Source organism: Lampris incognitus, chromosome 8, assembly GCF_029633865.1.
Source record: "Lampris incognitus isolate fLamInc1 chromosome 8, fLamInc1.hap2, whole genome shotgun sequence".
In the NCBI taxonomy this organism is placed as follows: domain Eukaryota; kingdom Metazoa; phylum Chordata; class Actinopteri; order Lampriformes; family Lampridae; genus Lampris; species Lampris incognitus.
This window is the reverse complement of record NC_079218.1, coordinates 45,848,971-45,921,059: the sequence shown is the minus strand read 5'-3', so window position 1 is coordinate 45,921,059 and position 72,089 is coordinate 45,848,971. Positions and strand designations below refer to the sequence as shown.

At 47.1% G+C, this 72,089-nt stretch overlaps 1 protein-coding gene across 1 annotated transcript; it reads left to right on the top strand.

Annotated features, from left to right (window-relative positions):
• Window positions 1-16,314: 16,314 nt before the first annotated feature.
• LOC130116420 (short transient receptor potential channel 4-like) lies at window positions 16,315-53,010 on the top strand. Its single transcript, XM_056284332.1, has 15 exons — window positions 16,315-16,388; window positions 19,331-19,560; window positions 20,707-20,925; window positions 30,859-30,999; window positions 31,159-31,335; window positions 32,815-33,015; window positions 41,156-41,492; window positions 42,642-42,781; window positions 43,939-44,139; window positions 45,651-45,772; window positions 45,989-46,184; window positions 46,384-46,578; window positions 50,962-51,003; window positions 51,427-51,516; window positions 52,318-53,010. The coding sequence occupies exons 2-15, from the start codon at window positions 19,402-19,404 to the stop codon at window positions 53,008-53,010; spliced, it is 2,913 nt and encodes a 970-aa protein (XP_056140307.1). The 5' UTR covers window positions 16,315-16,388; window positions 19,331-19,401.
• Window positions 53,011-72,089: the final 19,079 nt, after the last annotated feature.

Below are 72,089 nucleotides of genomic sequence, written 5' to 3'. Positions count from 1 at the left end.
AAGCCGGGAAAAAAAGTCCTTGTATGGGAGAAGAATCTGCTTCTGAAGTATTCTTGGCAGCGACGCATTTACTTTTTGATTTGTCTCCCTTCTCGGTCATTTGAGATTTTACACAACCTTGCATCTGCGATATAAAGAAATAAAAATGCGCCAGCAATTAATGTAATTCAAATTATGTTCTGAACACATAATAAATTAGTGCTGTAAATATGGTATGTACACAGCAAGATCTGTTAGCAGATCTACTGCTAGCTTACCTTGGGTTGGCTATGCGTGACTGTTTCTCTCATTATTGATTCACATGTGCAAAAGGGTTTGCTGTGTAATCAAAATTATGTAAATTTGAACAGAAAAGGAAGACTGTGAGACGACACTGGCATGTTGTCAGGCATCATTTAGATTCGTACGCACAACACTTCTCTGATCACGTCACTGCTGAAAAATCCTCCACTTTGCCAAACATTTTCACTCCAACGGGGCAATCGTTTAAGCCTTAAAAACCAATCATCTGCCTCCTTTACAAAAACAGAAAGCTCAGAAGTAAGTGTAAACTATACTTTCTATCAAGGTAGAATGGCTTTATTTTTCACCATAGGCTGGGAGGAAGCTGCCCAGGACAACCACAGCCTTCAATGATGGCCACCGAGCAGCTCCACTCCAGCAGTTGGTTGGTTGGTTGGTTGGTTGGGGGTCAAGTGCCTTGTTCAAGGGCACATCAGCCTTGGGGATTGGGAGGGTTGCCGTTCATTCACTCCCCCCACCCACATTTTCCTGCCGGTCTAGGGATTGACCCGGCGACCTTCCGGTCACAAGCCTGCTTCTCTAACCTTTAGGCCGTCACGCTAAACCTGCACCAGTCTGGAAGTGCGTGTCTGTTGTTAATGCTATAAAACTACAGGGCTGCAGGACTTTCTGCGGTTTGTCTGCAGTTGGATTTTACGCTTGTTACTCAATTTTTCACAATAATTGGTAGCAGTAATGCACCATTTCTATCAATACACCAAATACATGCAACAGCAGCGACAAAGAGCCATAAATGGTTTTTAATTAAAAAAAAAAAATTCTCAACAGGCAGCCCAGAGGGCAGAGAGAGAGAGAGAGGAGAGAGTAGTGGCTTATTTGATTCATGTGTTTGAAGTACCAAGCATACTCCATTATATCAAGTGGTTAACCATGTTCATATAAAATAAGTCATACTGAGCTACACCAAAGCGTAACATCGCTCAGTTTTTTTTCTTCTGTACCATATAAGAAAGAGGTAGTCTTGAAAGAGGGATAGAGAGAACAAGGATGTATTTAGATGAGACTGAGAAGCTACGCTGTCAAATCCAGAGATCTAATATTTCACTTATCTTGCCTCTCTGCTCTGACAAAGTACACATACACTATTCATCAGTGCCCCACTACTCGAGCAGAGAGTCGGTCTCTGGTGAGGACTGGTATGAATGCAACACCATAAAACCTCATTAACCTGCTTTAAATGATATACTGTTGACGGGGATCGGCGTCGACATTCGACACTGCAGAAGCAGCAAGTACTAAAACTAAACGAGTGCTATCGAAGCGAGAACGTCTGGGACAAAGTACAGCACAACAGCGCAGCTCTGGGATAGGTTTCACAGAAACGTGGGTCAGCTCATCTGCACACAACACTTATTGATGAAAACGTTTCATCACTCATCCAATACCCCGTTTAGACTGGCAGCCCGAATCCGATTTTTGGCAAATCCAGACTGGAATCTGATTTCTTTTATGTAGTATGAACAGCAAAAAACACACATTAGCATCTCATCTTTGCCAGTCAGATTTCAGCCACACGACACATGTGCAACGTACCCACGCCCACATCGTTACCACAGCAACTGATGCAGATCGGTTGACAATGTGGCTGCAGTCTGAACAAAGCCAAACCCGATCTGATCACTTGCAAATAACAGTCTGGGCAGTCAGTCCTAAAGATCAGATTTGAGAAACAAATGGGATTTGCCTGCAGTCTGAATGGGGCCTTAGTGACCTCTTCAGTCTCAACGGACTGTAGGTGTCCCCACCCTTATAAACAATACAATGGCATAATGACCAAAAACAAAGATCGGTTTCATATGCAACTTATCGTGACCATTAACCAGAGTTACAATGGCCACGTGTACTATTCACAGAGGATTGGGGAATGGGTGCAACCACAGCATTGTAAGAAGGCAAAAGATGTACTCTTACGAAAGTTCACAAGAATTTTGGGATGAGTACCAAAATCTTGAGACGCCTCAGAAAATAGTCTCTTCTGTGCTTTCTTGAGGATGTAAACTGGTGCTGAGAGACCACGTGAGGGTGCCCGTGATATGTAAAGTGAGAAATATAAAACTGTCCACAATTTCAATAGATGGTCCATCGATGGAGATAGGAATGCGATTTCCACTATCTTTCCAAAGTCAACAATCATTTCTTTTGTCTCATTGACATTCAAAGAGAGGTTATCATGGCACCATATGTTTTAATCTTCCACTTCCCTCCTATAGGCCCTCTCATCACTGTCACTTATCAGCCCAATCACTGTTGGTGTCATCTGCGAATTTAACGATGCTTGTCATATTTAGCAACAGTCATGCGTAAACAGACTCTACAATAGGGGACCGAGACAGCAGCCCTGAGGCATGCCAGTACTAAAAACAAATGTAGATGGGTATGTTTTACCTATTCTCACAGTCTGGGGCCTGCTTGTCAGGAAATCAAATAGCCAGTTGCAGATAGAGTTGTCCAGACCAAGACCTGAGTTTCAACACTAGTTTGGATGGTACAATTGTATTTAAAGCAGAACTGTAATCAATAAACAACATTCTGATATACGTATTTTTCTTTTCAAGTTGTACTGGAGCAGTATGCAGTGCAAGTGAGACAGCGTCATCTACAGATCTGCAGACAAACTATAATCGGTCAAGGGTAACAGGAATGTTACATTTTATATATGATATAACTAATCTTTCCAGGCACTTGATAATAAATGAAGTCAAAGCAACAGGTCGGTAATCATTAAGGCAAGAGACAGGTGCTTTCTTCGTTACAGGCACAATGGTGCTTTACTTAAAACACAGTGGAACCACACACAATGACAGGGACAGGTTAAAAATGTCAGTAAAAACCTGAGATAGCTGAATGTAACATGCCGTGAGGACATGGGAAGGGATGCTGTCTGGGATGGCAGCTTTACAAGCCTCAACCCTTTTAGTTTTACTCACGTCAGCGTCTGTCACCTTGAGATCGACTTCATCGGGTGGGCACTGTGCTGCTGTCACTATGTTCCCAAGTTTTGAGCTTCAGAGTGGGCATAAAAGTTGTTGAGCTCATCTGGGAGAGAGGCAGAGATCTTGAAAGCCACACTGGGACAGAGATCGGGTGAGGTGGAGGTGCCTATCGAAGACAGGGAGGGCGAGGCAGGGAGAAGCAGCACTGAGTTGCAGGTAGTTTATGTGTTGTAGAAAAGGTTAGGAGATTTTGGTTTGCTGAGTGAAGTTGCAATTTCTGTGTGTGTGTGTGTGTGTGTGTGTGTGTGTGTGTGTGTGTGTGTGTGTGTGTGTGTGTGTGTGTGTAAATATGCATGTAGTATATCCATAATTGAATGACTCAACATGTGAAATTATGGGTTAAACAATACAGAAAGCGAGTCATCTTTTTCTTATGCATATTTAGTACTATTCTGGCAGAATATAGCATAATGACCAACTTAATTATTTCCTTGATTTTGTATTGGTTACCATAGTCCCTAAATGCATGTAGAAATGCAGGAAATGGTGGACCCACAGACCCCCCCCTCCATTTTATTGTGCCCCCCCCCCCACTTCTCAAACCAAAGTTATGCCCTTTGTCAAGAGGTACGACATCGGTGGCCAGAGCTTTCTGCAATATCTTCAACAGCAGCAGTCTCTAAAAGCAAAATTAACCAACAACACCCTTCAAACACCTGTGATGGTCAATGATCTTACTCATATTGCTGGCTTAAAAAAACCTTTTTCTAGAATATGCAAACTCTTATTCAAAATGGATGACACTGTCTTTACCAACCACAGGGAAAGGGGCCTCTGCTGTCACCACTGATGTCGCCTTCTGGAAGTATATCTGTAACAACATGTATTCTTTGACTCACAAAAAATGCCATTTATCCAGTCCAAAGTCTTACACAGAGCACAAATTGTCCAACGCCAAATGTTCAAAATGGGATTCAAAGAAAGACACTTGCTCAAACTGTACACTCAATACCACGGATGATTACTTCCATGCCATTTGGCTCCGCCCACCTATTCAAGCATTCTGGACCGACATGATTAATAAACTCTCCTCTGTCCTGGTCCGCAGCATTCCACTTCGCCCATCGGTTTGTCCTCTCAGGGATCTCTCCTTGGTTGAAACACCACCCAAACTCCACAAACCCCCTTTTGATCACCTCAACACTTGCCAAGAAAACAGTTCTACTTCATTGGAAAAGTAGAAACAATCTCACCACATCCCAAATGGTTATACCGATTAATAGAATCTATCTCAATGGAAAGGCTTTAATTAGCCAAAGACGAAGTTGATTTATTTAATGAAATGTGGGCTACTTTTATCCGTGTCTTAGCCTCATCCATTGACACATAAGTATTTATGATCCAGGACAATGTCATGGGTGTCAGGCATGTAGGGGGCTGGGTGCTGTGGCTAAGGGGGGATCCCGGGCATGTTGGGGGGCTAAGGGAAGGGTCTGTGGTTTCTCTGAGTGGGCACATGGGCTGCATCTGTGGGCTCGGGGCTCAGGTCGGGGGAGGCGGCTGTGGATCAATGGGTCAGGGTTGGGCCCCCTGGTCAGCAGACAGGCATACCGGTGGGACCGTGCAGGGTTGCGGGGCTCTCGTGTCTGCCTGCGTGCCACGGGGAGGAGGGGTGTTGTGTCGAGATCGGTGGGATGTGCCATCTGGTTGTGGATGACGGTGGGCACTTGATCCTCCTGGTGCTCTTAGTGTGGGTTTGCTTGGGTGGTGATTGCCCTTGGGGGGATTGTCCTGGGCTGCCTTTGTGGCCCACTGGAATCCTGCGTTGGTCTTGCTGTGCCTCACCCTTCTCTCCCAGTTCTGAAACGCATATGCAGCACACACACCAAATGATAGGACTAGGGTTTGCAGGACAGGTGAGGTGCGAGCAGCCTGGGTAGAGGCAACATGGGCAGTTGAGATCTTGTCCGCGATGCTCCTACCCCTGCTTGCACCTTGAGAGTGACCTGACATTTTTATCCCAATCACGTTAACTTAGTACACACACACATTCACACAAACCATACTCCAAACAACACCTACTATTAGGTCAGTGTCAGCTGGGCAGGAGGGGTGTGAATAGTTTGGGTCTGAAAGACTGGACGACTCATACCCCCACACCCCACCATTTTAACTCCATACACGACATGAGCGTACAATAAGCACTGGGACTACCAAGATTGGTGGGACATTGGCAGGTTGGCGTGCGTGGGTGGCCACTCTGTCCTCAGTTCTGGATGGTGTCCTGCCTGCTGCATTCCAGCAGGGCTGCAGTGAGTGCTTCTGGGTGCTTTCCGGGCCCCTGGGTGGCAGCTCGTCATCGTGGGTGTGGACCACGGGGCAGCGGGGGTGGCTTGTGGACTTGCTCCTGCTGTGTGGCTTTTCTGTGACAGGCACCACAGGTACAGGGGGTGGTGGGGGGACCACATGTCTGGTTGTCCACAGGGGTTGGTGGGGCCCTGTCTGCTCGGGGGGGGGGGGGGGGTATGCCGATGCGTGGCATGGGTCAGGTGTATTCGACAAAGTGGTCAAATACACCTGCTCAATCCATGCGGCTGGATGGAGCATCTAACCAGCGGCCATGCAGCCGGCCTTACATCCCTACATTGGGTGCGAATGGGGGTGCCCCCCCCTACCAGCCCACTAGGTAGGTGGTTCCAGCATTGCATTAGTCTGTCAGTTGCGGGGCCTGGCTCAGAACACCGGCAGCCTGTGTTTGCTGTCTGCGCCTCAGGTCCCGCATCGGGGGTTGTGCCTTGTCCCTGCACCTGGGGGTTGGTGGTGGGGATGTGCCTCTGGGGTGCAGGCTCAATTTGTACCTTTGCGGACTAGTTTGTGCTCCTCGGGAATATGCAGGGCTGTTGCTCTGCAGGCTCCTGGCCCCCCTGTGGGCTCAGTGTTCCTCTGGGGTTGCGGTGCTTTGGGCTCTGGCTATTCTCTGTCGCGAGGTGTCTGCATGACTGTGGGGCTCATGGGTGGCTACAGAGCCTGACTGCTGCCTGGAGGAAATATGATAAGTCACGGCTCTCAGAAACTGGAAATTGGGATCAATCGCATGCACTCACAGGTGGACACTTCACATAGGTGGACACGTCACATGAGCATACATACTGCTAGCATCCCAGAGAGTGGAATCAGTTCAGCTTAATAAGTGGGATTTCCTGACCTGTATTATTGAGCAGGCATCAAGACACACTGCTAACATCTGCCTTACGCACTCCCTGAACACTATCTGGATTAAATCCTTCTTCTTAGTCCTTTCTCCCCCTTTTTGTTATTTTTTTTGTCTCCTTTAGAATCAGAATCAACTTTATTGACCAAGTGCAACAGGCGTGTAGTCATTCGGTCCTGTGATGGAGGGTTTCTTGGGGATGATGGTGGAGCATTTAAAGCAGGAGGGGCCTTCACCAGGCTGGTGAGACACCATGTGAACCCAGGGCTTTCCTGGTCTTCTGACTCTGGAAAAGCCAGCTCAAATCCTCTACACGTATCTTGAGTGCAGCCTGAGTATCAGGGGGGGTTGCCAGAGGCGTGATGGGTCCTGCTGTCATTGGGCTGGAGTGGGTGAGGGGTATGAATTTGTCCCTCTTAAACCTGCCGTAGAAGACATTCAGATCATCAGCCAGGTCTTTGTTTGCCTCAGTGTGGTAGGGTTGGTCTTTATCTCAATAACTGCTATCTTAAACTGATAGATAAGATTGAAGTAATTACGTTTTGTTGAACACATGTCAGCGTCTGTTTGTATGTCTCTGTCTTATAAGATACATGTTGTCATCGTTCGTTTCTAAGTTTCCTTGCTCCACATGTGGTGATTGTCCCCCTCTTGGAGAAGCAATGCTGGTTGATGTTTTAGCTGATCAAATATGAGGAAGAGGGGGACCATTGCTCCCTATAAATGCATAGCAGCAACCCTGTGCTCTTGTCACCCCACAGATCAGAGTTACTATAAGTGGTTCTTGATAATTAATAAAGATTGCCTCTGCGGGCGGAGAATCTGACCCACCTGCAGATCAGCTCTGTCTAGGACACACTGGCATACGAAATCCCTGCGATGTAGGCAAAGCCTGCGGAGAGCACAGGTAAAAAAAAAAAGTTAAAAAAGTAAACAATACTGTGAATACCCATCTGGATCCAGATTTGACTTGAATCAAGACTCACGTATTCATATTCTTCAATCAACGCTACATTTGGAATGCTTGTACTAAAGCCTAATGACACAAAATTGCATCTGTACTGATCGATGATGTAGATGTATGATGTATGATGTATGATGGCGGTGTGAATTTATGCTTGCGGCAGCGTCACCCAGTACCGTTTATGCAGTGGCTTGGTCCGCATCTGCATCTGGATTTGTGTCTTCGTCTGATGGCTGGGAGAGCTAGCTGAAACTGTGCCCGCAGAGGGACCACCGAGGGCAGTCTGACAGGATGCGGCAGCGGGGCAGGCTAAGCTAGCTACTAGCCCATACAGACCGGCAGCCCCGATAACACCGAGGACGGTCTGGTGGCGGCCTCGCCTGGCGTTGACTGTGTTGTTGGTGTCGTTGTGTGGAATGTGGGGAGGTGTGTTTGAAGGTGTCTGGCTGGGAGAGCTGGCATTGGATCGGTTGGGGGAGCCTGGTAAGCTGCGCCCGATGAGGAAACACCGAGGGTGGTCCGACAGGATGTGGAAGCAGGCCAGGCCAAGCTAACCGCTAGCCCATGCAGACCATCCTGGCTGGCGTTCACTTTCTTGGACAGTGATTTTTTTTCTTTTGTATATATGTTGGATATATAATCTGGATGCGGCACGGTGGCGCAGTGGTTAGTGCAGGTTAGGGTAGTCCAACCTTGGTGGGTCGTCCTCTGTGTGGAGTTTGCATGTTCTCCCCGTGTCTGCGTGGGTTTCCTCCGGGGGCTCCGGTTTCCTGCCCCAGTCCAAAGACATGTAGGTCAGGTGAATTGGCTGTCCTAAATTGTCCCTAGGGATGAATGTGTGCGTGTGTGTGGGCCCTGTGATGGCCTGGTGGCCTGTCCAGGGTGTCTCCCCGCCTGCGGCCCAATGACTGCTAGAATAGGCTCCAGCATCCCCGCGACCCTGAGAGCAGGATAAGCGGTTAAGATAACAGACGCATGGATAATTAAACTGGATATATAAACTGCCCCCCAATTTCTTTTCTAACATGTCCCTAATACGGCTCTAATACGGCTCTGTAGGTATATGTATTATGTGGTTTTGTACTTTGGATACATGTTCTTGCAGGTTTTGGATATGTGTTTTTGGTCTTTTGTGTTGCACTGCTGCGGGCTGGGGGAAACGATATTTCATTTCATCCCATATACGCAGGTACATGAAGTGAAATGACAAATAAATGTTCCTGATTCTCGATTCCTGATCTGTACGCTGGTTCACCCTTGTTGGGTTAAACTCAATTTCTGTGTTTTTGCTGTAGTTTAGTTTAACCCTCATTTTATGCCGATGAGAATTTACTAACAATTTTTAGTTCAAATTGACCTGGTAATTAAAATATGCTCGACAGTAAAAACAATAGGTAAAACTACAACAGACGTTGATGAGGATGCTTGAATATGTGAATATGCTTTGTCTCTTACAAAGCAGCTTATTTGGATAATGCTGTTTTGCAGCACACTGCGAGGACATTGTAGGTCTCCTGTATATTTCTGGTATTTAGTGGGTACTGTTCCACGTTCACGCTTTGATGTCTATGATTTGATCTCCTCGGGCTTTTCTTCATCTCCACACTATAAACAGAAGCTGTGAGCTCGCTGCTGGGGTATTTTCTGCATTTCATATGTGCGGTACTGGTTGTACTGTTCTCTCACATGGGCCGGTCCTGGCATCTTCTCTGGTTTTTTGTTGCGTTAAATGCACCCGGTGTGGGTTGACTGGATGTGAGTAGATGGCACAGTTTGGACAGCAGCTGCAGCTGAGACTGAGGTTGGCCATGCAGCCTTGCTGCAGAAGGAGATCCTCTGCAAAGGAAAACAAGTTGGCACACGTGTACTTGAAGCCATACCTATCTCTTTTATGCTCCGAGGTACATCTTTGTGCATTCTGCTCAATATGGACCATGGTGTCCTTGGGCAGTTACAAACAACCGAGGTCGGCTTTGAGGAACGCACAGTCGTCTATACGCACGCGCTGCCTGGGCAGATTGCAGTCTTGTGTTTTTCTGCCTTTAGTGCTTTCTATCATAGCCAAATTTGAACAACTACCTTCACGACGTCTTGCAATTTTACTGTACTTAAGACTTTATTCAAAGTGGTGTCTGGTCTGTGTGTGTGTGGGTGGATGTGAGACAGGGAGGATTCCAACATAAAATAAGGAACAGTCAAAATACATACATAGCAGCATATGGATGAATCTATCATCAGTGAGTGAGTTATAGATTTGTGGGTTCTGTGTAGAAAACTACACCAGCACAAGTTCTTGCCCCACAGTATCATCATCCTCATATACAAATTTAGAAGAAAACAAATACAAGCCGACAAGCCGTTAATGTTTATGGAGAAAAGGAATGCTGCCTACAGTTTTATTCCTCTCGCTGTATGTAGTGGATTAAAATAACCCGTAAGAGTTCAAATACATGGTTCAACTCTTCAGACGACGAACTCTACAGCCTTTAACAATGCATTGTGATAATCAGAGAAAAAACTGACCTTCTACTAGAAGTCCGCAACCTTGGTATCATTCTGGACTCCACCTCTCATTCCAGTCACACATCAAATCTGCTTTCTTTCACCTCAAAAACACCTCCAGACTCCAGACATTACACTCAGGCTCTGTGGCAGAGACCCTCAACCATGCCTTCATCTCCTCCCATCTGGATTATTGCAATGGAGTCCTGTCCGGGGTACCTAGCAAAGCCAAAGACAGGCTTCAGTGTGTGCAGAATTCAGCTGCCAGGGTGCTCACCCACACCGAGCCCTGGCAACACATCACTCCCACCCTTGTTCACCTTCACTGGCTCCTGGTCAAATCCCACATTGCTTATAAAATCCTCCTCCTCACCTATAAATCCCTCCATGCCCTTACCTCCCAGTACCTATCAGACCTCCTCAACCCCTGTATCCCGTCCCGGAATCGATAGTCCGCACACACGGGCCTGCTTTCCACCCCCCACACCAGCCTGTGGACTTTTGGGGATAGAGCCTTTAGTGTGGCAGCCCTCACCCTTTGGAGCTCTAGTCCAGCAGAGATCTACAACGCTGCTTCTTCAGACAGTTTTAAAAGACTACTGAAAACCTACCTTTTTACTAAGGCCTACGGTCTGTAGTCTTTTGACCTTTGTTTGAATCTTCTTTTTGTTTCATCTGGTGTAGTGTCCTTGGGCTCCTTGAAAGGCGCTATACAAAACTAAGTTGTTGTTGTTGTAGAATATAAGCTTAGCTGGTTAACAGGTTAAGTTAGATAAATGAATACACGACTTCATACGAGGTTCAAACAGGTCTCAAAATACAGTTAAAACGTTTTCTGTGTGTGTGTGTGTGGCGGGGGTGAACAACTGGCAGCAGGGTTAAGTTACTGTAAAATTAAAAAATATATATCATCACTACAACTCATGGTTTTGTACTGTTAAGGAAAAATACAGTATGAACTGTTTTTATTCATTTCAAAATATTTTAAAGTTAACTGACTTCAAATATTATATAGCTATTGCTACAGTATCTCACAGTTGACTGATTTGTTTTAGAGCAGCGGTGTCCAACCCTGCTCCTGGAGAGCTACCATCCTGCCGTTTTTCACCCCAACCCTAATTTAACACACCCGGTTCTACTAATTACCAACTGAGCAAGACCTTGATTAATTGATCAGATGTGTTAAATCAGAGTTGAAGTGAAAACCGGCAGGAGGGTAGCTCTCCAGGAGCAGGGTTGGGCACCACTGCTCTGGAGAGGAAAATGTACAGCTTCTCGTTGTACTTTACTTTTTATGTTCATATAAAATCGGAAGCTGCACATGCAGAACAACTGCATGTTAACCTAATGCTAACGAAATCCTGAGACAGAGCCTTCGCTCTCAAAACGCTTTTGGCTTTTTGCTGAAAACCGTGCAATAAAAGTACAACGTACTTCGACTCAAGAAATATTAACATGATCAAATACATCTATATATGAACCGGTTATTTTCTTGCCTGGTGCGGGATTCGATCCGGGGTGTACTGCACCACAAGGCGACACCACTAACCGCTCGGCTAAAGGGTCAGACCCGTTAGCTAGGGGCTAACGTGTCTTATTAGTAGTTTACAGTCGTCACCCTCCCCGGAAGCGCGCCCTCGCGCCTTGTTATTCCCGCGCTCCGAAGAGACTTCTGAGGATCTGCACACTTCCGGATCCCACCGCTGCCACCAATATTTTCTTGCCCGGTGCGGGATTCGAAACGGGGTGTACTGCACCACAAGGCGACATCACTAACCGCTCGGCTAAAGGGTCAGACCCGTTAGTTAGGGGCTAACGTGGAGACAGAGAGAGTAACGTGCATGGATAAGAAGACACGCTGGCTCCTGCGGTGCGAGCGATACGGGTTCGCGTCCCGGCCGCGGCAGTTCCCGTGGTTGCGTTGTCCCCCGAATTCGCTACAATACGGCGGGTGAACCTTTGTAGTAGACAGCTTTTCCGGTTGACCCCGATATCGCCACGCGCCTGCGCACAAACGCTTTCTTCTCGGAGCGGTGAGTAAACAAACAAGACGATGGCGAGTACACGCTAGAAAACAGATAAGTCTGTCTGGACGGACGATGAAGTGGGTTTTCTGTGCTTTGCTGGAAGACCGTTAATAAACTTAGCAGCGGTAATAGCACAAACATGTAAAATCTATGTGTGGCCCTCATTTCCTCTTACCATAATGTGGACTAGGAACATGGAAATCCAAAGAAAACACATCCCAACCCCTCGGCTAGTCTAGACGTCCCAGCCTGGGACCATCCAGCAGTTGTGCGTGTAGTCTCAGATACAGAACACAAATAACAGTGAGGGTGTGAGAATAAGAGGTGTCATGAATTAAAGAATGACCGAGAGAATAAAAAGATAATATCAGAGTGAGAGAGTGAAGGAGTAGAGATGACGTAGGAGAATGAGTTTAAATACTTGGAGTCAACTGTCCAAAGTAACGGGGAGTGCAGGAGAGAGGTGAAGAAGAGAGTGCAGGCAGGGTGGAGTGGGTGGAGAAGAGTGTCAGGAGTGATTTGCGACAGAAGGGTACCAGCAAGAGTTAAGGGGAAGGTTTTCAAGATGGTTGTGAGACCAGCTATGTTATATGGTTTGGAGACAGCGGCACTGATGACAAGACAGGAGGTGGAGCTGGAGGTGGCAGAGTTGAAGATAAGATTTTTGTTGGGAGTGACAAAGAAGGACAGGATTTCAAACGAGTATATTAGAGGGACAGCTCAGGTTGGACGGTTTGGAGCCAAAGCACAAGAGACGAGACTGAGATGGTTTGGACATGTGTGGAGGAGAGATGCTGAATATACTGGGAGAAGGATGCTGAATATGGAGCTGCCAGGGAAGAGGAGAAGAGGAAGGCCAAAGAGGAGGTTTATGGATGTGATGAGAGAGGACAGGTAAGTGGCTGGTGTGACAGAGGAAGATGCAGAGGACAGGAAGAGATGGAAATGGATGATCCACTGTGGCAACCCCTAACGGGAGCAGCTGAAAGTAGTAGTAGTAGTAGATGTAGCTCAGAGTGCGAGAATGGAAGAGGGATTCATACTTTTTACTCTGTAAGGGAGAGAGGAAAGGAGGAGGAGGGTGAGACTGAGAGAGAGAAAGAATTAGAAGAACGAGACAGTCTGGTGCTTTGATAAATAGATGTGAGTCATGGGAGCAAGCTCACCATGCTAAATTAAGTCCTGCTCAAAGTCCACCAGTCTCCTCGGCAGACTGGATACATGCGGATCGACTGTTGTTGTCTTTTTGTCGGCGACTTTGCCCCGTCCAGCCTTGGTGCCTCTCTCAGCATTTATTCAAGCGAAGTGCCTGAAAATTGATAGTGTTTCTTCAGGCACCGTGTAAAAATCAGATTAACAACACAATAAAAGGCAGCAAAGGTGTAGATGTGCAATAGCATGTCAGCGAAAAGATGAGAAAAACTGACTACAGCTTCCTACCGTTCAGCACCTTTCCCCACTTCACCTGACAGTTTGCCTGTTTCGGTGTTTGAGGAGTCTGAAAAAAGAACCGAGCAATTCTGACACGCGGTGAAGAGGCCAGTACTTCTATCGGGAGGGCGGCGGTAGAATAGTCTGGTGCATCTGTAATGTCAGAGAAACATGTCAACAATCAACCTAAATACAACTGAGCAGTCCGATGGAAATGATGCGCAACACACTCAATAGCTCAACACAGCCACAGCTTCTGCTCCATGGCCTGGACTGCACTACCAGCGTGCCATCCAGCAGACTCACGCCAGTGCAACTCAGCAATCAGGAGTCAGGAATATTTATTTGTCATTTCATTTCGTGCACTTGCGTACATGAAATTAAGCTAAATATCGTTTCCCCCCCAGCCCACAGCAGTGCAACACAAAGACAAAAACACATATCCAAACTACAAGAGCACAAATCCAAACTACAAAAAAAATAAAATTAAAAATTCGCTGTCCAAGACAGTGAACGGCTGAATGCCAGGATGGCTGTCGGAACTGCCGCTCTGCATGGGCGAGCAGTTAGCTTAGCCTGCCCGGCTTGCACGTCCTGTCAGACCGCCCTCAGTGTTCTCTCCTCGGGTGCAGCTCCAGGCAGGGCCGTGGTCCCTTGGCCCAACGGACGCAGTAGACCAGGCTCCCCCTGATCCAGTGCCGCCAGCTCTCCCAGACAGACACCTTCGACACACCTCCCCGCACGCCACACGACCACGCCGAGAACACAGTCAACGCTAGGTGAGGCCGCCACCAGACCGCCCTCAGTGTTACCTCTTCGGGCGCAGCTCCAGGCAGGGCCGTGGTCCCCGGACTCAAAGGATGCAGCAGACCAAGCTCTCCCAGCCGACCCAGCGACAGCTCTCCCAGCCATCAAACGACGACACAAACTTAGACGCAAATGTGGACAAAGACGCTGGATGGACTGTACTGGGTGAGGCCGCCAAGAACTAAGTTTGCCTTCCCACACCTGCACTGGGTAAGGCCGCCACAAAAGTGAATTCGCGCCGCCATCTTCACAATATTTTCCATCTCAAACCCAAGTTTGGGGAAAAACAACCACACTTACGCATATTTGAAGAAGCGGCTAGTTGCAGCAAAGCAAAACTTCTTCAGCGCTTCATTTCTGATCCAACGATTGTCTTGAAAATATCCTTGCCTTGAGTCTTAATGCTGCTGCAGCTGTTGGAGGGACTTCCATAGACTGTATGCTTCACTAATTCACCGGCAAAATACTGCGTTAACTTAGACATGTAGAAATCAAAACGAGCCTCTTTGTGCTGTCTGATTAATAGGCAAGTGTGATATTCTGGCTAGCTGCTGGATCCTTCTATGATGACGTGCACATACTCAGCAATGCAAATGTAAACTACTAATAAGACACGTTAGTCCCTAGGTAACGGGTCTGACCCTTTAGCCGAGCGGTTAGTGACGCCGCCTTGCGGTGCAGTACACCCCGTTTCGAATCCCGCACCGGGCAAGAAAATAACCGGTTACATTGGTGGCAGCGGTGGGATCCGGAAGTGTGCAGATCCTCAGGAGTCTCTTCGGAGCGCGGGAATAACAAGCGCGAGGGCGCGCTTCCGGGAAGGGTGACGACTGTAAACTACTAATAAGACACGTGAGTCCTTAGCTAACGGGTCTGACCCTTTAGTCGAGCGGTTAGTGACGTCGCCTTGTGGTGCAGTACACCCGTATCGAATCCCGCACCGGGCAAGAAAATAGCCGGTTACACAAACAAAGTGGAAACATCATTTATAGACTTTGCACCGATTTATGGATTAGATCAAAGTAAGATGGGGATGGACGAGGAAAAGAAGGGACCCAGCTTCACGTGTGCGGTGCAACTGGGGGGAAATAGTGCGTGATGCTTTTAGTTAAGATACTCTGGGCGGTGGATTGGCAGTAAAGCGCTGTATTTTAGGAATGCGTTATGCGTAGTTCGGCCGATGGAGCATAATTTCACAGCTTTCCTTTTGTATTACCAGTAAAGGGTTGTGTTTACAAATATCAGGTTAATAATGTTAAACCCCTGCTGTAAAGTGACTGCAATCGCTTACAGTGTAGTTGTAAAATCGGTCTAATAAATGCCCCTAAGTCAGTATCCCCAACGGGCCGAGTAGTCTACGCATGGGCACGGGCTTGTTTTTTTTTGGCTCAGAATGAATCCAGCGCGCGTTTGCCTGCATGCGTGCAATGCGTAATTTGTTCATAGACTTGGTGGATCATTCGCTATTTACGCACTTCTCTTGCACGAGAGCGGTAGTCAAACGCCATCATCTCTCAAAAACGGATGTGACCGAGTCCGAGTCCAAGTGTGCGCCACGTATCTCTACCCATCCATCTCTAGGTCTGTCTGCCTGCCTGTCTGCACGCTGCAGCCGCTGCATGCTTTCATCTGATAACCCCCAACAGGTGGACGAGTCAAGTGGGTAGAGGACCCAAAAGGTGGAAGGAGCGCGCGCGGGGAGGGGGAGGGGGGGAGAAAAACTGATTTGAAGCGTCGCGGAGGAATTGATCGGGCGCGATGACGGACGGCAAAACTTCCTCCCCGCTGCGTCTCCGTTGCGCGGTGAGCTGACTGCGGTGCGCGGCGCTCTGCGTCCCCCCCCCCCACACACACACCTCCCCCCTCTCCCCCGTCAGCACTGACGAGGTGTCGTGACCACCGACACCGACTGGACGGGGATACAGAGTAGGAGCGGCGTCGGTTCTCCTTCACGCGATGGGCAAAACGCGGGTTTGACGATAACGAGACACACAAGCCGCGGGATCGAGCGGAATGCCCCGCCGAGGCGCGGACGCTGCGGGAACCCCCCGCTGATCCCCGGGTTGCTGCGGGTCTTCGGGGGAAATTGCGGCGTAACGCTGCGCGTCAAGCTGTGCGTCGTCCGTGCGTTGAATTTTCCACTTTCTCGTGCCCGTGGAATGTTTTCCCCAGGAGGAATACCGAGCCTCGGGGAAGTTCCCGTATCCAAGGTTTGTTATTTCCATCTGTATGTAGGAATATATGGATATGTTGGAATAAAGTTGGGGGGGAAATCCACGTGTTTACACAGTAGAGATAAAAGATACAGCTATAGGAAGGGGGGGGGGAACTTGTTGTGGAAGAAGGATTCCCACTTGGGAAATGTAGATTCAAAGGCCTTGCTTCTTTTAGGAGGAAGGGGATAAAAAAAAAAACAATGGAATCATCGCCTTTATGCTGGGCTGCTTACTCCACATATAGATGGAGGTTTACGTGAACTTCCATGGAATGACTTCACATTTGTGGTTTTCCAAAGGTGATGCGTAATGTGCAGAGAGGCTGAGGAATTTTATGAAACTTTCTGGAAAAGATTCGTTCAGCACCACTGTTCATGTGATGGAAACATCTGTCTATCTATCTATCTATCTATCTATCTATCTATCTATCTATCTATCTATCTGTTTATCTATCTATCTCATCAGATGTCTTCACAAATGTCCGCTTGCCTTCCAGATTATTCCATGATTGGAAAGTAGTCTACTGTCGAAATAGGTGTTTTCAGTAACATGGCACATACACACATCAGCATGGACCTATCCACAACTGTGTTTACTGTGCTACATGTGTTATTCGCTGTACTGTCAAAAATAAAAATATCTAGATGAGATAGTTTTTTTGGTTACCTTATCATGTGCATTGCTCAGTAGGAGCTGTGAGTTTCGTATGAGCCAATATCTCGCTTGCAAAAGCCAAGACCGCCCCATAAAAAGGCATTTTTGATAAGCAGCATAACATAAAGTATTGTATTTTTGAAATAATGGTGAAGCATGATGGTGAATTGGGGCCTCGGTGTTGGTAGCTGGACTATTCTCCAACATCTATATTGATATTTCTGACAAAATTCAAAACCTGCAAGTGTAAACTCTGAATCCAGCGGCTCAAATGAGAAGTTAAAGTTTACTGAAGGCCTACACAGAAGAACAGAAGTAATGGTTGGAGAGTTATCGCTTTCCTTTATGCGTGGGTCTCTATTTAGAGCTGTGAGGGGCAAGGGAACATTTTTGCATTTCGAAGGTGACACCTTTGAGCCAAAGACGAGACGGCAGGTGATGCAATTTGAAGTAAATGTTGCTCGTAGGAACTGCAGCCAGGGTTTAAAAGCTTGGTGTTTATCCGCCACTTTGTTGTCATGAGCTGAAGTTTACACTGAACCAAATTCTTCATGGGTCACATCTACAGGCTGTGTGCTCACCAGGACCCGAGGAGACAGATTATTGCTTCCACCAACCAGAAAAGCAAAACAAGGCTCATATTTAAAGATTGTGCAGGTATTCTGCATATATTTGATCTTTTAATCACATTAGGAACTGGAGTTTCGAGGTAAACACACGGGATGTTGCTGTTCAGGGAGGTTAAGGGCTACGTCTTTACAGAAAGTAATGTTGTTGTTCTGTTTTGAGTGTCTGTGGACTGCAGTGAGTCTAATATGGCCCTCTACTCATGTGATTTGTTGGACTGAATTACATACAGAGCTAACGCTAATTGCCCATCTTGAGATAGGCCAAGAGCCTGGAGAAACTGTGGTTTCAGAGAGCGAGGGACAGAGAAAGAGCAATAATGGAGAAAGTTGGAGAAGGACAGCGGGAGGATCACTGTAATGCCCCCCGTGAAGTATTTTCTCTTATCTCTAAGCAGATATTCTCCACTTCCCCCTCCCTTTTTCTGATGTCACCCCTCTTCTTCATTTTAATCTCCTCCATCTGAGTCCTCTTTTCTTCTGTCATCCTGCCTTCCTGCCCTTTATTCACTCATTCCTAACAACCCCTTGTTACACATGTCATCTTTATGAGTTCCTTAAAGCAGCTGTAGACAACCCCCCCCCCCCCCCCAGTGTTTCCAAGCATTTTTAGTGTTTGCACCACTGTCGCAAACACAACTGGATCGCTTTCCGTTTATTAGCAGCCTGGCTACTGTCCAAAGCAAGAAGCAACCGTAAGAATCCCAATTTGAACCGAGTAGGCAGGTTGTGTTACTTACTGATTCAGTAGAAAGAATGCCAACTGGATGTCGGCTTGGAACTCTCTCAAGTCCCGGGTGTTGTGTCGAACTCTGTTTCCCCGTCGAGATCTGTTTCCCCCTAGCCAGAGTTCGATACAATGCTGGGACCCTTGATTAACCTCATCCTAACCCTAACCTCAACCTAACGCTTAACCTAATCATTAACCGATAGCCTCCTGTGTCAACTGGGATCTTTTTCTCTTGCCGGGTAGAGTCTCCACTCACTTCGGTTGTTCTATCATCTGCCACTTCCACTACTGGGGATAGCTACTGATAGCTACCAGGGGGGCACTAACTTCTTCCTATTTTGGCTGCACAATGGTTGACACACTTCCTTTGTGCCATAAATCAAGCCTCCATTTTCCCATGAGATCATACCCAGTGCCAGACAGAATTTGGTTTCCTTTAAGCCTGAAAGCGAGGCTTATAGGGAACCAACCTAAATGTCGTTGTTGTCATTATTCTATAGCCATTACACTGTGCAATCAACATTTAAATTATAATGATAAGTTCAAGCAGAAAAGTTTTCTACTGCTGCTTTAAAAGATCAATGATTTATTGACGTCAGCCGCAATAGAGTCAAGACTTGGAGGCATCCTTATCTATTAAATCCATGTTTTTTTTTACATTCTGAGATTTATATGTTAATTTCTGTGATCAATTTCAGTGTGGGTTTTTCTTGTCATTCCTTTGGTTTTAGATTTATATCTAAACAAAGCAGGAAGTAAGGTACCAAAAACTACTCTGGTTATCGAAGGGAATTTTAAATGTTAAATGAGAATTTTTCCGTAATGCCACTATGTCGACTGAACAATCACAACAGGTTTTACCATTACACTCTCTTTGTAATAATTCAACCCTAACCCTCACCCTCTCTCTCTCTTCCTCCGCTTAGTATGAAAAGCTGTGGCCTGGTAACGGCTGTAGCAGCAACAGCAGCTTTTTGGTAAACTAAAGTTACGAAAGATGTCCCAGTTGTACTACAGGCGAACAGACAGCTCCTCCTACCGGGACCGCATCCCGCTGAGGATTGTGCGAGCCGAGTCAGAGCTGTCACCCCTAGAGAAGGCTTACCTCGGCGCTGTGGAGAAAGGAGACTATGCTAGCGTTAAACAGGCCCTGGAGGTATGGTTATATGGGTGGATGGATGGATGGATGGATAGACAGACAGAGAGATAGATAGCAAAGGTTATCTTTTTCACATTTATCTACTGTGTTTATCTGTTGTTGGCTTTTTTGAGTTTACAATAAAGTTACAATGCTTCCCACCTATATTTAAGAGTTGGAATTTTCTTCCCGACTCGTTCAAAAGAGCAGCCTTCCGCTGATGGCACACTGTGACAGATTGTTGATATAAAAATAGACTCGGAAACTGCACATCTGACTCCTATTAATGAAAACACCAAACTCGTTTTTGGATTAAACTGTAGATGATGAATTTATTTCTCATTGATACGGAGTATTAACAACTGACACAAGCAAGTTTTTCTTCATCCTTATAATACATTTAATTATCGGTGATTTGTACATTTGCGTAGTGTACTGCGTTAGAAAGAGCCTACTGTACTTCCCCTCCTCAAGGAAAACTCCAATATTTTTTTAACCTAAGACTTATTTTCCTATTGTTAGGGGGTCAAACCAAGCAATGAGTAACAGAAACCTTTAATGTGACTCAGTATTGAGCAAGCCAACATAAGACGACTGCTGTGCACCAAGATGCAATGTAAGCCTTCACCCAAATGACGACCGTAAAAGAGGTCTCTTTAGGCACTAACAGGCTCAGGATGTTATGTGAGGAGTCTAAAGAGCCTTAGCCACAATACCAGTCACGGATTTATATAGATAGATACCAATCCATTTCTAACCCGGAGTAGAAGTCTCTAATCCTGTGAGGAGGGAGTTGCTGCAGAAAGACTACGGTGGAAGTGTGAGAGAGTTGAAGAGACGTGCAAAAAATACAATGCAAACCAGATCTCTCACTGTGCTAATGGAGTGTGTTGAGATTGTCTTTCATAATGGAAGGTGTTTTCAGACACTTCTCCAAACATCCTGAGCCTGTTCGTGCCAAAACAAAGAGTTCTTCACTGCAGCTTGGTGTGCAGCGTTCGACTGATGCAAGCTTGTTCAATATTTAATCAATCGTCGCTTGGTTTGACTCCTAATGACAGGAACACACAAAAATGTTACAATTGCCCTTTCTCTTTCAAACATCTGCCAGCTCATAGGGAGATAGTGTTCAAATCCCCTTACACTAAAATGCTCTTTACTCAGGAGGCGGAGATCTACTTCAAGATCAACATTAACTGCATTGACCCCCTGGGCCGGACGGCTCTGCTGATCGCCATCGAGAACGAGAACCTGGAGATCATTGAGCTCCTGCTGAGCTTCAATGTATACGTAGGGGACGCCCTACTGCACGCCATCCGCAAGGAAGTGGTGGGAGCCGTGGAGCTGTTGCTCAACCACAAGAAGCCCAGCGGAGGCATGCAGGTACGGGAGGGAGTAGTTGGAAATAATGAAGAAGAGAGAGTTATGGTAAGATGTGTTGGGAAGAATGAATTGTTTTATTTATGAGGCAGGGTTTATTGCTGGCTGGGGCTGAGATAGTAAAAACTTCATGCAATACACAATTTCAGCTTATCTCCACTCAGTGTTTGCCTGATATTCAGACTGAATGGCCATGTTGTTAAAACTCTATTGTGTAGTCTGAAAATGCCTTCCTTTCTGTGTGTCTGTTTAGGGGGGGATTTGATTTTCCCTCACCAGTCTATAGTGACTGTCATATGCTGCTACTCTGATGTCATTTTTAGTTGACATGAGCTGCATTCGCGTAAGCAAGTTTCCCAAAAATGTCAGTAAGTGTTGATAAAACATGTCGCTTATGCAAAGACAATTTGTTGGTTAATGGAGTAACCACCAAATCAAGAATCCTATTCATCCCAAATGCCAAAGTAAAACCGTTGCATCAACAGCTCTGAGATATAATTGCCCTAAGTAGACTGGGTGACTGTTCCAGAGGGATTTGTGTCAAACATCATCCGTTATCCGTCATTGTCACGGTCGAAGAAATTGTAATTATTTTAAGGACATGACACGCGCACCAGAAAACACAAGCAAAAGACCTCGACATAAAGGAAGAAGGGAAACATAAAACGTAAAAAGACCGAGAAGGGGGACCGAGAGACTGCTGCCTCTCCAACTTTAGTCCCGCCCACAAAGATGCTGATTGGTCTCGGTTGTTTCACCCATCTGGCACAAGCCACTGGCAAGGGCAACACCAGACCTCTGAATTGCATGAACATTTTTGAAAAGTGCGCTGGAAGAGTGAAAATAGTATTTCAGGGGTCTCGAACCAGGCTAACTATTCTACAGGTAGTTCATTACATTCACGTGTAGTTCCAGTTATTGCAGCCTCTAATCTGGGAGGTTATACGCCTGAAACAGCAGGTGAATGTAATGAACTACCTGTTAGAATAGAAAACCAGACTTACTGGTGATACCTGAGGACCAGAGTGAGAACCACAGGTTGATATTATTTAAGGAAAAAAATATCATAGAAAACTGCAGTCCATGTAAATAATACTATATATGGTGCTGAATTGAGCTTTACTTTGAGGGGACCCGACACCAACTTTGTGAAAAAGACACGGTGACTCATCCATCAACTTGGCTATATATACACATTTTATTAAATCCTTCCAAGATTCAAATAATAAAAGCCTCTGTATGTCAGCATTGTATGATAACATATAAAGAAAGTCCTAACAAATATTTCATTTAGGAAATTAGGTCCAAGCAATAATATATTGAACCAACCCTGGGAACCTGTGGCCAAACTTGACTTATGCCCACATTTATTCTACCTATCTATCCTGGGCCAAATTCTAAGAGAAAGGTGGAGAGGGGGGAAAAGGAAATTCTCAGCTAACTGTGACATTTCCTTTGAAAAGGAAGAATGCTCTGTCAGCTTGTGAATTACTCTTAATCCTTTTGTAGTTTGTGGGCCTCTTTCAGTTCCCTGTACCCTTTGTGTAGCTTTCAAAATAATTACCAAATATAGCTGGCACCAACACTAGCTGATGCTTCGTATAAGTTGCCTGGAACCCTTCTGCAATAAATACACAGGGTCTGTACTGTCTAATTCACCCAGCTGGTGTGCATCTAGTCCATAATTACTCACATCTAGTGGCACCTCATTTAAGAGCATGAGCCAGTAAGATCAGCATCCCTCAACAAAGCCAAAACAAGAAAAGAAAGACCTACAGCAGCATCCTCCATGTTCCCTTGAAACCCATGTTCATTTTGCCCCGGGATCAATTTGACTTTGAGTTTCCATTGACGATAAGGGGGTAATCAAGGCAGCATTGAACAGAAAAGACCCCCTCCTCTGACATCCACTCTGCTCACTCCTGACATGTTCACCCCGTACTTCACTGATAAGGTTTCTGCCACCAACTCTGTCTGCCGCTGCCAGCTAACCCTGCCTCACTCACCTCGATCTCCTCTCTGACTGAGAAGGGAGTCTCCAAGCTTCTGCCGGACTCTTGTCACACTACCTGTCCACTGGACCCGATACCATCCAACCTCTTACAGACCATTTCCCCCTGCACCTAACCCCGCAAGCGCACAAATCCCCAACTCCTTGCTTACAAAGGGTGTGTTCCCCACTGTTTTTAAGCAAGCTCGGGTCACCCCGCTGCTCAAAAAACCTACAGTCAACCCAGCCCAAGTTGAAAACTACGGATCGGTTTCATTCATACCCTTTCTTTTTTTTTGTTTTTGTTTTTTTAATCCCCCCCCCCCTTTTTTCTCTCCAAGTGCACCTGGCCAATTACCCCACTCTTCCAAGCCGTTCCGGTTACTGCTCCATCACCTCTGCCGAACCGGGGAGGGCTGCAGACTACCACATGTCCCCTCCAATACATGTGGAGTTGCCAGACACCTCTTCTCACCTGACAGTGAGGAGTTTCACCAGGGGGACGTAGCATGTGGGAGGATCACGCTATTACCCCCAGTTCCCCCTCCCCCCTAAACAGGCACCCCGACCAACCAGAGGAGGTTGCAGTGATCAAGACACATACCCACATCAGCCTTCCCACCTTCAGACACGGCCAATTGTGTCTGTAGGGATGCCCGATCAAGACGGAGGTAACATAGGGATTCGAACCGGCAATCCCCGTGTTGTAGGCAATGGAATAGACCACTATGCCACCCGGACACCCCTATTTGTACCCTTTCTATCAAAACTACTTGAGTGCACAGTCTTTAACCAAGTCTCTGAATTCCTATCTGAGAACAATCTGTACAACCCGAATCAGTTTGGCTTTTAAGTGGAGTCACTCTACTGAGACTGCACTCCTGTCAGTAATAGAATCATTGTGTTTGGCTAGAGCTGCTGGTCAGCCCTCAGCTTTATTGCTGCTAGATCTGTCAGCTCCCTTTGACACAGTTAACCACCAAATCCTCCTCTCCACACTCACTGAGCTTGGTATCTCAGGATCTGCCCTCCCCTGGTTTATGTCCTACCTTTCAGGGAGATCTTTTAGAGTATCTTGGTGGGGAGAAGTGCCAGAACTGCATAGCTTATCCACATTAGTGCCTCAAGGTTCAGTGCTTGGGCCCCTTCTCTTCTCAATATACACCACCTCACTTGGTGCAATCATCCACTTCCATGGTTTCTCATACCATTGCTATGCTGACAATACCCAGCTCTTCCTATCATTCCCGCCGGATGACCTCACAGTCTTGGCATGGACATCATCATGCCTTGCTGATATACCTCTGCATGGATGAAAGAACGTCACCTTCAGCTAAATCTATCTAAGACTGAGCTCCTTGTCATCCCAGCCAGTCCATCCTGACAACAACAGATCAATATCCAGCTCGGATCAGCCCAACTCATGCCCACAAAGTCTGCCCAAAACCTGGGTGTCATGATTGATGACCAATTAACCTTTAAGGTTCACATGGCCTCGATTGCTCGATTATGCCGATTTGCCCTGTATAACATCAGGAAAATTATACCCTACCTGTCTGAGCATGTAGCACAATTCCTGGTACAGGCTCTTGTAATATCATGCATTGACTACTGCAGCTCCTTACTGGCAGGTCTCCTTGCATGAAATTTCAAACCTCAGCAAATGATCCAGAACGCGGCGGTGTCTGGTCTTCAACCGGCTCAAAACAGCACATGTCACGCCGCTGTTCCTATCCCTCCAATGGCTCCCAGTAGCTGCCTGCATCAAATTGAAAACCTTGATGCTCGCTTACAAAACAGCAATTAAAACGGCTCCCGCCCACCTGAACTCCTTCATTCAGGTCTACACTCAGTCCCGCTCATGACGCACTGCCAATGAAAGGTGCCTGGCATTTCCGCCACTAGCCAGACTCTTCTCTTCTGTGGTTCCCCGGTAGTGGAACGAGTTAAAACAAACGCCATTTGATCCGCTGAGTCCCTGTCCATCTTTAAGAAGAAGCTAAAGACCAAGCTCTTTCATGAACACCTCCACACCTGATGGTATTATTAATAATAATAATAATAATAAAAACACTTCTATGCACCTTATGCATTGCCTTTGTGCACTGTCTGTTCACACCTATGTCCTATCAGACTTGAGCCTGGTTGCGTTGTTGTCTCCTGACCAGATCCTTGCTTGTGTTGTATTAACTATGTCTCTTCGGATAAATGCTTTTGGATAAATGCTCTTTCTGCTAAATGAAACTGTAACATCGGGAAAGCAATATAAATTGACAAACAGTGTCACACTTATGGCCCAGTACAAAGTCCTACCCATCTGCTGACCAATATCGCCCATGAGACCCAGTGGCAAGATCAAAATCCGAATAACAGTCCCAAGCCTCTGTGGGAAAAAGTGCCAGAAGGTTCGTCAAAGTCACTCTCAAACCTCTTGGCTCTCCATCTGTTTGTGTAACAAGATCATTGAAGGCATGACATTAAGGAGAAGTAAAACTTCTACATGTATTTCAGGATACATACAGGGCTCTGGCTCCTTAAGGCCTAACGTTTTTAGAAGAATTAGAAACCCTGAGCCGTAATTACTCTATCCACTGATGTGAAACCATGACTCTGCACCTTGTTATGCTTGCCAGTATAATCAGGAAGTACCGGTGTGTGAGCACGCTGATTGGTTTAGGACGTTGTTGCTATACGTAAATGAACATCTACTCTGATCCCGGGAGAGCAGCCTGCTCAGGGCTTAAATGACTGTAATCAAAAATAAATACGGACTAATTAATCCTGAATTTACTGGGCTCCCTCCTTCACTGATTGTGCTCTAGTCACAGGTTGTTGTTTTTTTGGGGGTTGTTTTTTTTGCCTCTTTGGTTATAATTGCTACATACACATGGGCACACATACACACACACACACACACACACACACACACACACACACACACACACACACACACACACACACAGCCTCTCTCTCTCTCGTCTTCTAATGGAATATCTTGGAGATGCTTTGGTAAACACGCGGTTGGGGTGAAGGGGAGATTGCTTCTCCACTTGTGGAGCATGATTGTGTTGTGTAGGGATGGTGTACATTGTGTCGCTGGCTCTGATAGAAGTCAATTACTTGATACAAAGAGATAGAAGTGAACAAGACTAGGTCAAAACCTGGTATGGGGCTCGACTGTGTACGGGCAGTGTTCGAAATAGTGGCAAAGTTGTGACCAATTTGCTGCGGGGATAGTCGGTGGTAGTGTCCATAATGTGAGTCACCGGATATTAAATGTTCATCTGCAAGTTTCTGTAGTTTTCCCTGTAGCATTTGTTGTCAAAGTGTACTGAAGTAGCCTATCACAAGACGTCGATTAGCGTCGATTGGACTTTTGCAATGGAGCTCATTTGCATAGAAAGGGAGCAATTTTGCGCCAAATGTATGCATATTACCTAATACGTGCAAATAGCACTGGAGCACCGAGACGCTACTTGCTCGACAGTGCGGTTAGGGGTGCATTGCAGCCTTTGCGGGTTCTTTGAGAATACCCCGGTTTCTTTTTGTCTTATCTGTGCAGTTTTAGCGGCTGCAAAAGCCTCGCAATCATGCCATGGGTTCACCAGTTAGTGTGTTGTCGAGAGTGATTGTTGTTGTGGGTGCTTTAAATGTGTCACCTGATCCAGCGGCCCACTTGTGTAAAACCTGATCACTCCAAACCAGGGGTCGGCAACCTTATGGATGTCCTGTGCCGAAAAAATGCAGAACAGAGTGCCAGTTCATTTTCATAATTAGCATTTGTCTATTTATTTACTGCTGCTGCTTGTCTCCCTGCCTCGATCCCGCGTGCCTAAGGATCCACGCTCTACACACACACACACACACATCATTTGTGCAAATGTATGAAAATAACCAGGGCACAAAAGAAAATTAATTAAATTTTACTAATTTGGTGCATTTGCATCCACACTCTCGTCAGGAGCCTCGCTGAACACCGGCGCATCTTTCAGTGCAGGAGTTTGCCGGTGTCTCTTACGTTTTCAGCCATGTCTGTAATGCGTCTGTGTACAGGTCTCGCAGAAATGAGCATTTCCTTGATCCTGTTGATGACCGTGTCTTTGTTTGGTAACCTGCGAACTGCTGAGGAAAGCCTCCTTTATTTACTCTCCATCGGAGAATGGCTTCCCCGTCTTAAGCAATGCGCTGCACGCAGGGGTGTAGCAAAAAAATTCTGGGCCTTATGCAGTCTCTGTGGGCCCCCTTCCTCCTTTGTCTCTCACGCATCACCTTTGTTTTGCGTTCTGTCATACTGTATTGTTTACAATCACAGTACATTAATCTATTTTAGCCTAACTTAACTATCTTGCAGTGATTGAAAAAATTAGTTAGAAGACATTAGTTAGAAATAAAAATTTGCAAACCACAACAAACTTTTAATTCCAGGCTTCCCGAGGCCCCCCCCCCCCTCGGTAGGTTCTTCCCCCCCCCTTACTATGACGCCGCCAACTGCATAACTTTATAGCTGCCCTCTGTAGCTTGGTTTTTGGCGGCACACAGGGTTGTAAACACGCTGCTTTGCCCTTCCTGTACTGGGCCGCTGCCCTCTGGATTGATTCAGCTTGATTAGCCTTATCTTTGACGTTTTTCTCCTGCCTTGTTTCAAAATGGACGTCTTACACTTGAAGTTGGACACACAACATTTTCGCAGCAGAGAGTGCACACAGCTCGGGCCTTTCCTGAACTAAATCCAAATTTGTTTGTCCAAGACAGCTGAAAGAGGCAAATATTAGACAATATTGCTCCTGCCACCGTCAGTTGTTCTTGACATGAAGCAAAAAAAAGGAAAGCTAGCTAGCCATGCTATGTTTTCACTACTGGGGAGGGGGGAGGGTCACTTGTGAGGGTCACTTGCAGTCAAAAGCAATGGTGTATTTTGAGACTAATTATTTCGGTATAATTTTAAATCAACTTGTTCGTTTAGGTCACCATTAAACTATATTTTATATTGAAATGTTTTACATAAAAAAATTATATTAAAAATAATTTTTTTCAATTGCTCCACGTACCCGGGTTAATGGCCTCGCGTGCCACCGTGGGAACGCGTGTCATAGGTTGCCGACCTCTGGTCTGAACAGTCAGTCAGTCAGGGACATTCGCATGTGTAGTAGGGCTGGCCCTCCGGCCGGTCCAGTTAAAAAAAAGAAAAGGTGAAGAAAAAGAAGAACAGAATAAAAAGAAAGGAACAAAATATTAAATGAAAGGCTGAGTAACAGAAAGAAGGCACACTGCAGAGAGCTGGAAGGCAATGCAGACAAAGAGGCACGCGAGTAAGGGATTACATGGGTTTACTTGCTGCTGAGACCTGGACAGGAGCGAGATACAGGGGGAGGAAATTTCTCGTTTAAACTCCCTCGGGCCGGGGCATCTATCAGCTGCCACATTTCCTCTTTACCTTAATGGCCCAGAAACTGACTCCTTCTCCCCGACACACGAGAGGTTGGGAGAATAGCGGCACTGCCAAAACCTGAGGCCCGTTGGTTTTATTAAAAGGCTGTCTGGGAAAAGACAAATCTCATCTGTTGCCAGTGCCTTCTCCAAGATTTATTGACGGGAAAATTCATTCTGGGCGCTGAATTGGCTGCATTAGTCTTTCTGTTTTGCAAGCTGTCTGTCCCATGTTTCTATAATAGTCTCCTAATGACTTGGGCTTATTTGTGCTCCACGTGGCGGAACCAAATGGGATGTTTTAAAACGGTCCAAATGTGTGTATGGGTGCGTCCCCCACCCCCCCCCCCAACTGTAAAGGGGGACTTCAGGTCTCTTTTTTTATGTTCAGACTTAGTTTTAAAAACTGTGCTATCATGCTGGTGTTTTCCATGTCGGTGTATCCTGCAGTCGTCCTGCCATCTCCACACAGGGAGCCGGAGACGGTAATGTAAGGGAAGCCCTGGCACCGGGCTGGGTGAAGATAAACACGTCCACGGGAACACTTGCCAGTTCACTTTAAGTTTTTTTTTCCACAGCGTCGTTTCAGCAAGTGACTTGAAGCGGGGATGGGGATGGCGGTGTTGATTGCGTTGCAAGTCATCCCCTCACGCGCGTACATCTTGGAGGTGTAGGGGGGCGGTGGTGGTTGTGGAGATGGGGTTGTTTGAAGAGAAGCATTGGGGAAAAAATGAGAGAACAACGCTAGCATCCCTCACTGGGCAGGTGCTAATATTGCATTTTTAATCAATACGCCGGTAGTTGGATGCCTGGTTGTCAGTTATGACCCAACACAAGGGCTAGGAATGACACGGATGAGTAGGCCATAATTTCCTTTCAGTTCTCCACCATTATCATAACTCTTCATCCCTCGGCGAACACTCCCCTGCTCTTTGCCTGCGTGCACTTGTTTGATGTAGATTACATGATGTCCTCCCTCCTACATGGAGAAAGGAGTACATCAAACCTTAGATCACCCTCCTCTGCAAAGCAAGAACACTTTAAGACGTGACTCAGCTCCACTTGGGAGTTTCTCTTGTTCTGTGATTAAATCCGAGAGCAATAATTAGCCTTGATGAGGGGATCCAAATTATGTGGATTTTTTGGGGGGATCCAATGTGGGTGATGACGAGGTTGATCAAAATGAGCCAATCTGCTTGAAGGTGAAACCCTGCTTGTGAAAGATAGAGATCTGATGAGCGTGCTTATATCTCAGAATTGACCTGCAATGGCAGTTTTATATATGGGAATTTTTGAGTGGTCAGGATTAGCAGATTGCCCTGTGCTGGATGGGCGGCTTGTCCAGGGTGTCTCCCCGCCTGCCGCCCAATGACTGCTGGGATAGGCTCCAGCATCCCCGCGGCTCCGATTGGGATAAGCTTATCATCGGTGATTTTAAATGGAGGCACTGCAGAAGGACAGCCTATGCCTTGTGGTCATACTTAAGCTCATACATACTGAGTAAAAGCACTGTAGCGAATTCAGGGGGCGGCCGGGAATCCGCCGCAGCCGGGACGTGAAGCCGGGTCACCCGCACCATGGACGACTGTGCTAACCAGTCGAGTAAAGGGTCCGACCCGTTAGCCAACCGGCTAGCGAGTCTAGTCATCCGTGGTCGTTACAGTATGTATGGCCATTTGAGAAAGCTATACTCATGAGTATGGCCGATCAAAACAAAGTTTCATGTCATAAATTTTACTTTCCTTTTACAAGACCAAAAGCTCCTTACATGGCTCCCACACCTCCACCCGTCCCTACTGAGATGAAAATAGTCCCTTTTTACCTACCACATCTTCATCCTCCTACCTCTCTCTCGCAGTTCTTCTCATCCCTCCTATTCTCTCAATCTGCTGAATCAGATAAAAGAGGTTCAATTAAAAGAGGAGAACGGGGCCAACGTATCCCCCCGTGCAGCCGACGGCCCTCCCTCTGTTCTGCCTGTCAGGCAGGGGAGTACTGAAAGGGCTTTGGCTGGGGTGGGTGATAAGACGGATATGCAGAATGAGCTTCTTTGTAAGGATAATCATTCCCTCTGAAATGTATGAAATAGAAATGGGTTATTTTTGGAGAAAAATAACCTTACACGAGAGCCTCTTGGTGTTTTTTTTTCATCAGGTTGATTGATGCGGACTACATTCTGCATGAATACCCCCCCCCCCCCCCACTGTTGGGGCAGTTTTCACGAAGAGTGTCGATGGCCTTAATGGTCGATGGCTTTGAACCTGTTTATCCTATGAACGTTCATGCTTCAACACTGCTTCGATACGCTTTGAGGTCAGGCTCTATACTTCCGTCGCACCCAGAGCATGTCCGTCTTGGTGGCAGCCCTAGGAAAATACCTCGGCCCTTATCGCAGAAACCGTAGAGGACGCCCCGGCGACTCAGCCGATATACATAGATAGCCAGGAACGCTGTGCTTGCAGAGGTTAGGCTGGTACACCGGGTTCACCTCCTTTTTATCTGCGTGTTTCCCCGCAAAGGTTCCCCCCATCCTACTCGACAAGCAGTTCTCCGACTTCACCCCGGACATCACTCCCATTATCTTGGCCGCGCACACCAACAACTACGAAATCATCAAGCTCCTGGTCCAGAAAGGTGTTTCTGTGCCGCAGCCACACGAGGTGGGTAAACCGTTCTCTGTGCCGCCGGTAACCATCCTGCCGGGCTTCTCTAACGGCAGTGCTGGGTGCAGTGTAGTATTATGCAGTACTGACAGTTACATGATGTCGTCATATGTTGCATCTGCCTCGTCAAGCCGCTTGTCTCGTCTGATGTCGCAGGTGCGCTGCAACTGTGTGGAGTGTGTGTCCAGCTCGGACGTGGACAGCCTGCGGCACTCACGCTCGCGCCTCAACATCTACAAGGCTCTGTCCAGCCCCTCGCTAATTGCCCTCTCCAGCGAGGACCCCTTCCTCACCGCTTTCAGGCTCAGCTGGGAACTCCAGGAGCTCAGCAAGGTGAGGACGTGGTAACGAGGCCCGGGTGAGGGCCCGAAAGTCGGACCCGGTCGAAGCTGTTCAAGTGTTCAGTTGTCACGTTTCACTTTAATTGCCGTGGATTTTGTACCGTCTCTTTCTACAGGAGAGGGAAAAAAGGTGAAGGGATAAAAGATGGAGTTCAGGGTTTGTGTTTTTCTCTGTTTAAAAGCGCTCAGATTCTGTCTGCCGGTCTTTTTTTTTTTCTTTTGGATTCCCCCCCCCCTCCTCCTCCTCCTCCTCCTCCCCCCTCCTCCTCCCTCCTCCTCCCTTTTTTTTTCCCTCCCCAATTGTGCCCGTCCAATTACACCACTCTTCCGAGCCGTCCCGGTCGCTGCTCCACCCCCCTCTGCCGATCTGGGGAGGGCTGCAGACTACCACATGCCTCCTCCCATACATGAGGAGTCGCCAGCCGCTACTTTTCACCTGACAGTGAGGAGTGTCGCCAGGGGGGACAGCTCGTGGGAGGATCACGCTATTCCTCCCAGTTCCCCCTGCCCCCCCCCCCCCCAGACAAGGGCCCCAACCTACCAGAGTAGGCGCTAGAGCAGCGACCAGGACACGTCCGGCTTCCCACCCGCACACACGGCCAATTGTGTCTGTATGGAGTCCCGACCAAGCCGGAGGTAACACGGGGATTCGAACCGGCGATCCCCGTGTTGGTATGCAACGGACGAGACCGCTGTGCGACCCGGACGCCCCCCCACCGACGTTTTTTTTTTCTTCCTGAACTTATGATGTCATCAGATACAGTCGTTTACATACCGCCAATCAGATCAAATCGTGAAATTCAAAACCCCGCCCACCCTCACTGCCAACCCTTGATCGCACTTGTCACTCAAAGGTCGGCTCATGAATATTAATGAGGGAACAAAAAGACAATCATTTACAAATTTAGAAGAATGTTGCTGTTTGTTCCTTATTATGCCATGTATATATGCCATGTGTGTGTGTGTGGGGGGGGGCTGTGATGGTCTGGCAGCCTGTCCAGGGAGTCTCCCCACCTGCCGCCCAATGACTGCTGGGATAGGCTCCAGCATCCCCGTGACCCTGAGTAAGGATAAGCGGTTTGGATAATGGATGGATGGATGGATGGATGGATGGATGGAATTTCTGTTCCTCTTCAACTGCTTAGTCACAAATGACACACACACACACACACACACACACACACACTGTACCTGCAACTATCTATTGAAGATAGAATACAAATGAAAGGAAATTGCCAGAGCTTCAAGTGGAGCACTCGCATGTCGTAGTAAAGCGCCACGCGTATTCCCTCGAAGCCTCCCTCCTTCACACTCACACATTTCAACACAACGTCCGGCACAGAACTCTACTTCATCTCCGTTTGTGTTACTCCACGTGTTTTGCTTTTTAGAAACCCTTGACTCTCTAAACCCTCGGTTCTCGAGTGTCGGTGCTCGGCCTTACCCAGACTCGTCGTGTGTCCCTCCTCAGGTGGAGAACGAGTTCAAGTCCGAGTACGAGGAGCTGTCCCAGCAGTGCAAGCAGTTCGCCAAGGATCTCCTGGACCAGACCAGGAGCTCCAGGGAGCTGGAGCTGATCCTTAATTTCAGAGACGACATCAATTTGCTGGAAGAGGAGAGCAACAATGACCTGGCCAGGCTCAAACTAGCCATCAAGTATTACCAGAAAGAGGTACCTTACAGCTCCACGCTAGACCCCCAAAATGTGACTTGTGGTCCTAACGGAAGTGCGTCAGCAGTATTTTGGTTGTGACTGAGAGAACTTGTGTATGTTGTCGCAGATCGGGATGTTTATCGAGCACTTTTCCTCAGGCGAGTATCAAAGTGCTAGGCAGGCGTTGTGCCGATAAAGTATTCCCCCGAATAGAGAGGGGGAAACAGACAGCCTCTACGGTAAGAGAGATGAAGGAGACGCAGACAGTATTCCCCAACAGCCGGCAGGGATGCCCTCTCCTCTGGTAAACTTCGGCTGGGAGCGCCGCCTGACTGACATATTTTGTGGGGGCGAGTCTCGGTTCGTGACATCGGCGCCCCCAGACATCCTCCAGGCGTGCCTTGTACTCCCGTTCCCCTCGCCTGACGTAGGAGGTAGGAGGTTAATTTTCACTCGACGTAAACTAACATACCCTCCATCCACCTCTCCACCAGAATTCTTTTCTTAATTATCCAAGTAATTGCCCCGTGTTCCTGCATTGTGCCCCCGTTATAATGGAGGATAGTGAGGGAAGATGAGATGAGATACTCCTTATTGTCCCTTAGGGCAGTGGTTCTCAACCTTTTTGGGGTGCTGGACCCCCTGCGTATTTTTGATCTACCCTGAGGACCCCCTCCACCTGATCTTGGGGGAGGGGGGTTGCAATTTGATAGAAACAGTAGAAACTGCATTTTAAATTGCATTATAGCATTTATTCACTCTTTGGGGCAAAAATAAGAGCTTTCAGTTGTAACTTAGATATAGTTAACAAAACAGAATTCCTATGCAGTAACTTTCAGATATATGTAACAAAACAGAATATGTATTCAGTAACTTTCAGATATATGTAACAACAGAATTTTTATGCAGTAACTTTTAACAATGCAAACGGGAGCGAGATCTCTTATTAAAATACAATAAATTACACTTGTGAAACAGATGTAATTAGAGAACAAAGTCCTGGTACACTTTATAGTTTAGGTAGATAAAGGTCTCAGTCACATTTGAGTAAAATAATCCTATTTCTATAAATGTCATAGGATCTTTTTTTTCAAGATGTTTTATTTTCACGGACCCCTTGCAATTACACCACGGGCCACTAGGGGTCCGCGGACCCCCGGTTGAGAAACACTGCCTTAGGGAACATTTACCTTTGACAATGGTGCTACATACAGCTGCAATCAACTCAAAGCAACACATAACCAGCAAAACAGTCCAGCGGTGCACCAAAGACACCGTAATAAATCACACACAACAAAATAAAAAGATATGTGAATATTGCACATGTGAAGATAGAAATACATGAACATACAAAATGAGTAGTGAAATCATAAAAACCATAAAACGAGAATTCCTGATGATTGTAAGTAAAAGCAGAGGCGTTACATAAGCGAGGACTGAACCGGTTGTTTGTTCAGCAGTGTTGTGCAAGTGGTTGAGAGTAGTTGTGATGGAGCCGAAATCCACCCGGCTGCCCTTTCCCCAAACAGTACACATCCTGGCTACGTATCCTCAGTAGCAGACCGCTTCAGTGTGAAGCCTCCCTTCTGCAGCAGCTCTCTGCTGCTCGCACCAAAGAGAGGCAGTGCTTAGCAGAAAGAGAGGTGACGGTGAGGAGAAGGGGCGGTGACGGTGAGGAGAAGGGGGGGGCAGTGGTGAGGAGAAGGGGAGGCTGTGGTGAGGAGAAGGGGAGGATGTGGTGAGGAGAAAGGGAGGTGGTCGTGAAGAGAAGGGGAGGCCGTGTTGAGTAGAAGGGGAGGCAGTTGTGAGGAGAAAAGGAGGTGGTGGTGAGGAGAAAGGGAAGCAGTTGTGAAGAGAAGGGGAGGCCGTGTTGAGGAGATGGCGAGGCCATGTTGAGGAGATGGGGAGGCGGTGGTGAGGAGAAAGGGAAGCGGTGGTGAAGAGAAGGGGAGGCCGTGTTGAGGAGAAGGGGAAGTGGTGCTGGGTAGAAGGGGAGGCAGTGGTGAGGAAAAAGGGAGGTGGTGGTGAGGAGCAGGGGATACGGTGGTGAGGAGGAGGGGAGGCTGTCGTGAGGAGAAACGGAGGTGGTTGTGAAGAGAAAGAGAGGCGGTGGTGAAGAGAAGGGAAGGCCGTGTTGAGGAGAAGGGGAGGCGGTGGTGAGGAGAAAAGGAAGCGGTGGTGAAGAGAAAGGGAGGCGGTCGTGAAGAGAAGAGGAGGGGGTGCTGAAGAGAAGGGGAGGCCATGTTGAGGGGACGGGGAGGTAATGGTGAGGGGAGGCGGTGGTGAGGAGGAGGGGAGGTGGTGCCGAGGGAGAGGGGAGGCAGTGGTAAGGAGGAGGGGAGGCAGTGGTGAAGAGGAGGGGAGGCGGTGCTGAGGAAGAGGGGAGGCAGTGGTGAGGAGAAGTGGAGGCGGCGGTGAGGAGAAAAGGAAGCGGTGGTGAAGAGAAAGGGAGGCGGTGCTGAAGAGAAGGGGAGGCAGTGCTGAAGAGAAGGGGAGGCCATGTTGAGGGGACGGGGAGGTAGTGGTGAGGGGAGGCGGCAGTGAGGAGGAGGGGAGGTGGTGCTGAGGGAGAGGGGAGGCAGTGGTAAGGAGGAGGGGGAGGCAGTGGTGCAGAGGAGGGGAGGCAGTGCTGAGGGAGAGGGGAGGCAGTGCTGAGGAAGAGGGGAGGCGGTGGTGAGGAGAATTGGAGGCGGCGGTGAGGAGAAGGGGAGGCAATGGTGAGGAGAAGGGGAGGCAGTTCTGAGGGGGAGGAGAGACAGTGGTGAGGAGCAGGGGAGGCAGGGGGTGGCAGTACTGGTGTACAGCGCTGCGGTTTGCCGGTTCGCCTTATGTCATAATGCAGCTCCTGAATGTAGCAGCCCAGCTTGGCAACAGTGTTGCTGAGGAGCTCTGTTGCGTTGCGTTGCGTTGCGTTGCGTTGTTGCGTTGTGTTGCGTTGTGTTTAGAGAGAAACTTTAACCGATGTACGGGATGCGTCTGTAACCGTCACAACCTGTCTGGGAGGTTTTCCCCGGGGTTCTGAGACACACGTTGTTCAGCTGGCCCGGAAAATGGGAAGAAATTATACAAACTTCCCACCGTACGGCATTCGCCGGACGTGTTGTCGGCGTTTAGAGCTCCTGTCCCCCCCACCCCCGAGTCAGAATTTGCATTTTGTAAACATTTTGCAGCGTGAAGAATCGAGCGAGCGAGGGAGGGAGAACCATGTTGCACTTTGGAGTGCAGGAGGGAACGAAGCGGCGCGGCGGTGTGACATCTCTGCCGTGTAATTGTTTTCGCAGACGTGCTATAGCGAGGGGTTTACGGTCATTTGCTTGGCCTTCTGACACAAAACCCTTAGGCCTCGGGGCGGCGGAGGGTTAAGTGGTCCCCTTTGAACACATTTCTGCTGAGGTTATTTTTCCTTTATATTTCCCCGGGTGCTCTCTCCGCAGCTCGGTCTATTTCGGTGCTATTGTGGACACAGGAAGCGGCTCCCCTCTGTAATTAGCATGTGTTATTCTATGCAGAGCGCTAACTGGTGATGAGTGCTGTTGAGTCACAATGAAGTTAAGTCGTGTGGTTTTGACCCCCCGCCCGGCGTACTCCGTCACCCTGCCATGCGTGTGGGTGGGTGTCTGCGCATGACCCCGTGTCAACGGGCGTTAATGAGCATGCGTGTGCGTCGTTGTGTGTCTTGCTGTGCGGCTGTACGCGTTCCCCGGCTGTGCTGCTGAACATTTACAATTCTCTGAACAGGGGTTTCTTGCGGGCTTCTGATCTCCGGAGCCGACGCGACGGCTCAGGCTGTGTTTCGATGCGGCAGGAAGCGCCGCATCACCTTGACGAGTGACACGCGCATGCTGAAGTGGTGATGATGCCCATCTTAGACCCCTGTGGGTCCTGGCATGAGTCACTCATTAGTAGTTACGTATCTGCATTGATGTCAGTGGATGCGGTTTCACATTTGGTGTGCGTTTGACGTGTTGGAATTTCCAGTATGATGTCTGGAAAGTGTCCTGTATCGCAGGCTGTAGGTGGATGTTGCCCCCTTCTGATGGAGAGTAAAAACTGCAGGGAAAGCGTGTTATCCTCTGCAGACCCTCTCCGTACCCGTGCCGGCGTAGCCTGGATATCACCGCGCCGCGTGCACCAGCTGTGAGGAGGCAGTCAGAGTGGACGTGCTCCTTGCACGCTCCTTGTTAATATTCAGTCGATGCCAAACAGAAATTTGCGCCTACAAGATTGTTTGCAACTGTCACAACACCCCCTAAGCTCACACTAAAGGCCTTTGTCCTTTCTTGTCATTTATTTAACGCTAGAACGACGGGGATTTCACTCCTGCCTAAAACGACCATGGGCGGTCAAAATGACCGCCGGTTTTTAGACTCTATATCCTGTCAAGATGAATACCCAGTTGAGATATTAATGCACTACATGTGTTAGTATGCCCGTTAGGAAACGACTGACACCAAAATTAACATTTTAACAACTATAATATTATTTTTCAAACAATTTAAAATGGCCGCTGTCCAACGCCTGTAAATACTGCATCGCCTCGGTAGTGGCCGTGGAGCGTCTGTAACGGCGTCTGTAACCAGACATGTTGGACACAATAAAAACTCAAGTTTAGACTATTACTCTCCACTGGAGGACGCTAGTGTGTTTCTAGGACAGAGCAATGAACGTCGCGAAGGAAAGGACGCCACCAACACGCGTCATACATAGTGACAAGGCGCGCAAATTGCGAGCGGTCATTTTGACCGCTCATGGTCGTTTTAGGCAGATCCTACCATAACTTTTTCGTGCAGTTGATCTAAAACTAATTTTAATGCAAATATATGCGATTTTAGGGGCATTCAGGGAGCGGCAGGTCTGTATCTTTGTTCTCTCTCACAAAGTTATTCAACTTTGAAAATCCCAAACCGTCAAAATGACCGCCTTGGTCGTTCTAGTGAGAACAAGTGGACATTCTGTGACAAAGTCTTTCAGACACACAAAGTGTGTGTGCGTGTGTGTGTGTGTGTCCGACAGCAACTTGGTTACAGCTTGGTTTTAATGACACCGAAGAACCACACTGAACTTCAGTGAAAAGGTTATCCAAATAATACATCTGATTAATTGAGTTTCCTAAAGACCAGCCCGAGAAGCAAGAGGAAGGGCTCATTAGGTTCGCGTTTCATTAGTTTTGCGACCAAAAGCGCCTCTTAACAAGATTTAACCGACACTCTTGTCTTCAGGCGCATCGTAATGAGCTCTTATAATGAGATCCAGTTTGCCCGTGGTGAGCTCGACGTTCCACAGAGTTAGACGTTGCACGGAAAAAGACCGGCCCGAGCCGAGCCGTACCACCTCCGCCTCTTTCTCCCGTTCAACAGCCACCTCACCGCTCCTCTCCGAGCCCACTTTTCTCTATTCTTGACCCCCTTAAAGCTGCTATGCAGAGATACTGGCTATTATTCCTCACTCTCATTGTAATGCTGATGCCTGTGTGTGACAGACCTAAATGAGACCATCAGCGGGAAGATCGGATATCGCTATAGAACGGTTCCATCTGCCTGCCTCTGGATCACATTCCCTGCGAAATCTAACCAAACGATTTACAGCCCACAGATGGGGTACATTGCCACAATTGGAGATACATTACCTCATCTTGCAAACACCAGTTTTCAGAAAAAAATAAACCCCTAACCCAAGACCTTCCTGCTGTGAGGTGACCGCGCTAACCACTGTGCCAGGTCAGGTTAGTTGGCCATACTTAATTGCAACCGGGTATCACGAGATTTCGTGTCATAGTCACGGAGTTTAATCTATGAAATCGAGCCGGGGGACACGATGTCACGGAAATTTTCTTGTGCGGCACCACGAAGTTGTATCCAATGCATTCCTATGGGCCAAGTTCTTCTTCCGGGAGTCACGTTATCAAGATGCTGGCTCTGGCTGGTCTGGCCTCCCGGGAGAATGCCGGTCACTTACATATATTTGAAAACACAAAAACTAACCCTAACCCTAATCGCCGACCGGCATTCTCCCGGGAGGCCAGACAAGAACGTTTCAGTGACATCGTGTCCCCCAGCACGATTTCGTAGATTAAATTTCATAACCATGACATGAGATCTCATGATACCGGGCTGCTAAATTGACCCTAGGTATGTGTGTCTGTGTTGTGTGCACATGTCAGCCCTGTGTGACGGCCTGGCGGCCTGTCCAGGGTGTCTCCCCCGCCTGCCGCCCAGTGACTGCTGGGATAGGCTCCAGCACCCCCGCGACCCGGAGGGCAGGATAAGCGGTTCGGATAATGGATGGCTGGATGGCTCCCTCATTGTTCTCTTCAAAGCAGATGTGCGCACCTCTGGTAGGTCAGTGTAGATCTTGGTGACAAGAGTCAACGCAGTGCGAAACCAAGTCGTTCCTCCACAAGACAACTCCCAACACAGGTCCGAAACTCCTAACAGCAGCTGCAACGTCCGCATGACTTCAACTTTCTCTTGCTCGCCTCCATTTTGTGGGATTATCATGGTAGCAGTTGAGGTGTGAAAGTATCAGCCACTACTACCCCAGCCTCTCATTCAGATAGGGATCTCTGGTGGTCCGTGTTCCCATGGTAACAGGGTTGCAGAGATGGTAAGTTGGTACCCAGCAGTGCCAGTCAAGCCTTGCGACTCTCTGGCTCCAGTATAGGAGCATTGTGTGTGCCTGTGTGTGCGCGCATGTGTATGTGTGTGTGTGCGTGCGTGTTCATACTTGCGCTGATCAGACATTCCAAGCTGTTCTTTATCACTGAGACAGATGGTGTTGATCTTGTAAGCCAAACTCGGCAACAATAGAAATGAATCCCAGAGGTCCCTGTGGTTACCGCCAGATGTTGGTGGGGTAGCTTGGGCAGGCGGTCCCACACCGTTGCGGGTTGCGCAGTCCTGATACGCAAATATTGCCGCCCTACAAAGCCACCGATTCGAGCCTGCGCTCATTCATCAACATGAACAGGACATTAACCTTGAGGAATGGTTTTCTTGTTTTTACCTGCAGTGACGTAAACCGTTTGCCCCGTACTGTAACAAATGTACTGAACGTCAAATTGGGCACGAAGAACAGCACAGAACATTTAATGCCCTCCACATGTTGCTTTATATTCCGAGGCACTGCAATCACTACCATCTTTGTGAACATACATAAGCAATCCAGTTATAAAAAGGCTAACCTGATTCAGATCTGCTTGTTTGGAGCAAAGGTCTGCAAAGCGGTCGACAGTCATGTCAGCAGAGCCGTGTAAGCTCGGGGAGGGAACGCTTTCACCCGACAGGCTGTAATGCAGGAATCGTACCTTGGATATGTGCATGAGGGCGCAAATTCACGTATGCAGCGGCCTCACCCAGTACTGATGTGGGAAGATGGCGGCACGAATTCACTTTGTGGCGGCCTCACCTGGTACCGTCCACGCAGTGTCTTTGTCCACGTCTGCGTCTAAGTTTGTCTTCGTTTGACGGCTGGGAGAGCTTGGCCTGCTGTGTCCTGTCGGACCAGGGACCACGGCCCTTCCCGGCGCTGTGCTCGAAGAGGTAACACAGAGGCCGGTCTGACAGGACGTGGAAGTGGGGCAGGCTAAGCTAACTGCTAGCCCATGCAGACCGGCAGTTCTGATAACACCGAGGGCGGTCGGGCGGCGACCTTGCCTGGCCTTGACTGTGTTTTTGGTGTCGCCGTGTGGATTGCCGGGAGGTGTGTTGAAGGTGTCTGGCTGGGAGAGCTAGCGTTGGCTCGACTGATGGAGCTTGGTCTGCTGCATCCTGTGGGCCCAAGCACCACGGCCCTGACTGAAGCTGGGCCCGAAGAGGAAACACCGTGGACGGTCTGACAGGACGTGGACGTGGGGCAAGCTAAGCTAACTCTTAGCTCGTGCAGACCGGCAGTTCCGACAGTCATCCTGGCTGGCGTTCGTTCCCCTGGACAGTGATTTAGTGTAGATATATGTGTTAGTTTGGATATATATGCTCTTGTAGTTCTTGTAGATTTTGGATGTGTTTTTGTCTTTGTGTTGCACTGCTGTGGGCTGAGGGAAACGATGTCGTTTGCACACATGAAATGAAACGACAAATAAAGTGTTCCTGATTCTGTAGTTTTAATCAAACCACAGATGTTTGATTCTCTGCTTCACTTCCCTTTCTGTAAACTCTTCCAGTTTGTTGCCCAGCCCAACTGCCAGCAGCTCTTGGCATCCAGGTGGTATGATGAGTTCCCCGGCTGGAGGCGGCGCCACTGGGCAGGAAAGTTCCTTACCTGTGTCTTCATCGGGCTCCTCTTCCCCGTCTTCGCCCTCTGCTACCTCATCACCCCCAAGAGCCGCTATGGCCACTTCATCCGCAAGCCCTTCATCAAGTTCATCTGCCACACGGCGTCTTACCTGACCTTCCTCTTCCTGCTGCTCCTCGCCTCGCAGCACATTGTCACCACCGAGCCTGACAGGCAGGGCCCGGCGCCAACCACTGTGGAGTGGATGATTCTGCCCTGGGTGTTGGGTAAGTGGGGGTTTAAGGAATACTCTGGAAGTCTATCGATTTTATACCCACCTGTCATGTAGTTGTACAAAGGTAGGTTTCATTTTCACAGTCATCCCTCCTTTTCTTCATACTGGACACACAACTCCAGCTCGCTAGCTGCACTTCAATGCAGTTATTCAGCCATCCATTATCCAAACTGCTAATCCTTACTCAGGGTCACGGGATGCTGGAGCCTATCCCAGTGGTCATTGGGCGGCAGGGGACACCCTGGACAAGCCGCCAGTCCCCCCCCCCCCACACACACACACACACACACACACATTCATTCATACCTAGGGACAACTTAGTACGGCCGATTCACCTGACCTACATGTCTTTGGACTGTGGGAGGAAACCGGAGCACCCGGAGGAAACCCACGTAGACACAGGGAGAACATGCAAACTCCACACAGAGGACGACCCCCAAGGTTGGACTACCCCGGGGCTTGAACCCAGGACCTTTTTGCAGTGAAGCGACCGCGCTAACCACTGCGCCCCCGTGCCACCTAATGCAATTAATTCAGTTAATGGGGACAAATCCATAATCGTCATTCAGTGCACAAAAAAAACCCCAAAAACCAGCACGGTTCGGCCAAAGCTAACTCAGTCTTCTTCTGCAGACCCCTGCTGGTAAGCTCTTTTGTAGGAAGTAGCATGGTAAGAAACGACCATAACTGACCATAAAAAAGATTAAATTTATAAAATGACCATTTAGCTTTGTCACGAGCAACTGCTGTAGCATCATGTTAGCTGTAGTTAAACCGTGGAATTTTTTTTATTTTTTTTTTGGCACTGGATGTGCATCTTGTTGTGGCTTTATCCCCTATTAATTGCAATTAACTGTAGGTAGCAAGCTGGAGTTGTGTGTCCAGTATGAAGAAAAGGACAGATGACTGTGAAAATGAAACCCATCTATGTACCACATGAGCAATGAGAGTAAAATAAGGATAGACCAGAAATTCCAAACTTTCGCTTTATGTCTGTAAAAGACTGTACGGGTCAAGCAATTAGTGAATATATAAATGAAGAAAAGACCAAATCAAGGGCACAGGGAAGTGGTCTGCTGTAAGATGACCAGATGAAACGTTGCAGGATGTTTGTGGTTTAAAACAAGCTTCCTGTGTCTAGGATTCATCTGGACCGAGATCAAGCAGATGTGGGACGGTGGTTTCCAAGACTATATCCACGACTGGTGGAACCTGATGGACTTCGTCATGAACTCCCTCTACCTGGCCACTATTTCCCTCAAAATTGTAGCCTATACTAAGGTAACCAAAAACTACTGCTTGACAGGCTACCATCTCTCATGCTAGTACACCAATGCGTAGATGCAAATTTAGGAGGGAACAGTGAGTTCATGTCCTGGGGGGGGGGATCCCCCCCCCCTTTTCGTCCAATTGTACTTGGCCAATTACACCACTCTTCCGAGCCGTCCCGGTCGCTGCTCCACCCCATCTGCTGATCTGGGGAGGGCTGCAGACTACCACATGCCTCCTACGATACATGTGGAGTCACCAGCCGCTTCCTTTCACCTGACAGTGAGGAGTTTCACCAGGAGGACGTAGCAAGTGGGAGGATCATCCTATTCCCCCCAGTCCCCCCGTCCGACCGACCGACCGACCAGAGGAGGCGCTAGTGCAGCGACCAGGACACATACCCACATCCGGCTTCCCACCCGCAGACACGGCCAATTGTGTCTGTAGGGACGCCCGGCCAAGCCGGAGGTAATACAGGGATTCGAACCGGTGATCCCTGTGTTGTTAGGCAACAGAATAGACCACCATGCCAGCCAGACGCCCCTGTTTATAGTTATCTTTGCATGTCTGTATCAGCCCTGCAAATAATAGTACACATATACAATTTAACCATATCCGAGTTACGTTACGGTTGCATTGTTTTCAAGGCGACTTACAAGAGTCAGCAAGTAGCAGAGATGTTTGCCTGTCGAACTACACGCATCACGTAGCCCTTTTCCACCGCCCTGGTGCCGGTGCCTAATGTAGAGCTCTGAATAGTAATTATAGCATGGCCAACGGTGCGTCATTTCAGAGTGGATAACAGGACACCTGGCTCTTCAAAATTATCATATAAATGTGAGTACTTATCAGGTTTTGATTCTCTCGTCTCGTGCGTTTGATTTCTCGAAGGCCTGTTTGAATAACAGCGAGACAAGAAGAATTATCAGCTCGGGTTTCTGCATCCTTGACAAGGCGTTCAAAGCAGTTTTGTGAGATAAAAAGAACGGGGGAAAAAAAGAACCTGACGTATGTTTTTGTTATTACTTAGAAAGACGCATTGCAGTCGACAAGAAGTCATTTGAAGATTCCTCTCCCATAGGTTACTGTATGTCACACCAGCAGTCTGTCTCTCCTCCCTTTCCATCAATTGGCAACCATTTCTCCCTCTACCTCTTCGTTCCTTCCAGTACAGCGGCTGTAAACCCAGGAACCAGTGGGAGATGTGGCACCCTACGCTGGTAGCGGAGGCAGTGTTCGCTATAGCCAACATCTTCAGCTCTCTGCGACTCATCTCGCTGTTCACAGCCAACTCTCACCTGGGGCCGCTGCAGATCTCTCTTGGGAGAATGCTGCTGGACATCCTCAAGTTCCTCTTCATCTACTGTCTGGTAAAAACACAAGCGGCCCACAGATGCAGGCACCAATCTACATGCAGAGGTGGAAATGGCAGCCAAAAACCCATACTTGAGTTGAAGTAAAGATACTTCGCTTAAAAAAATAATTTGGGTGAAAATGGACGACCGGGATTTCACGCCTACCTAAAACGGCCATGGGCGGTCAGAATGACCGCCGGTTTTTAAACTCAATATATTCTGTCAATATATTAATGTATTAACGCAATATGTTAGTATGTCTGTTAGGAAACGACTGACACCAAAATTAACATTTTAACAACTATAATACTATTTTTAAACAATGTAAACTTCAGAGAGCCATGGTCGAGCTTGAATAGCAGAATTGCAAAAGTGAAAACATTACCTGGAAAAACAAAACGGAAAACACATATTGCTAATCTAACAAATGTAACAAGGCCTATAAAACCTGAAATGTAAAACCAGAACGGAAACTAACCATTGAAACGGTCCCAAACAACGACCAGAACTTAAAAACAAATAGAACGACCATGGGCGGTCATTTTGACCGTTTGGGCTTTTCAACAATCAAAAGTAATTGCGTCATCAAAAGCATCTGATTTCTTAAGTGCAATGCCATCATGAGTAACAACTTGCAAGTAAGGATTTACGTGAACCTGTTTAGATAAATCACACCTGCTTTATACTATAACGTCCATTTAGTCGACTGGTTAACGTTGTCGCCCGCGGTGCGGGAGATACGGGTTCGCGTCCCGGCTGCGGCGGCAGTTCCCGGGCTGCCCCCCCTGATTCGCTGCCATATAAGCACAATATAGAACGAGCAGGATTTGTCAGTTGCGGTTTGTAAACACGTTTAACGTTGGCTCCTCCCCCTCGGCTCAGCGTCACCAGAAGGACACGCCCTCTGACCGCCCTTACCAGAACACATCCCAGTGTCTGCGTCGCTCCTCATCCTCCCCTTCGGTGCTCGCTAGCGGGTGAAACCCAGATTCACTCTCGTTTTGGGACGAGCTTCGTCCGGTTGGCGTTTCACCTCACGATATTTGCGTCTTTTCGGTGCTGTGTCCGCCATTGCAGTAGCTTCCTCATGGGCGCGTGCTTATGATGTCAATCTGGCACCTAGTCGCTGCGTTTTTAAGAGTCCCCCTGCCCAAAGGTCACCGCCCAGAAACGTCCCGTACACCGCCAAAGAAGAAGATACAGGCAGAGGACCGGGTCTCTGCAGATACGGACCCCGCCGCACACGTCTAGTGGGTCACCAGTGATGAGTAAGAGGGAGTATTATTGTCTGAGTCGATACGTTGGCTTTATGAGAAATCTTACTCATTCTGCCTTTAACTAAATCAGCTGCATCCAAACAACTGCCTGCTTAAAATGCTGACTTGTTTTTTTTTTCAATTAAATTAATCACAGCATTATCCCCAGCACTCCCAATTATCTAAAAACACCCCCCCCCCACACACACACACACACACACACACATTGCAAAAGATTTTTTTTCTGTACTTTTCGCTGTCTCCTCCCAGGTGCTGCTGGCTTTTGCTAATGGGCTAAACCAGCTGTACTTCTACTACGAGACCAAGGCAGCAGATGAAAGGGGCAAATGCAAGGGCATCCGCTGTGTGGAGCAGAACAACGCGTTCTCCACGTGAGTGCGTGTGAACGCGCCCCTTATCGTCTGCGTAGCCCCCTTGTGTGCACGTGACTTCAAGTTGGGTTTGTGCAGGACATGATTTGCAGAGACACATGAGTGCGTTTCCCTGGTTGTGTGTGCGTATGTATACGTATATGTCCATGCTGCATTTCTGAACGTATGTTCTTGTGTAACTTGCAGCATTCTGCAATCTATCTCTTCCCCTCCCAGGTTGTTCGAGACCCTGCAGTCTCTCTTCTGGTCTATCTTTGGGCTGATCAGCCTGTACGTGACCAACGTAGACGCAGACCACCAGTTCACTGAGTTTGTCGGTGCCACCATGTTCGGCACATACAACATCATCTCACTGGTGGTGCTCCTCAACATGCTCATAGCCATGATGAACAACTCCTACCAGCACATCGCTGTAAGTGCAGCCCTAACAGGGATAAATGTTTATAATTCAAACGCTCAAGCGATGGTTTTTGTATTCATTCATTCATGTGTTCATGCTGTCCTGCCCTCATCATCATTTCTCACATGTCTTTCGCATTCAAAACACGTTTAAAGAAATATGGACGAGACTACCGCCGTTATTTCTGAACTCACTGAAATTGTGATTTCAGGACCACGCGGACATCGAGTGGAAGTTTGCCAGGACCAAGCTGTGGATGAGTTACTTCGAGGAGGGGGGGACCCTGCCGTCTCCGTTCAACATCATCCCCAGCCCCAAATCAGCCTGGTACCTCATGTGCTGGATCAAGAGGCAGGTGTGCAAACGGACCCACTCCAAACGCCCTGAAACGTTTGGGACACTCGGCGTGAGTAAACAGAGAACCGGCGCTGATCTGTTTATCTGAAAAGCGGCCTGTCCTGTTGGAGTGCCAATTCAAAGGCACGGCAGGAAGTTTGCAAAAGCTCTGGTCCCAAACGCTATAAGTCCATTTTTTTTGGGGGGGGGGGCTAACACGTTCTAAATTTCGCTTGCTTTCAGAAGTAAAATGTTGAGATTTGTAAAAGGGTTGTCCATTAAATTAAAAGGGCTGCCCATTAAATAGTGCCATTAAGTACTCTGTCAGTATAGCATAGCATAGTATAGTGTAGTATAGTATAGTATAGTATATCCATCAATCAATCAAATCTTACTTTATTCAGACACATAGGTAGGTCCATATTAAAAAACAACAACAAAAATACACAAAAATATCGCTAAAAGCGGCAGTTCACAAGTCCGCAATGATTAAAATCTGTACAGACATTTGTTCCAGTGTTTCCAGAAACAGGAGGAGTACCTCCTGTCACTTTGTGTAGGCTCAGTTAACAGCATTGTAATTACATTCCTGGAATCGATTAGTCAACACATAAATTTGTACATAAAATTCCTCAACACAGCATGAAAATTGGGAACATTACTGGTCGCACACATATGACTTGCACTTGTCCATCTTGCAAGCTTGAGCAGGATTCTGAACGCATCATTATATGCTACATGCAGCTTTTTCATTTTTGCTTTGCTATAATCGCACCACAGGTGGGCTGTGTAGAGTGGAGTACAGTAGGCCCTAAAAAGAGCAGTTTTAACATCACCTGTACACATGGGAAATTTGCGGGCCAGCATAATGGCTTGTGCATACAGTTTGCAACACAGGCGCTGCACATCATCGTCATCACATAAATAATTCCTGATGATGGGACCCAGACATCTTACTTTGTTCACCACATTTAGTGCTCGGTCTGCCAGGAAGAATAAAGGAACATTTTGCTTCTGATCCTCCTTGGTTTTAGCAATCATGACAGCGCTCTTTTTTGAGTTAAATTTAATGTAATGCTGCACACCGTAACTTGAGCAGACTCTGAGCAGTTGCTGTAAGCCAGCACTATAAGGAGACAGTATGACTCGGTTATCAGCGTACATCAGATGGTTAATAAGACTTTGCCCCACCATATAGCCGGTCTTCCACTCTTTTAGCTTTTTAGAGAGATCATCTATATACACACTGAAGAGAACAGGCAACAGTATTCCACCTTGTCGGACCCCATTGGTCACTGGGAAACGTGCAGATATACTCTTACCCCATCTGACTTGCATGGTTGGATATGAATACCAAAAATGCGAGGTCCTTATCAAGTAAGAGGGGACCCCTCGCTCTTGTAGTTTAACAAACAATTTAGCATGATTAAATATATTGTAGTGTTATGTCTTCGATATTTACTAACAGCTTCCTTCAGTGCATATATGCACAAATATGTACCGTGTTTATTTTTAAGGCCAAATTGATTGTCAGTAGTTGATATGTATTCTTGAAGCCCATCCAAGAGAATTCGTTCTAATACTTTGGAAAGTATGCTAGCTAGAGCAATTAGCCTATAATTGTCTATGCTGGATATTTTACCAGTTTTGTCTTTGATTACTGGCACAAGTTAGACAGACAACATAGAGTCAGCAAGTATGCCATGCATTAAAAATCCAGAAAAACACACAGCAAGTAACACTGAGATTCTGTGGCTAGCATATAGTATAGTATAGTATAGTATAGTATAGTATAGTATAGTCTTCTCCTGGATCACAACCTTGCCATGGTACAGAAGCTTGCGTGTGCTAATGATCCCAAGAGCTATGCCGTCCAGAGCTTGGCTCCTGGTAGGGTCACCCAAGACAGATTGGTCAAGGGCAAGGTTCCAGATGAAGCAAAATCCAAGAAAGACTTCATCAGCGGAACTGGTGGAAGATGTCTCCAGGTCACAACAGCAGTGAAGGCAGATAAAGGCTGCAACAATCGTTTTGGTTCTCCATGCCATTGGACTCTGGCCACCTCCCGCCAAGGACCGTGTGGTGGCTGCAGGTGCATCAGCCACTCACCATAAAAAGCTGTTACACGTAGCCCATTTTGCGGCTCCATGATCGGCCTCTATGCTCACCTGAAGACCCAGAAGGACCCAGAAGGAGGACAGTCATACTCGGCCCCGAGTTACCATCGATGATGAGTATAGTATAGTATAGTATAGTATAGTATAGTATAGTATAGTATAGCATAGTACTACTTTCGGCTGCTCTCATTATGGGTCACGACAGCAGATCATCCGTTTCCATCTCTTCCTATCCTCTGCATCTTCCTCTGTCACGCCAGCCACATGCATGTCCTCCCTCACCATATCCATAAACCTCCTCTTTGGTCTTCCTCTTTTCCTCTTGCCTGGTAGCTCCATATTCAGCATCCTTCTCCTAATATACCCAGCATCTCTCCTCTGCACATGTCCAAACCATCTCAATCTTGCCTCTTTTGCTTTGTCTCCAAACCGTCTAACCTGAGCTGTGCCTCTAATACACTCGCTGCTAGTCTTGTTCTTCTTTGTCACTCCCAATGAAAATCTTCGCATCTTCAATTCTGCCACCTCCAGCTCTGCCTCCTGTCTTTTCATCAGTGCCATCGTCTCCAAACCATACAGCATAGCTGGTTTCACCACCATCTTGTAAACCTTCCCTTTAACTCTTGCTGGTACCCTTCTGTCACAAATAACTCCTGACACTCTTCTCCATCCACTCCACCCTGCCTGCACTCTCTTCTTCACCTCTCCTCTGCACTCCCCATTACTTTGAACAGTTGACCCCAAGTATTTGAACTTGTCCATCTTCCTCACCTCTATTCCTTGCATCCTCACCATTCCACCGTCCTCCCTCTCATTCACGCATAGGTATTCCGTCTTGCTCCTACTGACTTTCATTCCTCTTCTCTCCAGTGCATACCTCCACCTCTTCAGGCTCTCCTCAACCTGCTCCCTACTCTCGCTACAGATCACAATGTCATCCGCAAACATCATAGTCCACAGAGCCTCCTGCCTGATCTCATCTGTCAACCTGTCCATCACCATTGCAAACAAGAAAGGGCTCAGAGCTGACCCTTGATGTAATCCCACCTCCACCTTGAACCCATCTGTCATTACAACTGTACACCTCACCACTGTCACACCTCCCTCAGACATATCCTGCACCGCTCCTACATACTTCTCTGCACTTCATGACTTCCTCATACAATACCACACCTCCTCTGTCGGGATCCTGTCATTTGCTTTCTCTAAAGACACAATGTAACTCCTTCTGGCCTTCTCTATACTTCTCCATCAACATTTTCAAAGAAAACATTGTATCTGTGGTGCTCTTTCGTGCCATGAAACCATACTGCTGCTCGCTAATCGTCACCTCTCCTCTTAACTTGGCTTCCACTACTCTTTCCCATATCTTCATGCTGTGGCTGATCAACTTTATACCTCTGTAGTTACTGCAGCACTGCACATCACCCTTATTCTTGAAAATCGGTACCAGCATGCTTCTTTTCCACTCCTCAGGCATCCTCTCACTTTTCAAAATTGTGTTCAACAATCTAGTTAAAAACCCTACTGCCTTCTCTCCTAAACACCTCCATGCCTCCACAGGTATGTCATCTGGACCAACTGCCTTTCCACTCTTCATCCTCTTTATAGCTGCCCTCACTTCTTCCTTGCTCATCCACTGCACTTCCTGATTCACTATCCCCACATCGTCCAACCCTCTCTTCTCTCATTTTCTTCATTCATCAGCCCCTCGAAGTACTCTTTTCCACCTTCTCAACACACTCTCCTCGCTTTTCAGCTCATTTCCTGTCTTTCATCACCCTAACCTGCTACACATCCTTCCCAACTTGCTCCATCTGTCTAGCCAATCAGTGCAAGTCCTTTTCTCCTTCCTTAGTGTCTAACCTCTCATACAACTCATCATGCGCCTTTTCCTTTGCCACCTCTCTCTTCACTTTACGCCGCATCTCCTTGTACGCCTGTCTACTTTCTTCATCTCTCTGATTATCCCACTTCTTCTTTGCCAACCTCTCCCCCAGTAGTATAGCATAGCATAGCATTGTATAGCATAGTTTAGCATAGCATAGTATAGTTTAGCTTAGCATAGCATAGCATAGCAGAGTATAGTTTACCATAGCATAGCTTAGCATAGCATAGTATAGTTTAGCATTGTATAGCTTAGCATAGTATAGTATAGTATGGGTGTCCTTTTTTTAAATGGTCAAAACCTTGCTTTTTCACAATGCAACTGTCATGATTTTATGTTTCACTTGGCACATACTTTGTACTGGTTCCCATGCTTTGAGACTCAGCTAGCACACAGCTAGCACGCTATGTTTTCTTTCTCTCTATAATTCTCTCTTTTGTCTCTGTAGAGACGTGCAGCAGAGAACCTGAGGATAAACCACCAGTATCAGGTAAATGCATCCCCTCTGAAAACAAGCTGAGGGTGATAACTATTTTCTCCGCATGTCTGTAACACGGACTTTCAACCCTCCGACTGCCGAAATGAACTGTGAACTTCAGCCTGTCGGCGAAATGCATTTGTTGCCTCTCGTAAAAGAGAACACCCAATAATGCAGAGTTGTTTATCACTTTACCTTGTCAAACCCAACCTGAGTTTCATAAGATATTCCTCGGCACCTGCAGGAGGCAGTCGCTGTATTTGATCTTAGAGGCTGCGTTTTCTTTGGTGTGGGTTTTTTTTTTTCTCAACTGATTCTTTTTTTTTGTCTTGCAGATAGACGGCAATTAGGATATTGAAGGGGTGCATTGGATCCATCATCTTTCCACCGTGTACTAAAGCTTGTCTCCCTGTGCACATCTGTCTGTTGGTGTAGGAGGTACTGAGGAACCTGGTGAAGCGCTATGTGGCCGCCATGATCAGAGATGCCAAGACAGAGGAGGGCCTGACTGAAGAGAACTTCAAGGTAGGACCGAGCTTCAAAGCTCCTCGGTGCGCTGTCGGGCTTTCTCGAGTCGATGCTAAGCACGTATTACACCCAACTGTCGCGATGATTTATTTCTTTATTGTTTTATGTAAAAATAGAAATTGATAGACTGATTGAAAGTGATTGATTCACAGTTGAGTAGATACGTAAAACCAGAGAAGGGTAGGTGGTTAGATTTTGTATGTATACGCACACACCTACACACCAATATATACATGGAAACAGCCATTCATAAAAATATGTTGCCTCCATTTTTTTCTTCTTCAAGTTAGACTGACATCATTTCTGGTAAGCTCCAGGGTTCCTGTAAGAGATGAATGACTAAACGTTCACTTAAAATTGACTTTTATGCATTCAAATGAAGCCCCGTAGTGTTAAGTGGCAGTGACTGTGCTCTCATTGCGCCAATTGTGTGTCTGAAGCAAACAGAATGCAACACAACCTGCACACGCACATGCGCGCGCACACGGGGTAATGGCTAACAGCTGATGCGAACATTTTCTGCATCAGGAAATTGCTTCGGAGGATTGGGCTTCGCGTGGGAATCCAGTCTCATTACTTAGACAGAAAATTAGCCAATCTGCTCTAATTTGACTAATAGGGGGAGATTTCTGATTCTTAAGCCAAAAAAAACCAAACTCGCAAGAACTGCTGCAGGTTTTAGGCTGATTTACTTGGAATTTAATCAGCTCAAGCCGTTTTGTTTTTTTTCCCCCCTAAATGAATAAAACATGTATTATCAGTCATAGTCAAACTCACTTATACCCTTTTCTTCCTCAGGAGCTGAAACAAGACATTTCCAGTTTCCGTTATGAGGTGATGGGCATGATGAAAATCAGTAAGCCCTCCCTACAAGGGGCAAAGACCGGCGGGAGCTCAGGGGAGTCGAATCTCGCCTACCCGAATTCGGCGCTCAAGGTTTCCTCCTCGCCCTCCGACAGCCAAGTCAACAGCGGCAAACTCAACCTCCTCAACATCACCACCTCCATCCTCAAGCAGGGCGGTGCCACAGGCTCAACCGGGCTGGAGGCCTTCGGCGGGCTCGCTAATGGGCTCATGCCCCTGTCGTCTGACGAGGGCACCGGCGAAAAGTCGAGCCAGAGGAAAAACTTCCCCAAAGACATCACTGACTTTGGCCTGTACCAGAAGCGCCAGCGGGGCAGACCAGGAGCTCTGGCGGGCATAGCGGGGCCGTCCAGAAACATGTACTCCCTGTCCGAGGAAACAAGGGAATCCGAGGGCTCGGATGTCAAGGAGCGGGAGGCGAGGGGCGGAGAGGAGAGACAGGAAGATACGGGGACTGTAACGGGGACGATGGCAGAGGAGGAGGAGGAGGAGGCGGTGGGGGCCGGGGCCGGGAGCATTGAGGAGGACGGAGAAAAGGAGATAGAGGAAGAGGAGAGAGAGAGCTTCCTCTACAGCCCGTCAGTAGCTGGGTCTCCCACTCCCGGGTCGAGTCGAGAGGAGACGTAGGACACGAGGATGAGGGAATACATCTGCTGGTCAAACAGCGGAGGTGTTAAAGCCAAGGAGACTGACAATCAACATGAGGGTTGTGTGAGAGCCGCTTCAGATGTTGATGTTGTTTGTTACTGTGTCTTTGTTTTACAAAGATCTGAACCTTTTCAGTTGCTATGGTTTTTCTCAGTTGCTTAACTGCAGCCCTCAAGTGATGATCCGCATTCTCAAACAGTGTGTCGAAACCCCACTCCATTAACCCATTTACCCAAAACACCGCTATGTGATCACCTTCACACAAACTGTAACCCTGGGTAGCGTAGCGGTCTATTCCGCTGCCTACCGACACGGGGATCGCCGGATCGAGTCGGGCGTCCCTACAGACACAATTGGCCGTGTCCAGTGGGAAGCTGGATGTAGGTATATGTCCTGGTCACTGCACTAGCGCCCACTCTGGTCGGTTGGAGCACCTTTCCGGGGACTGGGGGGGAATAGCGTGATCCTCCCACGCGCTACGTCCCCCTGGCGAAACTCCCCCCACTGTCAGGTGAAAAGAAGCGGCTGGCGACTCCACATGTATCGGAGGAGGCATGTGGTAGTCTGCAGCCCTCCCCGGATCGGCGACCGGGGTGGCTCGGAAGAGTGGGGCAACTGGCTAAGAGAAAAACAGGGGGGGGGGTGTAACCCTGTCAACACAAATGTCATACAACTGACACACAAATCAGTGACGTCTTGCTAATTATAATGGATGGTACTGTTTTCAATGGGACGCTATCACTCTCGCGTGCATGTATACATATGGCCACTGCACAAACAACAATCCCTACACGGAAACCCACACAAACGCACACACAACCTCGCCTCACCGATGCAGACGGCCAGCGCTCAGACTCCGCACGGTTACCAGGGACTACTGCTGCAGGTCACCGTGTGGTGCTGGTCTTGTGAGGGAGGAAGGGATGGTTGAACGTGTGGGGGTGTGGTTCCCCCCCCCCCCTCTCTGTGCTTTGCAGGGCACGAAATCGGCTGTGGTGCAGGTGAAGTGTCGTGCCCCGAACGGAGGCGTTTCCTCACGGTGTTTATTTTACATTACGGTAGTCTTGAGAGCTGTTTGGAACACTGTAATAAATATTTTTGTAGAGGATTTGTGTGTGGGGCCATCTTTACCGACGGAAACGCGACACGCGGGGGTCTTGTGATGACACCCGATGACCACCAGGTGGCGGTCATCAGGTCTACGGAAGGTAAAGGGAGGTGCGTCCGGGGAGGACTGCCCGTGTCATATTGATGCTGGTGCCGACCACATTGCCTGTGTTTATGTTCGAAAGGTCAAACCCGGGTCAACGTTCCGAGTGGTTTAGAGACCCTTTAGCTGCGGCGGGAAAGGCAGTTGCAGTTCTGGGAATGTCGACAGCGTCTCGGCAGTTGCGGTTCAAGAAATTGATGGGAAAAAAAGGTAAACTCTCGATCTTTGGAGACTCGGGGAGGCTTTCGGTTCGACGTGGTCAGAAAGCGGAATGCGGACGGGGGGAGTGCTGTTGAGTCGGCCCTGGAGGCGCGCGCCAGGTCCTCCGTGGCCCGCGGCGGGCGAGGGGGCGTCCGGTGGGCCGAGGGTTCGGGATGACATCAGCGAGTCGTAGCTCCTCCCTTCCCGTGATCAGAAAACAATCGCACCCTGAAACGAGACAGGTTCTATGGGTTTCTATTGCTTGTACCCTTCTTTCTGTCCATCTCCCTGTCTTCATCTGTCTGTCCCCACCGGCCAGGACCTTCCTCTCTCTCTTCCATGTGCCTCGCCCTCTCGCCCCTCTTATTTTTCCTCATAACAAATACCTCACTCTCTCTCTCTCTCTCTCTGTCTCTCTCTCTCTCTCTCTCTCTCTCTCACTCTGTCTCTCTCTCGCCCTCCGTCTCTCTCACTCTGTCTCCCTCTCGCCCTCCGTCTCTCTCACTCTGTCTCTCACCCTCTCTCTCTGTCTGTCTGTCTGTCTGTCTGTCTCTGTCTCTCTCTCTGTTGGCCTCTGTCAATTCAATTCAATATGTGCTTTATTGGCCTGACATACATTTGTGTACATATTGCCAAAGCATGTAAAACAACAACACAACAATGATGTCTCTGTCTCTCTCTCACCCTCTGTGTGTGTGTGTGTGTGTCTGTCTCTGTCTGTCTGTCTGTCTGTGTTTGTCTCTCTCTCTGTCGCCCTCTGTGTGTGTGTGTGTGTGCGCGCGCGCGCGCGCTTCCGATGGCCTTACGGTCTCCCCATCCCACTTCTGACACCAATGTAGCGAATTGTGGGGGGGGGGGCACTCGGGAACACCGCCACAGCCGGGGCGCGAACCTGTATCTCCCGCTCCGCGGGCGACAACGTTAACCAGTTGACTAACCGGTCGGACCCTTTAGTCGACTGGTTAACGTTCTCGCTTGCGGTGTGGGAGACACAGGTTCGCGTCCCGGCTGTGGCGGTCCCAGACTGCCCCCCCCCCCGAAATCGCTACATTATTATCCAGATTAAGATATAGATATAAAATAAACTCACGTATAACAAAAAAAGTAGATCTTGTATTTACTGAATGTTCCTCAGAGGTGTTCCAATCACAGATTACAGGCACACAGATTGTGTTCAAGCCCGCCGTGGTGAGAAACTGTGGCGGTTAATAAATATTGATGGTGGTCGGATGCGACTGAAGACTTCATGTCCTCATTTTCTCTTGCTAAATGTCAACAGCCTGAGGTTGTTTTCCCTCTCGGATGGCTAAAAGGACTGTATTGTGTTTGTGTGTGTGAGTAGGTCGGGTATATCCATCACGCTGGCTGCTGCAAAGGGCAACACCTACATTGTGAGTACAACTCATGGTCTAATGAAGACGGGTATCAAGTGATTTTTATTAAATGTTAACATTTTAGCAGTTAGACATGTATTTTTATCATTGTTGGGTCGTGACCGGTCTTTCCTCACCAGGAAATTGGCAAAAAGTAGACAAGCAAAATGAAGTTGCAGCCACAGTTTCGGGCCTGGGCGCAGACACGTGTGTGTGGTGTGTTCAGATGTTTGAAAGTTGACATCCAATTCAGTGGCTCACTTTGTCCCTCCACCCATCCATTATCTAAGCCGCTTATCCCAATCGGGAGTCGCAGAGATGCCGGAGCCTATCCCAGCAGTCATTGGGCGGCAGGCGGGGAGACACCCTGGACAGGCCGCCGGGCCATCACAGGGCTGGCACACATATAGTCACACCTAGGGTCAACTTAGTACGGCCAATTCACCTGATCTGCATATCTTTGGACTGTGGGGGGAAACCGGAGCACCCGGAGGAAACCCACGGGGACACGGGGAGAACATGCAAACTCCACACAGAGGACGACCCGGGATGACCTCCAAGGTTGGACTACCCCGGGGTTCGAACCCAGGACCTTCTTGCTGTGGGGCGACTGCGCTAACCACTGCACCACCGTGCCACCCTCGCTTTATGTCGTTTCTGGCTAATCCACTACAGGGAAATTAATGAATGAATTGATTATCAATTAATGAAGAAAACTCTCTGAAATATACATCCTGTCTTTGTGGCTTAACAAGTAACCCGTCGATCATGATAGCAGATAATATTCAGTAAACTGCTGTCTGGTTGATATGAAACAAGTGCAGTTAACCACAATGACATCTTTGACTTGTCCGAGGGCGATGAAGAATCCTATTTGAAACAGCATCCTCCCTCAGATATGAGAAATATACAATGGCCCTACATCGAAAAATGCTTTGTTTCAATTTGTGCTTTATTTTTTGCTCTTTTTGTGCATTTCCTTGCTCCATGGAGAGCGTTTCAGATGAAGTGTATTCTTCTTCTTCTTTCGACTTATTCCCTGTTTCTCAGGGGTCGCCACAGCAGATCTGAGAGTTTCCATCGGTACCATGTGAGGGCACAGCACCGATGGCGGCCGTTGTTAACCCAGGCCTCGACTGATCCGGTATGGTCTTGTCAATCCACATACTGATTTGGCAAAAATTATGTCGGATGCTCTTCCTGAAACAACCACTAACCCTATGGACGGGGGCACAGGTAAAGTGCTGGATGCCATCCCAGCATTCATGGACTAGCGCCCATGCCTGTCACCTGAATTTCAGATGAAGTTTACTATTCCAGCAATAATGAAGGAATCAGAGCACGTTTTCCTCCTAAATTAATCTGTAATTATCCTCACAGTAATGACGCCTGTCATGTCCTCTCTGATCAATCACTTCTCACTCCACAATAACAACAACTTAGTTTTGTATAGTGCTTTTCAAGGAACTCAAGGATGCTTTACACTAGATAAGAAAAAAAGATTAAAACAAAGACTGAGCGACTACAGACCATAGATAGGCCTTAGTAAAAAGGTAGGTTTTCAGTAGTCTTTTAAAAGTGTCCAAAGAAATAGTGTTGTAGATCTCTGCTGGAATAGAGTTCCAAAGGGTGAGGGCTGCCACACTAAAAGCTCTATCTCCAAAAGTCCACAGGCTGGTGTGGGGGGATGGAAAGCAGGCCCGTGTCTGCAGACCGCATATTCCAGGACAGAATATAGGGGTTGAGGAGGTCTGATAGGTTCATGGGGGTAAGGGCATGAAGGGATTTATAGGTGAGGCGGAGGAGTTTATAAGAAATGCGGGATTTGGCTGGGAGCCAGTGAAGGTGGACAAGGGTGGGAGTGATGTGTTGCCAGGGTTTGTTGCGGGTGAGCACCCTGGCAGCTGGATTCTGCACATACTAAAGCCTTGTCTAGGGCTTTGCTAGGTACCCCAGACAGAACTGCATTGCAGTAATCCAGATGGGGGGTCATGAAAGCATGGATGAAGGTCTCTGCCATGGGGGCTGAGAGTAATGGCAGGAGTCTGGAGATGTTTTTGAGATGAAAGAAAGCAGATTTAGTGGCGGATTTGATGTATGACTGGAATGAGAGGGTGGAGTCCAGAATAACACCAAGGTTGCGGACTTCTGGGAATGGGCAGATGGAGCAGCCATCCACGTTGAGGAGAAACTCTCCAACCTTCCAGAGCAGCACCTTGGAAACCACAACCATGAGCTCAGTCTTACTCCTATTTAGTTTGAGTAGATTTGATGACATCCAAATGTTTATTTGGTGGAGGCAGTTGACAAGGGATTGTGGGGAGAGCTGAGAGGATGGTCTAGTACTGAGATAAAGCTGCATGTCATCAGCGTAGAAATGGAAACTTAAACCACAGTGGCAAATGATCTGACCAAGGGATAGCATGTAGACGGTAAAGACGAGGAGTCCACGCACAGAGCCTTGTGGCACGGCTTGGTTGACTGGGGCTAGGGCTGAACTGGAGTCACTGATGGTGACAAACTGTTTCCTGTTGTTGAGATATGACTGGAACCAGAAGTGAGATACACCAGTGAGGTCTTGTTATTCAGATAAGTGGTTGAGGAGAATGGTTTGGGACCCCGTGTCAAAGGTTGCAGAGAGGCCCAGGAGGAGAATACTGATGTGGCCGGAATCAGCAACAATGAGGAGGTCAATGGTGATTTTGATAAGGGCAGTCTCCATGCTGTGGTGTGCTTTGAAGCCAGATTGGAGGAGTTCATATAGCTCATGGTTGGGCATATGCTGATGGAGTTGAGCAGCAACTGCTCTTTCCAGGATTTTACTGAGAAATGGAAGGTTGGAGATCGGCTGGTTGTTAGGCCTGGCTTTTTGAGGATGGGGGTGACTTCAGCCATTTTGAAGATGGATTGTACCATTCCAGATTCCAAAGAGGACTTAATAATGTCTAGAATTATAGGGCACAGGGTAGGTAAAAATGCCTTGAACAGGATGGTGGGCATGGGGTCCAGGGAAGAGGTGGAAGCCTTGGCTATGGTGACCAACTTAGCAACTTGAGGAGCATCCACAAGGGAGAAAGAGGAGAGGTAGGACTTAGGTCAGCACAAAGCAGAGGGAGCAACATCCTGCAACTGAGGTGCATGCTGGGGGGAGGGGCCAGGTACCAGAAGCTGCTAGTGGATAGAATCAATTTTGGCATGGAAGAAGTCCAGGAACTTTGAGCAGAGGTCAGGGGCACCTGAAAAGGTGGACGACATCAAAGGGGCGAATTATTTGGTTGATTGTGGAGAACAGCATTCTGGGTTGATTTTGCTGGTTGCCATGATAGTGGATTAGTAATGCATTTTAGCCCGGGTGAGAACTTCTTTATAAGTCTTTGCGTGACCTTTAAAGGCCTGGAGGTGGACAGTGATGATGTGGATTTTAAGAAAGCTTTTCTTTTTGTTAAAGAAACCTTTACCCATACATGATATGAAAACCCTTTTCCTGGATCGACCCTTCAGTTAGGGGGGAAAACCGAGGAGCCAGAAGGCCCTGGCAGCTCTTTTGTACCAATCTATAATTTAGGATAAACCATCCATGTAAATATAAGTGTGTGGCTCTCAGAAACCTCAAAATTTAAAGATATTCAACATTTTGTCAGAAGGCGGTTAAAAGTGCAGATTCAGGATTTCCTTGGGTTTGTTCAGTCTTCTGCCAACCGTGTGGGGCCAGGTGATATGGACCAAATCAAATGTCACGATATTTTTGGACCAAATACCTTGGTATCGATATTGTGATGATATTGTGGGGATGACTGTTGGTGCCTTCACAAAACACTTACACAATCAGATGTTTGATAAATAATCATCAGTAACGCCTGTATAATAACTACGTGGGTAAAGGCAAGTAATAGGGCGGCTAGAACAGTCTGGTAAGTTCAGAAAATCACATCACTTTGCTGTAATGCAGCCTTTAAAACCAGGAAAAGACAACACATATGTCATATCACGATATTACATTATCCAAAATCCCACACGATAGCTAGTCTCATATCATATCGATAAATAGATTGGTGTATACATCGCCCAGCCCTACAACAGTGTGCTCTAACATCCACAGGTTTGACGCGAAGAGCAAAATATTCTCAAATTATTTTCTGCACGTTTTAAAGGAGAATGATTTAAATTATATTCTCTAGCATACTGCAGTTGGCTAGACGTTGATGGATGATCTCCAGCAGTGTTTGGCTGAAAGTGTGCAACAGTTACAGGCATGCTGAATTAACAAGACAGATGTGTTTAAGTGATCAATATTAACATTTGCTCCGCATTTCAAAAGGCAAGTGAGAAGATTCTGTGCCGCAAGGCTGTTTGTATTTCCCCAAGTTTTAGCCAGTTGTTAAACTTTAACTATACCTCTCCACATTTTCTTGCTAATTTTAAATCATTTGAGTGAGAGAAAACAAACATTATTTAAAACGCATGAACCCCAGAGCCATAATCGCATAATCGACATGTTAATGGAGTGAGGCCAAGTGAAGCGAGTTGCTTTTCTGCATGCATGTTTCCTTCTTGTGCCAACAAAGTGCTCTTCCATTAACCAGAAGCGGCTAAAATGGCCATCCATTAGGCCCAGCAGCCACACATGACGGCACTAAAAGTGGAGAATCAGGGAGCTTTGCTGGTGATTAAGCAAGCAGACCTTTGTATGGGCTCGGCCTCAGCTTCTAATGGTGCTTCATGGCTAACCACACAATTGTTTAGGGATAATAACGCTACTGTGAGGGTCATTATAAAGATTCTGCTCTGCTCAGATGAAACCTGCAAGAATGGGTGAGTATATATATATATATATATATTTTATGAAATGTCACTAAATTTCAGGTCCCAGATTTCCAGGTGATGTGGGCCAACTGTAAATATCTGATCATATCTAGATTATAATTATAATTGAAGAATTATTGTAAGCGTCCCAGTGATATATCGATTGGTACAGTGTGTTTTAAGAATCTTAGAGAATGATGTTAAAAGATGCTGAGAGCCATTTCAAATGCCCAAAACGGGAAGTATATGTAGGATGACTCCACTTCAGTAGAATGAAGACCCTGGCCCTTAGAAGAGGAGGTAGGTAGTGCCCTTCTGAATGGCAGGGCTGAGGGCACATTCTGTCATTCATTTGTGCATGAACTCTTGTTCAAGCTGAGATCACTGTTGTCCCTTTTGCTCCTGCCATCAGATAGGTTTTTTAAGCAACATATTTGGTGAATGATGAGTCTCTTCTCATATTTTTCTCAAGTTGTGAATTCTTACAGATAAGATAAACTAACGACAAGATAAACTAACGACGATTAATCTCCGACGACTGGGGGCTGATGCAGCTCGGGGGAGCCTGCCTACACCCCGAGACCAGAACGGTATGTGGGTACCCTGAACGCTCTGAGTGGCAACAACAGCATTGGTTAGGGCGGTCGCCTCACAGCAAGGAGGCCCTGGGTTCGAGCCCCAGGGTCAACCTCCACACAGAGGACAGCCTTGGGGGTCGTCTTCTGTGTGGAGCTCCGGTTCCCATCCACAGTCCAAAGACATGTAGGTCAGGTGAATCGGCCGTACCAAATTGTCCCTAGGTGTGAATGTGTGTGTGTGTGTGTTTGTGTGTGTGGGCCCTGTGATGGCCTGGCGGCCTGTCCAGGGTGTCTCCCCGCCTGCCGCCCAATGACTGCTGGGATAGGCTCCAGCATCCCATGACCCTGAGAGCAGGACAAGCGGTCTGGATAATGGATGGATGGATGGATGGGTGGATGGATGGACGGGTGGATGGGTGGATGGATGGACGGGTGGATGTGACTAAATGGTTGTGCTGCAGCCGCTGCCCACAACTCCAAGTTTCAGCTTATTAACGTCCAGAAGTTGTTTGAAAGTCAGCAGTACCCTGCTTTTGAGCTATTTCTGTCTTGTTTCTCGACTCCACCAGCAGCCCGGCGAGGAGAAATCCTGCCAGGACGAAACCTGGAGGAAGCCGAGAAGAAACAGAAGCATTCCCACAAAATCGTGTTTTCCCTTGAGACGCAATTAAAGCAAACGAGAGCCGAAAGCCTCCACATTTTGGGTTCTGCTGGTACGCGAAGCAAAAGCACGACTTGTGATTCCCCCCCCCCCCGCACTTGTACTTTATGTTGGGGTCAGTTGCTTTTATTGAAACCCAAAGTTGTCTCTCCAACTTTAAATTGCCTTCTCTCGGTATTGTTTTCACAACGGGAGGTGTTTGTGTGTGTGTGTGTGTGTGTGTGTGTGTGTGTGTGTGTGTGTGTGTGTGTGTGTGTGTGTGTGTGTGTGTGTGTGTGTGTGTGTGTCTTTCTCCGGGGTAGGCAAGTGAAAAGCAAGCAACAGAAAGTGGATGAAATATTCAACAAAGGACGGAGCTGTGCTTCATGTGTAATCAAAAGGCTGCTCTGAGACACTGGCAGGGACACGAGGGATCCGCCCACCGAGCTAAACTGGGCCATCACACACACACACACACACACACACACACACACACACACACACACACACACACACACACACACACACACACACACACACACACACACAGTCGTGTTTCACTATCCTTGTGCGGACCCCTCATAGACTACATTCATTTCCTAGCCCTTAACCCTAACCTAACCCATGGAAACTACATGCCTAACCCTAACCTTAACCCTAGCCCTAACCCTAACCCTAACCCAACCCTAACTTTTACCCTAACCCTAACCCTAACCCAACCCTAACCCTAACTTTTACCCTAACCCTAACCCTTACCCTAACCCAACCCTAACCCTAACCCAACCCTAACCCTTACCCTAACCCTAACCTTTACCCTAACCCTAACCCTTACCCTAACCCTAACCTTAACTTTTACCCTAACCCTAACCCTTACCCTAACTGTAACCCTAAAACCAACTCCTAACCCTAAAATGGGCCCTTTTCCTTGTGAGGACCTCTGAAATGTTCACACAAGGTAGGTGCTGTCAGGTTTTGCTATCCTAACGAGGACATTTGGTCCACACAAGGATAGCTAAACATGTACACACACACACACACACACACACACACACACACACACACACACACACACACACACACCAATATACAATATATCAAATTTATATTGCTTCATTTCAATCTTTAAATGAAACCATAACGTTTATGTAAGTGTTATAAACCATAAAAATTTAACATATTTTTTTTTTATCAAGGATGAAATTTTGTTTCCATCCGCCCACAGCAGTGCAACACAAAGACAGAAACACATATCCAAACTGCAAGAACACATATATCCAACTATACAAAAAACAAAAAAACAAAAACAAATCACAGTCCAGGAGAACGAACACCAGCCAGGAGGACTGTGGGAACTGCCGGTCTGCATGGGCTAGCAGCTAGCTTAGCCTGCCCCGCTTCCGCGTCCTGTCAGGCCGCCCTCGGTGTTTCCTCTTCGGGCACAGCTCCAGGCAGGGCCGTGGTCCCTGGGCCCACAGGACGCGGCAGACCAGGCTCTCCCAGCCGATCCAGCGCCAGCTCTGGGTGAGGCCGCCGCAAACGTAAGTTCGCACCGCCATCTTCCCACACCGACATAAGGTGAGGCTGCTGCAAGCGTGACATTTTTATATACACACATCCATATACACACATGCATATATATATATATATTGTATATACTGTATATACTGTATATACTGTGTATACATATATATATATATATACTGTTTATATATACTGTATATATACTGTATATATATATATACTGTATGTATATATATACTGTATATATATATACTGTATATATACTGTATATATATTGTATATATACTATATGTGTGTGTATGTATATATATATACACACACACATACATACACACACATGGTATATATATAATGTGTATATATTATATACTATATATAATGTATGTATAGTGTGTGTGTGTGTGTATATATATATACTGTATATATACACTATATATATACTATATACTATATATATACTTTATATATAAAAGTGGCTAATGGATGGATGGAATGTTGCATTTTTAGGGGAGGTTACAGGATTTGAAAAGCATAACATGGTATCGTGAAACAGCCGGGCGGGACAGCTGAATCCCGGTGCGTTCAGATATGCTGTTTGTCGTCGCCATGTGTTAGAGCGCCTCCCTTTGTTTTAGCGAACTTCTCCGAAGAATGGCCGCGATAGAAGCAAAATGTCTGGGTTTCTGTCCCCCGTCCACCCCCCCTCCCCCCGAGGAAAATAGGCTCCTTCTCTGTCTGAAGGGCCGGGCCTCATGAGGAAATCCGAGATGAGGTTCTCGTCATTATCATTACTATGGCTTTTATCTGCTTCTTGCGCATCCTTCTGCTTTGTGCTGTCAGATGTTAATTGGCGTGTTGTGGCGCCCGCAGCCTCACTCACAGTAATTAGCTCTTCCTTGTAAGGCCGGTCTCATTACTGCAAAGTGTTCCTCTCCACAGCTCCCACTTGCCAGGGCTGCATGCACAGGAGGCATCTGATGGGGCCTGTTGCTCCTCGTCGCCTTATTAAGAGGAGCAGAGGGGTCCGCTCTGAACACCTGTCACCGGCTCAGACAGGACAACAGGCACGACTTGTGGCCGCTTGCCGTTTGGCACAGCACCCGTGTGGGTTTGCTGTGCCTGCAGCCTCATACTGTACAAGCCTCCCCACTTCCGGTGTGGGAACGATGGCGGCGCTAATTCGCTTTTGGCAGCGGCCTCACAGAGTACCGGTGTGGGAAGACGGCGTCACAAATTCACGTTGGCGGCGGCCTCACCCAGTACCGTCCATGCAGTGTCTTCGTCCACGTCTGCGTTAAAGTTTTGCGTTCGTTTGATGGCTGGGAGAGCTTGGTGTGCTGCGTCCTGAGGGCCCGGGGACCACGGCCCTTCCTGGAGCTGCAACCGAAGAGATAACGCCGAGGGCGGTCTGACAGGATGTGGAAGCGGGGCAGGCTAAGCTAACTGCTAGCCCATGCAGACCGGCAGTTCCGATAACACCGAGGGCGGTCTGACAGGTGTGGAAGCGGGGCAGGCTAAGCTAACTGCTAGCCCATGCAGACCGACAGTTCCCATAACACCGAGGGCGGTCTGGAGGCGGCCTCGCCTGGCGTTGACTGTGGTGTTTTTAGTGTCATCGTGTGGAGTGTGGGGAGGTGTGTCGAGGGAGTCTGGCTGGGAGAGCTGGCGTTGGATCAGCTGGGGGAGCCTGGTCTGCTGCGTCTGGTGGGCCCAAGGACCACGGCCCCTGCTTGGAGTCCCGCCCGAGGAAGAAGCATCGAGGGCGGTCTGACAGGATGTGGAAGCGGGGCAGGCTAAGCTAACTGCTAGCCCATGCAGACGATTCCATGTACAAATGCTCACAAGACAAATGCTCACAACACTAAAAGAAAAAGAGACAAATGCTCACAAATTGGCAAAAGACTCTATAGACACTGCTTTAAAATCTCTTAATTAGGTCACTGTGATCCCTATTACACGCTTAGCCCTATGTGATAGTTCTTGTGACATGCAACAGACTGTTCAATGGAATATTTCTCCATGAATAAAGGTTAATTAAGGTTATGTATTACCAAACAGTAATCGATAGTCTCATTATCATGATTATCTGTGAGATCACCATTTCATTTGTCGGGGAGATGTGATCCCTCTCACATGCTCAGGCCTATGTGATCTGTCTTATGTGACATGCAGCAGAATGTTCGGTTGACTTTTTGAAAAATAAAGATTGTAAAACAATTTGTGAGCATTTGTCTCTTTTTCTATTAGTGTTGTGAGCATTTGTCTGCACACCCATGCAGACCGGCAGTTCCGACAGTCATCCTGGCTGGTGTTCATTCCCTTGGAGTGGACAGTGACTTTGCTTTGTTTTGTTTGGATATATGTGTCAGTTTGTGTATATGTGTTAGTTTGTGTATATGTGTTAGTTTGGATATATGTGTTAGTTTGGGTATATGTGTTAGTTTGGATATATGTGTTAGTTTGGGTATATGTGTTAGTTTGGGTATATGTGTTAGTTTGGGTATATGTGTTAGTTTGGATATATGTGTTAGTTTGGGTATATGTGTTAGTTTGGGTATATGTGTTAGTTTGGATATGCGTGTTAGTTTGTGTATATGTGTTAGTTTGGATATATGTGTTAGTGTGGATACATGTGTTAGTTTGGGTATATGTGTTAGTTTGGATATGCGTGTTAGTTTGTGTATATGTGTTAGTTTGGATATATGTGTTAGTGTGGATACATGTGTTAGTTTGGGTATATGTGTTAGTTTGGGTATATGTGTTAGTTTGGATATGCGTGTTAGTTTGTGTATATGTGTTAGTTTGGATATATGTGTTAGTGTGGATACATGTGTTAGGTTGGGTATATGTGTTAGTTTGGATACATGTGTTAGTTTGGGTATATGTGTTAGTTTGGGTATATGTGTTAGTTTGGATATATGTGTTAGTGTGGATATATGTGTTAGTTTGGGTATATGTGTTAGTTTGGGTATATGTGTTAGTTTGGATATATGTGTTAGTTTGGGTATATGTGTTAGTTTGGATATATGTGTTAGTTTGGGTATATGTGTTAGTTTGGGTATATGTGTTAGTTTGGATATGCGTGTTAGTTTGTGTATATGTGTTAGTTTGGATATATGTGTTAGTGTGGATACATGTGTTAGTTTGGGTATATGTGTTAGTTTGGGTATATGTGTTAGTTTGGATATATGTGTTAGTTTGGATATATGTGTTAGTGTGGATATATGTGTTAGTTTGGGTATATGTGTTAGTTTGGGTATATGTGTTAGTTTGGATATATGTGTTAGTTTGGGTATATGTGTTAGTTTGGATATATGTGTTAGTTTGGGTATATGTGTTAGTTTGGGTATATGTGTTAGTTTGGATATGCGTGTTAGTTTGTGTATATGTGTTAGTTTGGATATATGTGTTAGTGTGGATACATGTGTTAGTTTGGGTATATGTGTTAGTTTGGATATATGTGTTAGTTTGGATATATGTGTTAGTTTGGATATATGTGTTAGTTTGGATATATGTGTTAGTTTGGATATATGTGTTAGTTTGGGTATATGTGTTAGTTTGGTTATATGTGTTAGTTTGGATATATGTGTTAGTTTGGGTATATGTGTTAGTTTGGATATATGTGTTAGTTTGTGTATATGTGTTAGTTTGGGTATATGTGTTAGTTTGGATATGCGTGTTAGTTTGTGTATATGTGTTAGTTTGGATATATGTGTTAGTTTGGATATATGTGTTAGTTTGGATATATGTGTTGGATATATGTGTTAGTTTGGATATATGTGTTAGTTTGGATATATGTGTTATTTTGAATATATGTGTTAGTTTGGATATATGTGTTAGTTTGGATATATGTGTTAGTTTGGATATATGTGTTGGATATATGTGTTGGATATATGTGTTAGTTTGGGTATATGTGTTAGTTTGGATATATGTGTTAGTTTGGATATATGTGTTGGATATATGTGTTGGATATATGTGTTAGTTTGGGTATATGTGTTAGTTTGGTTATATGTGTTAGTTTGTGTATATGTGTTAGTTTGGATATATGTGTTAGTTTGGATATATGTGTTAGTTTGGATATATGTGTTAGTTTGGATATATGTGTTAGTTTGGATAGATGTGTTTTTGTCTTTGTGTTGCACTGCTGCTTCATGTTCGCAAGTGCATGAAATGAAACGACCAAGTGTTCCCGACTCCTGATTCCCAGTATGGATCGGTAGCATTGTGTTATATACGTATAAGGGGGAGACTGTTATCCAATATTGAACAGTCAGCGTCCTCTCCTTTTCCTGTGTCAGCATGTGTTAGCCCCCCCCCCCCTTGGGGTCTTTGGGTGAGATGCCGCTCTCTGTGGACAATCTGACATTACAACAGGGGTGACAGCAAAACCCAGTTTCCCATCTGGGGTTGATAAGCGGCAAATACTATTGTGTATTTTTCATATTCTGAGCTACTTTGGCTCTTGCAACCATGGCCCCTGGGAGCGTAGGGGAACAGATTAAGACGGATGAAGCTGAACACTACTCATTTCCCTCTGCTGTGGCCCCCGGGGAGCGTCTAAGGAGCCACGCATAAGCAGATCTGCAGTAGGATTTAATGGTATTCATGCTTAATTGCTGTGAGGTTTTCCACTTCCAAAGCCAACACTGGTGTAGACAAATCCCACTGCATATTCAACGGTTTAATTAAGAATGAATACTGATTAATTTGATGAATGGTGGCTGTGTTGTGAGCACACAATTTTCTTTTCTTTTTTTTCCCAGAAGAGGAAATCAAAGGGATTATATATATTTTTTTTAAATCTACAATGGTATTGTAAACATAAATTACCAGAAAATTGGTGTGTAATTGAAAATAAGTTATGCTCGAATAAAATCCATTATATGACGTTAATTGCCTGGTCACACATGAATGAATCGCATGATTTTATTATGCTATCATATCCTATCATTTTATGTGCACATTAACAGTGTAATTGCAGTCCTGTACTTTTTCCTTTTTTTCCACTCCATTGAGAAGTGATTTTCGGGGGGTCGTCGCCTGCAGATGGACCCCCTACAAATCAGCAGGTTTCAGTTGGCCCGTCTTGGCTTAAACCTCAAGGCGGTTTCCCCCATGCTGTCTTCATCACGTCAGCTGAGGTTGCCAGAGGTTCAGTAGAACCTCTGGCAACCTTCTGGTCATTCAGCTGCCTCAAAGACACGTTTGCTTTCCATCACAACTCCCTACTACCCAGAATGCTCCGTCCATCATGGAGGGGACGCACCATGAGTAGATTTGAACTGAATATTGAGTACAGCTGTAATGTCAAAATAACCAATACAAATAACCAATAATAAAATAAAATAAAAAATATAAAAAATGTATATATATATATATATATATATATACGTAAGATATAGAAAAAGAAGATTAATTGATTTAATTGATCGCCTGTTGTAATTTCCCCCTGGCTGCACTGGCGCATTATGTCCACTGGAGGGCGCTGTTTCCTTCAGATGAGGCCTCAGCGAGACCGCAGCTCCTTGCTCTCGCCTCTGACAGCGGCTCGAGTATTCGTGGGAATTCGAGGAATGTGACAGGGAGCGTCAGAGGAGAGGAGCTTAACAGACAGCAGGAGTCAGCGCTGCCAGAAGAAGAAGAAGATGCGCTGTTTAAACCACTGCTGTCCGGTTGAAGCTGGTGTAAACTGAAGCTGGTATAAACTGAAGCCGGTGTAACCTGAAGTTGGTGTGACCTGAAGCCGGTGTAACCTGAAGCTGGTGTAAACTGAAGCTGATGTAACCTGAAGCTGGTATAACCTGAAGCTGGTGTAACCTGAAGCTGGTGTAACCTGAAGCTGGTGTAAACTGAAGCTGGTGTAACCTGAAGCTGATGTAAACTGAAGCTGGTGTAACCTGAAGCTGATGTAAACTAAGGCTGGTGTAACCTGAAGCTGGTATAACCTGAAGCTGGTGTAACCTGAAGCTGGTGTAACCTGAAGCTGATGTAAACTGAAGCTGGTGTAACCTGAAGCTGATGTAACCTGAAGCCGGTGTAACCTGAAGCTGGTGTAAACTGAAGCTGATGTAACCTGAAGCTGGTATAACCTGAAGCTGGTATAACCTGAAGCTGGTGTAACCTGAAGCTGGTGTAAACTGAAGCTGATGTAAACTGAAGCTGGTGTAACCTGAAGCTGATGTAAACTGAAGCTGGTGTAACCTGAAGCTGATGTAAACTAAGGCTGGTGTAAACTGAAGCTGGTATAAACTGAAGCTGGTGTAACCTGAAGCTGGTGTAAACTGAAGCTGGTGTAACCTGAAGCTGGTGTAACCTGAAGCTGGTGTAAACTGAAGCCGGTGTAAACTGAAGCCGGTGTAAACTGAAGCCGGTGTGACCTGAAGCCGGTGTAACCTGAAGCCGGTGTGACCTGAAGCCGGTGTGACCTGAAGCCGGTGTGACCTGAAGCCGGTGTGACCTGAAGCCGGTGTGACCTGAAGCCGGTGTAACCTGAAGCCGGTGTGACCTGAAGCCGGTGTGACCTGAAGCCGGTGTAACCTGAAGCCGGTGTAACCTGAAGCCGGTGTAAACTGAAGCCGGTGTGACCTGAAGCCGGTGTAAACTGAAGCCGGTGTAAACTGAAGCCGGTGTGACCTGAAGCCGGTGTAACCTGAAGCCGGTGTAACCTGAAGCCGGTGTAAACTGAAGCCGATGTAACCTGAAGCCGGTGTGACCTGAAGCCGGTGTGACCTGAAGCCGGTGTGACCTGAAGCCGATGTGACCTGAAGCCGGTGTAACCTGAAGCCGGTGTGACCTGAAGCCGGTGTGACCTGAAGCCGGTGTGACCTGAAGCCGGTGTGACCTGAAGCCGGTGTAAACTGAAGCCGGTGTAACCTGAAGCCGGTGTAAACTGAAGCCGGTGTAAACTGAAGCCGGTGTGACCTGAAGCCGGTGTGACCTGAAGCCGGTGTGACCTGAAGCCGGTGTGACCTGAAGCCGGTGTGACCTGAAGCCGATGTAAACTGAAGCCGGTGTGACCTGAAGCCGGTGTGACCTGAAGCCGGTGTGACCTGAAGCCGGTGTAAACTGAAGCCGGTGTGACCTGAAGCCGGTGTGACCTGAAGCCGGTGTGACCTGAAGCCGGTGTGACCTGAAGCCGGTGTAAACTTGTTGGGGAGTTTCCACCTGTTTGAAATAGTTTTACTAACTGAGGTTGTCCTGGAGAATATCAGCAATAAAATAAAAAAGCATGAGGAAAAGAGAAAAAAATGCATATGTGATCAAGATATTAATATGTGTGTGTGTGTGTGGACCTACATGTGTCTGATTTAAGAACACACCTGGTTAGACCAAATAGGAGTGTCTCAGATGGCCGGATGGAAGAATTGAACTTTACAAAAGTTTGATATTTGTTTTTTTAATGCAGTTTTTTTTCTTTTCTTTTTTTTTTTTGCTCTTACTTGTTTGGTCTTACTCTTGTTTTTGCCTTGTCTGGTTTTATATTTTTTGTATATAAATTAAATTATTATTATTAATAATAATAATAATGACAATAGTAATAATAACAGCAACAATAATAATACTACTACTACTAATAATAATAATGGTCAGAATAATAACGAGTGAATAGATAGTAGAGTGATAATGGATTCAATAGATTGTTGGATATGCTGAACAGACCGACTTATTAGTATGAGTCATTACAAGTTTGCTTTAATAGTGAAAGTGGTTCTGGAAAGTGGGTGGATATCGTTGCTCTCAGCTGGTTCGGACCTCCCTGAGGGGCCTTGCTTTAAATACTAACATGACTGACTGATCTCCTGGGTATGTTGACGTCGCATCCCTCAAGGGTCTCTTCTGGGCTCGGACATTCCTGACCTTTACACGTTGTCTGTCTCTGGGAGAGGCGCTATCAGGATGTGCGGGGTAGAGTCTCGTAGGTCTGCCGAGGAGGAGAGGCATGTTTTACACCTCCTCGTCACCCGAGGACATGGAGACCTCAGAAGCGGTACTGACATCAAGTTCTGGACCTCACAGGGGTTTCTGAGCTGAATCAAGCCCTGACAGAAGAGCTTTGATTGGGGTTTGAGTCCTGAAGAGAGTATTTCTGTGCTTCTCTTGGACCCCTTACCCCCCGTAACGCCGAAGACCATCACTCACGAACAACCTCAGTGCAGTCAGGGATCCTTCGTTGACCTTCAAAGCACAAACCTATGAAGAAAACATCTTCTTGCATTGGAGGGATCAACGACATATGTGCGTTTCAACGCAGGGGAGTCGCCAGGACATTAATACACACTTGTATTACCGCAGAACTCCGCTGCTCATCGCTTGACCAGAAGCAGAAAGACAGATGCCGCCGAAGCCCGTTTTAGAAGCTCTTCACAGGCCGCCTGTTCATGTGAGAAACCCCGCCTTCACTAGCCAAGTCCCTCCATAGCTTAGCAGCCCCGAGTTGGTCTGATTCTCTGTAAAGGTGCGAGCCAAACAGCGGCCTCGGGTCCTCTAGCAGGAGTCTACTGCGTAGAGCGGACCTAGATAGCGGAGCAAGGCCTTCGTCTGGGCATCTTCCGCCGTCTACGGCCAGTGCACAGGTCTGCAGGAGGACGGGAGACCAGCTAAACCCCTGCACAATCTGAAGACCTGAAGGCCGGAGACTTTTTAGCGCTGCTTCTGCTGCAGGTTTTGATTTATTGTCTTTATTTTGACATACTCTGTTGATCCCTGCAGGGAAGTTCCTCTCTGCATTTAAC

Coding starts and splice junctions, on each gene's coding strand:
- LOC130116420 (XM_056284332.1), top strand. CDS start 19,402: ATGTCCCAGTTGTACTACAGGCGAACAGACAGCTCCTCCTACCGGGAC. Junction 20,926..30,858: donor AGCCCAGCGGAGGCATGCAG/GTACGGGAGGGA, acceptor TTCCCCGCAAAG/GTTCCCCCCATCCTACTCGA. Junction 41,493..42,641: donor GATTCTGCCCTGGGTGTTGG/GTAAGTGGGGGT, acceptor TCCTGTGTCTAG/GATTCATCTGGACCGAGATC.